Raw genomic sequence first — 72,089 nt, forward strand, 5'->3', positions numbered from 1 at the left:
TTTGGACACTCTGTAAGAGACATTTAAAACTACTAAAGAATTTTTGTTAACATCTGTCAGGATCCACAGGAAAGTGCTACTTCCGCTTTACCTCACAATTATCGCTTCAAACAGTTCTCCTACTTGTGTGACATAGGTTAGTGAGGGGGATGGATGATTCTGATTCCTTGCTCACAAAATTACATAAAATTTCTGGTTTTGAAACAGAACTTTCCATTTTCTATCTGTATACTATAAATTCATCATTTTTAATACTTGTAATCATTTTGTTGCCTAATGGGGCTATCCATCATAATTATGCTGCTATGTAATAGCTGAGTTCTGTTATTCATTTTAACTATTAGTGACTTATTCAACATTAAGGAAGAAAAGTTTCTTTCTCCTTGAAGAAGTTATTTTTACTATAATATAAACTATAACCAAATATGTGCTAAAGAGGTTCCCAAAGAAAAAGACACTTTAGCTCATTTTATAGATAATATTTAAAGTTGTAAAATGAATTGTATATTTGTATTCATTTGTCAATTGTAAAATTAATACACAATGAAAGATGAATCAGGAAATTATCTGACAATAAGAATTTGAAGGTTTTTATGTATACATATTAAAATTTATTTTACAGGAATGTACTGGCAAGTATATTTGCAATGCAATTCTGCCAAAAATTTTTGAAAATTAAAATAATCTTGATAAGTCTTTTCATTAGGAAAAGTATAAGTTAAACATCAGTGTATGGGGCATAGACTAAATACTAAATGTCAGCACGCACACCCTTTTTTTTTAATTCATTTTATTGAGATATATTCACATACCATGCAGTCATACAAAACAAATCATACATTCGATTGTTCACAGTACCGTTACATAATTGTGCATTCATCACTAAAATCAATCCCTGACACCTTCATTACCACACATACACAAATAACAAGAATAATAATTAAAGTGAAAAAGAGCAATTAAAGTAAAAAAGAACACTGGGTGCCTTTGTTTGTTTGTTTGTTTCCTTCCCCCATTTTTCTACTCATCCATCCATAAACCAGACAAAGGGGAGTGTTGTCCCTATGGCTTTTCACATTGTCACCCCTCATAAGCTACATTTTTATACAATTGTCTTCAAGATTCATGGGTTCTGGGTTGTAGTTTGATAGTTTCAGGTATCTACCGCCAGCTACCCCAATTGATTAGAACCTAAATAGGGTTGTCTATATTGTACATAAGAGTGCCCACCAGAGTGACCTCTTGGCTCCTTTTGGAATCTCTCTGCCATTGAAGCTTATTTCATTTCCTTTCACTTTCCCCTTTTGGTCAAGAAGATGTTCTCCATCCCATGATGCTGGGTCTACACTCCTACCCGAGAGCCATATTCCACGTTAGCATGCACACCCTTTAAGACTAAGACATTTCCACTCTACCCTTTATAAGACATTAGCCCTTAATTTTTCCACTCATTCAACCTGTCAAACTCAAGCTATTCAAACAGGGATGGCTAAATAATGGTCACAATTTGCTGCCCCTACAACTTGTCACATGACTTTTTGTTTCCCAATATCTTCTTAAGAGTTTGATCAGAGAACCATTCTCAGAAAAACACTTACCTCTGATTAACCCTCCCAAATGTGTTTTATGAAATCCTTAATTTCCCTTCCCGGAATACTGTTCTTAATTCATTTTGTATGTGTTCTCCTGTTCAAGGAACCAAATTCTATGACCAGACGATTTTCCTGGTGAATTCGAACAATTATTTAAGGAGAAAAAAACTGCATCAATGCTACACAATCAGTTCCAGAAAATAAAATAGGAGGCAACACTTCCCTACATACCTCATGAGGACAGAATTACTCTAAATAACAAAGTGAGAAAAGACATAATGAGAAAAGAAGAGTACAGTTCAATATCCCTCATGAGTAAAGATGCAAATATCCTCAATAAAATATTAACAAAAGTAAAAAAAAAAAAAAAAAAAGGATAATACATTACAAAAACTCGAGTTCATCCCAGGAATGCAAGTCTAGTTCACCATTTGGTAAGCAATCAATGTCATTTTCCATAACATCCCAAGTAAGAAAACTGTAAAATAATCTCTACAACTGGAGGTAAAATAATTGGACAGAAATTCAACATACATTCCTGAAACAAATATTGTATGCAAAGTAGGAATAAAAAGGAATTCACTTAAAAAGAAGGAATCTACAAAAGTGACCAACAATTGACAATAGATGTAATGTCAAAGCCTGAATGCTTTCCCCCAAAGGATCATGTATTCTCTTACCACTCCTATTAAACATTGTACTGGAAGACTTAGCTACTGCTTAAGATAAAAAAAAAGATACATATAAAAAGAGACATACTGGAAATTCGGAAGCAAAACTGTCTTTATTCGCAGGCAACACAATTGTCTATGCAGAAAATCCAAAAAGTCTATAAAAAAGCCCCTAGAACTAATAATTGAGTTTAGTAAGGTCAAAAACCAGGTCAAAATGCAAAATTTATTTATATTCCTGTACAATACCAATGAATAATTATAATTTCTGATTTTAAATCTATCATTTATAATAGTACCAAAGAAAATGACATACTTAAATATATTTAAAATACATGCAGAATCTATATGGTGCAAACTGCAGATTAAAAATTTCAAATACAATCTAATAAAAAAATGGAGAGCTATATCATGTTCATGGATTGGACAACTCATATTTTTAAGATGTTAATTTCCCTAAGTTGACCTATAGATTCAATAAAATTCTGTTTATAATTCCATCAAACATTTTTGTAGATATGGGCAAGATAATATTAAATTTTATGTGGAAAGACAAAGGAACTAGGATGGCCAAACAATTCTAAAACTGAAGAAACTTGGAGGACTCAACACTTCACAATTTTGAGACCTACTTTAACTTTAAAGTAACCAAGATAGGGTGGTATAGCAAAATAATAGATGTATTGAACAATTGAATAGCATAGAGAGACCTGAAATAGATTGCCAATATATTTTGCTGATTTTTGAAATAGGTATAAATCTATTACATAGAAAGAGTTGTCTGTTTGATAAATGCTACTGGACATATTTGATGTCCAAATGCAAAACAAAACAAAACAAAAAAAATTTGGACACATGCCTCAAACTTTACACAATATTAACACAAAATATAGCATAGACTTAAATATAAAATATAAACCTGTAAAATTTCTAGAAGAAGACAGAAGAATACAAGAAAATATGCATGACCATGAATTTGGTGATGTTATTCGATATGACACCAAAAGCATGAACCATAAAAGGGAAAAAAAAATTAACTGGAACTTTTCAAAATGTAAATCTTTGGCTCTATGAAGGACATTTTTAAGAGAATAAAAAAAAAAGAGCCACTAACTGGGGAAATATATTTAATATATTTTTAAATCACACATCTGAAAAAGGATTTGTATACATAATATACAAAAATATGTACAAACCATAAGAAAACAAATGATTAAGAAATTGGCAAAATATCTGAAAAAATGAGCAGACACTTCACGAAAGAAATTATACTGATGTCAAATAAGCATCTGAAGATGTCCAACATAATTAGTAATTAGTGAAAGGTAAATTAAAACCACAATGAAATTCATGAGAGATCAAATCAGATAGCAAGCAAGAAAGAAATGGGTCAAGGGGATGGAGGGAGGAAAGAGGGAAGAAAGGAAGGAAGGAGGAAGAAGAGAGAAGAAGAAAGAAAGAAAAACAAAGCTGAAAACTAGGAAGACTGAAGAAACAGGAACACAAATTGATTTCTAATGAGAACTTAATGGTAGTTTCTTATGGAGTTAAGCATGACCATATGACCTAGAAATCCCACTCGTAGGCATTTACCCAAGTAAACTGGAGTGTTACAGTCACTAAAAAAAATACATGTGAATGTTTATGAAAGTTTTATTTATAGTAATCAAACCTGAAAATAAGCAAGTCATCCTTCAACCAAGGAGAGGTCAAATGTACTGGTACATCCATACAATGGAATACTACTCAGCAATAAAAAGCAACAAACATTTGATTAACACAACATGAACGAATATCAAATTAATTTGTTAAGTGAAAGAAGCCAGGTCCTGCGGGACACTGATTACGTGCTTCAACTTGGCGGGCCTGGGCTGGGGGACCGGATCCACCCCTGGGGAGGGTAGTGGGCACGGGCGACAGCGCCCTCTACAGCCCCCCGGGCCTGGGAAAGTGAGGCCGGAGGCAGGCCCCATTTCCTCACCCAAAATACACCACTGTTAGGGGAGGCTTGCCGGAGGGAACCGCCTTTTCCCCACCCCCTTATCTTGCCCAGACACTCCCCGTTGCCGGTGCAACTCCCATTACCACCAGTGCGCATACATTGTTGCCAGACACCGTTACCGGAGCAACTCTCGCCCCTTTTCAATCAACCTCCGTGCTCTCTCAGAACCAATCCAAGCCTTTAACCCCTACAGCTACCCCGCCCTCTAAACCGCCCGATATAAGCTTGTACTCTCCCCTAATAAACTCTCTCTCTCTTGGTTTTCTTCATCCTAAAAGAAACGTGTCCCGCCTGTTCCTTTCTCGCCGCCCTCCATACTTTGCACGCCTCCCGCCGGGGACCTGGCCAAGTCCCCCGCCTCGCCCTCGCCTCCGGGAAAGAGCCCCCGCCGCCGGTACCCTCGGAGCAATCCTGGGAGCCTAGGATTTAGCAACCGGCCGCCACCCTCCCCCAGACGAGTCAACTGCGACCACAAGGTCCAAAAAGACACATTTTATAAATTGTGATATTCTTGAAAAGACAAAATAATATGTATGCAAAACAGATCAGTTGTTGCCAGGGAAGGAAAATAATTGACTACAAAAGGGCTGCACAAAGGAAATTTTAGAAATTGTTCTGTATTGTACTGGGTGGTGGAAACATGACTTTACGTGTTTTTCAAAACCAATATTACAGTACCAAAGAGTGAACTTTACCATATTGAAAATGAGAAATAATGGGGATGGGATGGGTTTCCAGCATGGATTGCAGATTGTGACAAATGAATTTAATCATATTACAAATGTTAATACTAAAGGGTATGGGGGATGAAAGAGCTGACCTAACTAACTTTGGAAAATAGTGTTTTAAAAAGAATCTATAAGGTTAAAGATGAAAATAACTGTATGCAAACTCTGTTTTCTAATTGGTATTTTTTTTTTCTCACAGATATATGGATTAGCAATTATGAAACTACTTATATGTACACTAGGGTTAAAGAATATCTAAATTACTTAATGGTAGATAACTGAAGGCACATTTCTCATAAAGAGTTGCAATTAAACAAGAGAGGAAAGATAGAATGAACCCTGTGGTGGTGTATTAGAGTCAGAAAAATCAGTGAAAAAATGTTACTGGAATACGTTCACATAGATACAGAGTATCAGATAGATCTGATTGAACCAAAATTTACTTTATATGTCTACCTTTGTCCATTGAGAAAGCCTGAAAGAAGTGACATGTAGTGATGAGAACATGTGGTGCCCTGATCTTGGACTCTAAATACTATTTTCCAAGAAAAGAACATCTTGGAGTAACAGTTAACTTTAGGGTTGGTAAGGGAAAAAAAATAGAAGATGAGCCTGAATAATCTTTTACTTCCAGAAAGTAAATAATTCCTGACACTGTAAAAAAAGAATAACAAAAAAATGGAAAGCACTCAAATAAAAATAAAAACATAACACTATGGGGCATGTCAAGGATATGGGAGCCAACACGTAAGAGCTCCTTATGTCCAACCCTGGAAAAATCTGAGCAACAAAGTAAATAATGAGAGTATTGGATTATAACCAAAGTATAAAATACATATCCATGAGCTAATAATGACACACATTCACCTTGTGAAGGTTAACTTGGTTGATTCTAGACTTGGACATTTATGAATAAAGCTACCAATATTTTGATGGATGTAAGTTTTCAAATCAGTTGGATACATTCCAGGAATTGCAGATACTGGATCATCTGGTAACTATGATTAGCTTTGTAAGAAATTGCCACACTCTCTACTGCACTAGTTGTAACATTTATGCATTCTCACTAGTGATACATGAGAATTCTTGTTGTTCCATATCCTTGACCATATTTGGTTGTTGGTTTATTGCATTTTTACCGGTCTAAAATCTATTTATATGGTATATAATTGTTGCATTAATTTGCAGTTTCCTAATGACAAATAAAGTTGAACATTTCTTAATGTGTTTATTTGTCATCTGAATATCTTCTCTAGTGAGACACCACCTTAGATCTAGTTCTCATTAAAATTTTATTAATTAAAGAAGTAGATTTACATAAAAAATCATGTAAAAATACAGTGCTCTTATATACTAGTCCCCTATTATTAAAACTTTGCCTTAGTGTAGTATCTTTATTACAATTGATAAAAGAATATTATAATTGTCCTATTAACTATAATCAATATTTTATATTTGGGTGTATTCCCCCCCAAAAAAACCCTATTATTAATGCCTTGTATTAGTGAAGTAAATTTGTTAAAACCCATGAAAGAATATTTTTATAATTGTACTATTCTCTATAGTCCATCATTTATAATAGAGTTCATTGTATTCTACAGTCCTGTTCTATCTTTTAATTTTTATTCTAGTAATAGATATATGACTTAAAACTTTTCCTTTTAGTTACATTCACCTATATAAGTCAGTGTTGTTAATTACACTCACAATGTTGTGCTACATTATCACGGCCATCCATTTCTAAAATTTTACAATCAACCCAAATAGAAATTCTGCACAATTTAAGCATTAACTCCCAATTCCCTACCCCCAACCCAGTCAGTCACTGGTAACCTATACTCTAGATTCTAGCTCTATGAATTTGCTTATTCTAATTATTTCATATCAGTGAAAACATATAATATTTGTCCCTTTGTATCAAGTGTATTTCACTCAACATGATGTCTTCAAGGTTCATCCATGTCACATGAATTAGAACTTGATTCTATTGTAATGATATTCCCTTGTATGTATATACCACATTTTGTTTATTCATTTGTCAGTTGATGGACATTTGGGTTGCTTCCATCCTCTAGCAACTGTGAATAATGTCACTATGAATATTGGTGTACAAATATCTGTTCAAATCCCTGCCTGCAATTCTTTTAGGTATATACCTAGCAGAAGCATTGCCAGGTCATACGGCAATTCTCTAATTAGCTTTCTGAGGAACTGCCTTCCACAGTGGCTACACCATTTTACAATACCAATAGCAATGAATGAATATTCTTAGTTCTCCACATACTCTCCAATACTTGTAATTTTCTGGGGTTATTTTGTTTGTTTGTTTGTTTTTTAATAGTAGCCATTCTGTTGGGTGTGAAATGGTATCTCATTGTGATTGTGGCTTGGTTCATATTTATCTAATAGCTAATGATGCTGAGCATCTTTTCATGTGTTTTTTAGCCATTTGTATATCCTTCTTGGAGAAATGTCTATTCAAGTCTTTTGCCCATTTTTAAATTGGATTATTTGTACTTTTATTGTTGGTTTGTAGGATTTCTTTATGCATTCTAGATATTAAACCCTTATCGGTATGTGATTTCCAAATATTTTCTCCCATTGAATAGGTTTTCTTTTCACTTTTTTCACAGTGATAAAGTCTTTGATGTAGAAAAGCTTTTAATTTGATGAGGTCCCATTTATCTATTTTTTCTTTTGTTGCTTGTGCTTTGGGTGTAAAGTCTAACAAACCATTGCCTACCACAAGATTATGAAGGTGCTACCCTATGTTTTCTTCCAGGAGTTTTATAGTCCTGGTTTTTATATTTAGTTTTTTTTTTTTTTTTAATATACATTTTGAGTTAATTATTGTATATAGTGTGAGATATGGGTTCTCTTTCTTTCTTTTGCATGTAGCTATCCAGCTCTCCCAGCACCATTTGTTAAATAAACTATTCTTTCCCAATTGAGTGGACATGACAGCCTTTTCAAAGTTCTACTGGCTATAGATATGAGGGTCTATTTCTGAGGTCTCAGTTAGGTTCCTTTGGTCTATATATCTATCCTTGTGCCAGTATCATGCTATTTTGACCACTGCAACTTTTTAATAAGCACTAAAATCAGGAAGTTTGAGTCCTCCAGCTTTGTTATTCTTTTACAAGATGTTTTTTGACTATTTGGGGCCCTGTGATGGTTAGGTTAATGTGTCAACTTGGCCAGGTGATAGTACCCAGCTGTCTGGTCAAGGAAACACTGGCCTAACAATTGCTGCGAGGACGTTTGTGGCTGGTTAATAAACCAACAGGATGGTTTATTAAATCATCAGTCCATTGACTGCAACTGTGACTGATGACTCACCAAAGGGCATGTCTTCCACAATGAGACTATGCAATAGGCTGGATTTAATCCAATTAATCAGTTGAAGACTTATAAGCAAGACAGATAGAGGACCTTCACTTCTTCTTCAGCTGCCCAACTTCCTGAGGAGTTCATCGAAGTTGCTGGTTCGTTTCCTGAGGAGTTCATAGGACATCTTCCTTGGAGTTGACAGTTTGCTGACTGCTCTACAGAATTTGGACTCGTGCATACCCACAGTTGCATCAGTCACTTTTATAAATTTTATAGTCACAGATACCTCTCATTGATTCTGTTTCCCTAGAGAACCCTAACTAATACAGGCCCCTAACCCTTTTTTATCGGTATTTCATAGTGTCTGTATATCATTTTGGGTAGAATTGACATATTAGCAATTCTTCCAGTTCATGAGAATGGAATGTCCTTCTATTTATTTAGATCTTCTTTGATTTCTTTTAACAAAGTTCTGTAGTTGTCTGTGTTTAATTCCTTTATGTCCTTGATTAAATTTATTCCTAGATATTTGATTCTTTTAGTTGCTTTGTAAATGCAGATTTTCTCTTGATTTCCTCTTCAGATTGCTTATTTCTAGTGTATAGAAATGTATAGAAACAGTACTGATTTTTGTGTGCTGATGTTGTACCCTACCACTTTGCTGAATACCTTTATTAGCTCCAGGAGCTTTGTTGTAGAATTTTCAGGATTTTCTATACAGAGGATCATGTCATCTGCAAATAGTGAAAATCTTGCTTCTTCCTTTACAGTTTGGGTATCTTTTATTTCTTTTTATTGCCTAACTGCTCTGGCTAAACCTTTCAAACCAATGTTGAACAACAGTATTACCAGTGGGCAAACTTGTCTCAGATCTTAGAGGGAAAACTTGCAGTCTTTCACCATTAAGAATGATGTCAGTTATGGGTTTTTCATATTTGCCCTTTATTGTATTGAGGGAGTATCCTTCTATTCATACTTGTCTAAGTATTTTTTACCAAGAACACATGCTGAATTTTGTCACATGCATTTTCTGCATCAATTGAGATGATTATGTTTTTTTTTAATACCCACCTTCATTTTGTTAATGTGGTGGATTACATTAATTGATAATTTTTATGTTCAAATCTGCTCTTGTATGCCTCTAGTGTACTTTTTTTTCCTTTTTAATTTTTATTGGGATTTTTCAGATACCATACAGTTATCCAAAGATCCAAAGTGTACAATCAGTTGCCCCTGGTATCCTTTTTGGAACCTTTTCATTACTCCATACAAGAAATAAAGTAAAAGATGAAAAAAGAAAAAAAAAAAAAAGAAAAGAAAAGGAAACTCAAATCCTCCATTATCCCTAACCAACCCCCCTCAACTGTTGACTCTTAGTGTTGGTATAGTACATTTGTTACTGTTTATGAAAGAATGTTGATATACTACTAACTGTAGTATACAGTTTGCAATAGGTATATATTTCTTCCCTATATGCCCCCTATTATTAACTACTAATTGTATTGTCATACATTTGTTCTGGTTCATGGAAGAGATTTCTAATATTTGTACAGTTAATCATGGGCATTGTCCACCATGGATTCAGTTTTATACATTCCCATCTTTTGAACTCCAACTTTCCTTCTGGTGACATATATGACTCTGAGCTTCCCCTTTCCACCTCATTCATGCACCGTTAGTCACTGTTAGTTATTCTTAGATCTTGCTGCCAACACCTCTGTTCATTTCCAAACACTTAAGTTCATCCTAGTTGAACGTTCTGCTCATACTAAGCAACTGCTCCCCATTCTTAAGCCTCATCCTATAGCTTGGTACCTCGTATTACATGTCTATGAGTTTACATATTATAATTAGTTCTGATCAGTGAGACCCTGCAATATTTGTCCTTATGTGTCTGGCTTATTTCACTCAGTATATTGCCCTGGAGTTTTTGTCATCAACCCATTTTCTTTTTTTTAAAGATGATTTTGTTCACACACCATACATTCCATCCTAAGTAAACAATCAATGGTTCTCTCTATGGTCACATATTTATGTATTCACCACCTTCATCACTGTCTATATAAGGGCATCTACATTTTTTCCACAAGGCAGGAGGGAGAGTCAAAGAAGGTAGAGAGGCAAAAGAAAGAGGAAAAAAAATGACAGCTAGGAAGCAGCAACAGGAAAAATAACCTTAAATCAAAGTAGAGTAAAGAGTCAGGCAACACTACCAATGTCAAGTGTCTAACATGCCTTCCCTATCCCCCCCTCTTATCTGCATTTACCTTGGCATATCGCCTTTGTTACATTAAAGGAAGCATAATAAAATGATTCTGTTAGTTACAGTCTCTGGTTTACATTGATTGCATCCCTCCCCCAATGCCTCCCCATTTTTAACACCTTGCAAGGTTGACATTTGCTTGTTCTCCCTCATAAAAGAACATATTTGTACATTTTATCACAATTGTTGAACATTCTAGATTTCACCAAGTTACACAGTCCCAGTCTTTATCTTTCCTCCTTTCTTCTGGTGTCTCACATGCTCCCAATCTTCCTCTCTCAACTGTATTCATAGTTATCTTTGTTCAATGTTACTTACATTGCTGTGCTACCATCTCCCAAAATTGTGTTCCAAACCACGCACACATGTCTTCTCCTATCACTCTGTAGTGCTCCCTTTAGTATTTCCTGTAGGGCGGGTGTCTTGTTCACAAAGTCTCTCATTGTCTGTCAGAAAATATTTTGAGCTCTCCCTCATATTTGAAGGACAGCTTTGCTGTATATAGCATTCTTGGTTGGTGGTTTTTCTCTTTCAGTATCTTTAATATATCACACCACTTCCTTCTTGCTTCCATGGTTTCTGCTGAGAGATCCACACATAGTATTATTAAGCTTCCTTTGTATGTGATGGATTGCTTTTCTCTTGCTGCTTTCAGGATTCTCTCTTTGTCTTTGACGTTTGATAATTTGATTATTACATGTCTTGGCATAGGCCTATTCAGATTTATTCTGTTTGGAGTATGCTGCACTTCTTGGATCTGTAATTTTATGTCTTTCATAAGAGATGGGAAATTTTCATTATTTTCTCTATTATTGCTTCTGCCCCTTTTCCCTTTTCTTCTCCTTCTGGGACACCAATGATACGTATACTCTTGTACTTTGTTTCATCCTTAAGTTCCCGGAGACATTGCTCATATTTTTTCATTCTTTCTCCATCTGCTCCTTTGCATGTAGGCTTTCAGGTGTTTTGTTCTCCAGTTCCTGAGTGTTTTCTTCTGCTTCTTGAGATCTGCTGTTGTATGTTTCCATTGTGTCTTTCATCTCTTGTGTTGTGCCTTTCATTTCCATAGACTCTGCCAGTTGTTTTTCTCATACCTTCGTTTTCTACCTTAGGTACACCCAGTGTTTTCATTATACACTTCATCTCTTTTGCTATGTCTTCCCTTAACTATTTTAATTGATTTAGCATTAGGTGTTTCAATTCCTGTATCTCAGTTGAAGTGTAAGTTTGTTCCTTTGACTGGGCCATAACTTTGTTTTTTCTAGTGTAGGTTGTAGTTTTCTGTTGTCCAGGTATCTGGTTTCCTTGGTTACCCCAGTCAGGTTTTTCCAGAGCAGAACAGTCTCAGGTCTCAGAAGGAGGCAATAGTATCTGGTTTCCCTGAGGGTGTGTCGTAGAAAATTGACACACCCTATGAGATCTCAAGCCACTGTGCTTTTCTGCCCAGCAGGTAGTTCCTATCAGCCTGTAACTCCAGACCGGTATAAGGAGGTGTGGCCCATGGCTGTTTTCCCCTAGGCTCTGGGGTCTGGTTCTGAATGGAAGGTGGGTAGTAGAGCTTGGCACCACCTCCTTCCTCTTAGAGAAGATGCACCCCCTAGGGAGATATCATCTGCATTTGAATAGTCTCTCTGACTCTGTTATCTCCACCTTTTTCTGGGTCAGAGCACTGGGAACCGAAAATGACTGAGGCTTTCTTCACTGAGCCAAAAAAGGGACATAAAGTGTCCCTTCAGGGCCAGTCTGCAGCCCCCCTCAGTTTTACCCATCAGCCAGAGATAGAACCTGGTCCTCTGGGCTCACCCTCCCTCCCAGACAGGTCCTCCAATTCTTCAAGTTCAGTCTTAACCAAAAGCCTCTGTCTGCTTATTGGGGATTCATAGCTTGTATTGAGCATTCCACATTTGTTAATTAAAATCCCAGTTGGGGCTGGATTGAGCTATATTCGCTCACTCTGGGAATGCTTTCTGCCAAAATGAAGTTTTGCAGTTCGGGTTGCCATGGGGGAGGAGGCTCCCAGCTCACATCCACAGTTTGTACTTACAGATTTTATGCAGTGACCTCAGGCATTCCTCCCAATCCAGGTTGGTGTACGATGTGTGGACAGTCACAGTTGTCCCCCACTAGTTACTCCAGATTATTTACTAGTTGTTCCTGGTTGTTTATTAGTTGTTCCAGGGTGACTAACTTCCACTCCTCTCTATGCTGCCATCTTCTTCCCCTATTTGCAGTATAATTTTTAAGATTGCAGTTTTTGTGTGATTTTTTCACTTCCAGGAAAAACTTCCTTCCTTCTGTTCCTTCTCCAGGAATCCTGATCTGTTCTGTTTGTTTTGTGCAGAATTTTCTCCCCAGCTCCTATGATATGTTTAAATTCTCTCCCTCACTCAGTATCCCCTTTTTGTTATACTTTTTAGTTCTGGACCTGTCCTGCTTAAAGCAGTTCAGTACCTCCTCCACACACACACCCATTTTTTTGAGGTTTTTCTGCCCCTGTTTCTTCACCTATATGATATCCATCCCAGAGACCCAGATGGTGTCAATCCAAAAAAGTGGGTCAATCCAGAAAAGCCTATTTTTCATTTAAGTGATCCAACCAACAGACTGGTTTGAGTGTTTGCACCTATTGCCACCCATTCTGCCATGGTCTCTCTCTCTTTGTTTGTTCCCCTGGTTGCACTTTTGTATGTGGCACTCCTCTGCTGCTTGTGTTCTGTCCTCATCTCTGCAGAATTGGGTCCCTGTGCCTGGATAATTTTGTAGATCTTACTCACTTCTGTGAGAAGAGCTATGGTCTGCAACTGTAGCAGGTGGGATCCAAGGCACACTACCTCTGTGCAACTCCCAAGATTCCTGGGATGGAATGAAGAGGAGATGTCCAGACTGCCAGTTCTGGCATAAAAATCTCCTGATTTTGCTGATTATGTTTCCTTTACTTCAATTCAGCATTGTAGAGTCCTTCATTCTGTATTGTCCTCCAAAGAGCCTACCAAGTGGGATTTGTCCTTTTATTGGTTGTTTCTGAGGGGAGATTTCTCAAGGACATGTCTTACATAATCATGTTGATGACTTCCCTCTTACTTCTCATTTTTTTAAATTGCATTTTCATTTTCTTATTCTTGAGATTTATGATTTTCTGTATATATTGTATAAAAGTCTTTTATCAGATGTGTTTTTTAAATGTTTCCTCCAAGACTGAGCTTGTCTTTTCATTTCCTTAATAATGTATTTCTCAGAACAAAAGTTTTTAATTTCAACAAAGTCTAATTTATCTATTTTTTTTATTCAGACATTGTGTCATTGTGCTTTTGATACTATATGGAAAACCCTATAAGAAAACCCAGGGTTACATAAATTTTCTCTGTTGTTTTCTTGTAGAAGTATTGTAGATTTGCATTTTACATTCAGGACTATAAAACATTCTAATTATTTTTTCATTAAATATATAAGTCTATGTATACATTCTTTTTTTAAAATGCATATGAGATCCAATTGTTCCAGAACCATTTGTTGAAAGGTTCGTGCATTCTTCTTGAAGTAGTTCTTTTCCTTTGCCAAAATTAGTTGATAATAGGTATATGGGTCTATTTCTAGACTCAGTTTCATTGATCTATGTATTTGTTTGCTGATATCAAACTTTCTTGAGTGTTGTAGCTTTATGGTAAGCTACAAAATAGCTCTCTGAGATTTTATATGTAATTGCATTGACTCTGTAGATAAAATCATGAATGTATGATCATTTATTTAAATCTGCTTTGAATTCATTTATTAGTGCTGTTTAGTTTGCTGCATGCAGACATGGTCTTTATTTTGTTAGAATTATACCTAAGTACTTCATATATTGTGGCTCCTATAAATTATTTTGTCTACTTATTTTAAACATCTTCTTTTATTGCTGTACTATAGAAAAGACATGGACATTTGAATATTGATGTTGTATTCTGTGAACATGCTATACTCACAGGTTCTAGTAGTGTTTTGTATATTCTTTGGCCTTCTGCCTATAGACAACTGTGTCATCTTCACAAAGAGATGGTTTTCTTTCTCCTTTCCAAAGTTAGTAACTTTTTTTCTTTTTGATTGTCCTTTAACACCTTTCCTGTTCACCATCTTAGGGGAAAGTGTCCATCCCTCTTGCCCTCTACTTGCCATTAAGTAATTTTTGTTGTTGATGTTATAAATGTTCCTTATATAAATATGAAGAAGTTCTTTATTCTTTGTTTTCTGGTGGTTCTTATCATGAATGGATGTTGAATTAAGCCAAATGCATTTGTTATGTCAATTGATATGATCATGTGATTTTTTCAATCTGTTGATGTGGTAGATTACATCAATCAATTTTTGAATGCTGAACCAGTCATACATATCAAGTATAAATCTCACTGAGTTTTGTCACATACTTATTTTTAAGGTTGGATTTCATTAAAAAATATTTTTTGTTGATATTTTGTCTGTGTTCAGGAGAAATGCTGGTCTATAATTTTCTTTTCTTGTAACAGTCATATCTCTTTTGTTATTAGTGTAATAATGGCCCAGTGAATAATTTAAGATGTTTTATCGCTACTCCTATTTTGTGAAGAGATTGTGTAGATTTGATATTGTTTCTCATGTAAATGTTCAGTAGAACTCAACATGAAGCTATCTGGGCCTTCAGCTTTACTTTTTTGAGAGTTTTTAATTATTGATTTAATATTTTTATTAGATATAGGGAAATTGAGGTTATATATTTCTCCATATATATATATATATTCTGGTAGTTTGCATCTTTCATAGAATTGGTCAATTTCATCTAAGTGATAAAATTTGTGGAAATAGAGTCTTTCATAATATTCCTACATTATCTTTTCTATGTCCATGGCCTCAGTATGATGACCACTTTACTATTTCTATTATTGGTAATTTGTTTCTTCTCTCTCTCTATTTTCTTTTTTCTCTTGGTTAATCTGGATAAAGGCTTATTGCTTGCATGGACCAGCTTTTGGTTTTGGTGATTTACTCAACTGTTTTCCTATTTTTAATTTCACTGATTACTGATTTATTATTATTATTATTATTATTATTATTATTTTATTTTTCTTCTAGTAACTCCATGCATATGTTGTTCTTTTTTCTCTGGTTTCCTAGATTAGAATCTGAGGTTATTTATGTCAGATCTTTTGTCTTTTCTAATATATGCATATGATGCTATAAATGTCCCTCAAATCACGGCTTTTGTTGCATATCACACACTTTGATACTATATTTCCATCTTCATTTTGTTCAAAATATATTTTTCCCTTGTTAGAGAAGCTGTGGGTTTACAGAACAATAGTGCATAAATTATATGAGTCTTATACACCACCCTATTATTAACATGTTGAATTGTTGTGGAACATTTGATACAATTAATGATAACACAATTTTATAATTATATTATTAATTAAAGTTTGTGGCTTAAATTAGGATTCACTCTGTGTAGTGTAGAGTTCCATGGATATTTTAAAAATGTGAATTCTGTTATATCTACAATCTAATATTCCCTTTTAAATCCATTTCAGATCTATATTTCAGTGCTAATAATTTCATTCACAATGTTGTGCTACCATTAATATTTTTAATTGCTCTTGAGACTTCTCCTTTTACCTCTGATTTAAATAGAAGTATCCTGATTAATTTCTTGATATTTGGTGATTTCCCACTTATATTTATTTTACTTATTTCTAATTTAATGTCACTGTGGTCTGAGAGAATACCTATAAGATTTATCTACATATATACATATATATGGATATATGTATGTATATGTATGTATTATATATATATATATGTTTGCTAAGGTTTGTGTTATGATCCATAATGTGATCTCTCTTGGTAAATAGTCCATGTGATCATGTGAAGAATGCATATTTTTTGGTCATTGTTGGTTGGAATATTTTATAAATGTCAGTAAGATCAACACAAGTGATAGTTCCTTTTAGGTAAGCCAAAAGATGAGCACTTGATTCACCAAATATAATAGTAGATTTGTTTATATCCACTTTGCAGTTTTATCAGTTTTTCTGTCACACATTTTGACACTCTGTTGTTAGGTGTCTACACAGTAAGGACATTTGTGTGTCCTTGGAGAATTCACTCCTTTATCATTAAGTATTGATCTTTATTCCTGATAATCATCCCAATTCTGAAGTCAGCTGTCTGCAAAATTAATATGGATATTTCAGATTTTTTTGTTATTGTTTGTTTGTTGTATCTTTTTCTATCCCTTTACATTCAACCTAAGTTTTTTTATATAAAGAATATTCATTATAGACAACATTTAATTGTTTCTTTTATTTCATCCATTCCAACAACTTTTTTTTTTTATTTAATTCAGTTTTATTGAAATACATTCACACACCATACAATCATCCATGGTATACAATCCACTGTCCACAGTATGATAACATAGTTATGCGTTCATCACCACAATCTATCTTTGAACATTTTCCTTACATCAGAAAGAACCAGAACAAGAATAAAAAACAAAAGTGAAAAAAGAACACCCAAATCATCTCCCCATCCCATCCCATTTGTCCTTTCGTTTTTATCTCCATTCTAGTGTACTCATCCATACACTAGGTAAAGGTGGTGTGATCCACAAGGTCTTCACAATCACACTGTCACCCCTTGTAATCTACATTATTATATAATTGTCTTCAGGAGTCCAGACTGCTGGGTGAGAGTTTGGTAGTTTCGGGTATTTACTTCTAGCTAGTCCAATACATTAAAACCTAAGATGTGTTATCTATATAGTGCATAAGAATGTCCACCAGAGTAACCTCTCAACTACATTTGAAATCTCTCAGCCACTGAAACTATTTCGTCTCATTTTGCATCCCCCTTTTGGTCAAGACAATACTCTCAGTCCCACAATGCTGGGTCCACATTCATCCCCGGGAGTCATATTCTGCATTGCCAGGGAGATTTACAACCCTGGGAGTCGGGTCCCACGTAGAGGGGAGGGCAGCAAGTTCACCTGTCGAGATGGTTTAGTTAAAAAGAGAGGGGGCCACATCTGAGCAACAAAGAGGTACTCAGGGGGAGACTCTTAGGCACAATTGTATGCAAGTTTAGCCTCTCCTTTGCAATAACAAGCTTCATAAGGGCATGTCCCATGATCGAGGACTCAGCACATCAAACTGCCAGTCCCAATGTTTGTGACAACATCAACACCAGTCCAGGTGAGGAAGTCCAACACATTCACACCTTTCCCCAGATCCTTGGGGCTGGGGAGGGGGAGGCTGTAAATATATTTTTTATTATCTGACAACTCTGACTTTTAATTGATGTACTTTGACCATTCACATTTATAGTGGTGCTGTTGTAGTTGAATTAATATCTGCACTGCTTGTAATTGTTTTAAATACAATTTAAATAAATTGTTCTTAGGTTCCTTTTCCTTCTATCTACTGTCTCAAATTTTAATTAAGTATTTTGTATGTCTCCTAGTATTTCTTCTTAGACTTAAAAATTATAATTCCTTTTAAAAATGTTTTACCCATTACCCTAGAGTTTCCAATTTACACTTTTAACTCATCTAATTCCACTTCCAAATAAAACTGTACTCTTTAACATGTAGTACAGGTGTAATACTACCTGTTATTAAGGGTATATGTATTCTTGTATACAGTACATACCTTATAACCAGATATTCCCAATTCCTCCCTGTGTCACTTCTGTTATTATTTTCACAGATGCATATACTCTAATTATCCAAAATATTGTTGCTGTTATATTTTGATCTGAAAGCTATTTTTATATTAATTAAGAATTAAAAATATTACCTTCAATTATTCTTTTACTGATGCTCTTCCTTTTTTCATGTGGATACAACTTTCTCAACTATATCACTGTCCTGTGTATCATACCTCTTTTAAACTTTCTGTCAGGGCAGGTAATGAACTACATCAGTTTTTTATTGTTTTAAAATATTTTTTCTCCTTTTCTATTGAAGAATTTCACTGGATATACAATTCTAGTATTTTTCAGTACTTTAAATATGTAACTCCACTGTCTTCTTGCTTACATTGTTCTGCTGAAAAATCCATGTCATTCTGTCTTGCTACAGTTAAGGTGTTTTATCTTTGGTGCTCTTTCCGATTTTTTATTTGTCTTTGGTTATCTACTTATCTGCAGTTTGGATATGATGTGCTTTTGTGTTATGGATGTTATGTGGAAATTCTTTGGGTGATGAAACACAAACACATTTGGCCAGACAGCTGAGAATACATGAAAGGGCAGCTTTGTTAGAACAAAAGGCTAGAGGGGAAGGAGGGGATCAGGGTGGTGGAGGGTCCTGAGGCTTACGTAACCTAGGCTCCCATGAGGGTCAGCAGAAGGGGGGATGGTTAGCAGAACATTGTATATTTTTCATCCAATTAGTTTCATTTGAAGCTTTTATTATTTTAAGGCTACTATTTACATTTTTGATCAAAAATTAAGAAAACTCAATGAATACAAGGAGGTATTTGGTGTTCAGCTGCAAGGAATTCATTTCACTGCTAACCTCCAGCTGTTAGAGCTTTCAGTTCTAGTTCTGCTTTCAAGCCAAGGCCACCTTCTTCCCAGGTGCACCCCTCCACCCCCCAGCTGTCAACTGGGGACATGGTGGGGTTCTCTGGATGAGTCAGTTTGCCCAAAGCATGACTCCTCTAAATGGAAACCATGGCTCTCTATATATCTACCAATTTGGCCAAGACTTTGTCACATCTACACCATCTGAAGTTTTCTCTACTCAGCCCTCCTATCTTTCCCCTTTCCTGTCATGGGCATCAAATCCACATCATTTTTAGAGGGCTTCTCATTCCCAATTCTATTTTCTCCCTTTTGTAACTTTCATGGATATTACTCATCAATAAGCCTCTTATATTGTTAATTCCCTTTCAATGTTTCATTCCTGCATTATACCACTTACATATTATGTTTGATAAAAATGATCATTTACTTAAAATCAGGTTTAGTTATCTCCAAATATTTAATAGGACAAACTACTGAGTGCCTCAGTTTCTTCAGCTGCAAACTAGAGACTATGATAACACTTACTTCAAATGGATGTTGTGAGAACTAGTAGGCTATGTATATAAAGTATTTAGACTATTGCCTAACATATTAAGTGCTAAGCATTGTTGCTGCTGTCACTGTTATTCTAGATGAATATTACCCAAATTTACTGACAAATGTCAGTAGAGGCAAATTTACAGCTTTTACCCTTAACATTTTAAAATCCCTTTTTTGTTTCTATCTCTTAACCTTATATTAACTGTAACTTAGCTATGAAAGAATCCTCTGAGTTTTCAAAAAAAGTCAGCAGAATAAATGATTATTTGAACTTATAACAGCATATACTTCACTATTCTATATTCACCTCCCTTAAATGAACAAATACAATGATATGTTTTAAATCTATTCTAACTTTTCCCTGGTTTTTACCAATTTTATTCCTGCTATATCTACCTTGACTAATTCATATCTAAAGTATCTTGGAGTGTGCTTCACAAAGCTCTGCCTCATTGCTTTAATTGCATTTTGAATGATGATGGATATAAAGCTGCTTCTGCATAAACCCTGTAAAGCTGATACTGCAGGTCCCAAGTAAAGAACTGCTTCCTAAGAACTAATGGCACTACTTAAGTGCGCATTTATCAATCTGCCACAGTAATCATGTGAATGTATCACGGTGTTAATCTGTTTGGAAAAATTGGAAAAGAAAATAAAAACAAATTTACATTAAATACAGCTCTACTCAGCTACAGTCTGATTTATAAAAGACTTCAGACCTGTGTTCTGAATATAATTCCATATTAGTTATTTTACAATGGTTCACTTTCCAAAATCATTTTCAATAAGATATATTTCCTTTAAATTATTTATTGTTTTTCTTTCAAAGCTTTATAAAATTTGTTAAAAATTTGTGTCTTCAAGTCTCTGTATCATCACTCCTTTAATTTTTTAATCTAATTCAGGAAACATGAAGAAAAATTTTAATTCATTATTTTTGATGCAAATTTTCCCCAATGATTTGTACTGGGTAAAGTGATTAAAACAAAAATCAGTGAAAGACATTCCATACCCACAAGGATCTTGCCACCACACTAAAGACAACAGAAGACTAGGTAAAAAATTAATGCAATTGGATTAAGATAAGACTCAAAGTGAAGTATAATACTGCTATGTATCAGGTTGGTTTAGGATAACCTGGAACACCTTCATGGGGTTGGTGGCATTTGAGAGGATCCTTCTAAAATGTGCAACATTCTGAAGAGAAAACCTACGGGAGCACAGCAGAACCAGTTCAATGAGGAAAATAACATAAACAGTAAATTAAAGGAGTTCACGGGACAGTTTGGGAAATAAAGTATAATAAGGCTTTCTTGGTGCATAAGTATGTAGAAAGAAATCTAGGATTAAAAAAAGATTCTAAATTGTTGAAGACCTTTAACTCCAGAGGGATATTTCACACCAGCATTATTTAATAAAAAGTTGTTCAAAACCTTTTAGTAATGGAATGAGGTCATTAGAATTTTAGGGAATCCTTTCTCTGGAAATGAATTGGATAGATGGATGCTGTTAGAGAAATTGTTTATATAGAAACAGTTTTAAAAAAGGTTATTTCCTTCATAGAGGATAAAAAATAATAAGTGAGTAAATGAGAGTAGAAGCACCAAAAAATCAAAAAGGATATCATTCATTTGAGAAACATTGGAGAATTAGAATTCATATAATGAAAGCATAAAGAGTTATACTCATCATAGTCAATAGAATGGTACCTACTCTAAATATTTATGAAAGTTATTAGACTTATAAATACACATTTCAAAGATTAGTGGCTTATCAAATGCAAAATCACATTTATTTATTTGTTCTATAAATATTTATATATCATCTAGTGTTAGTCACAAGCTATCCTACACACCTGATGTACACACTTGACGCCAAAGGATGTAACTCCTGTTATTGTACAGCTTAAATTCAAATGAATGAGGAGAATACAATAAACAAATAAATAAAGAAGGTAACAAGTGCTTTTTTTGAAAAAAGATGAGCATAGAAAAACTAGTGTGTATGGCTCTTTTGGGTATGGTTGTCAGTGAAGGTCTTTGTAGGAAGAAAAGTTTAAGCTAAACTCTTAATTTTGTGAAAGAGCTTCCATGAGAAAAGCTTATGGGTATTATTTCATTAGGAAGGAAGAGAAAGTTCGAAACACTCGAGATAGGAAAGAACTATGTTTCAATTATATAAATAAGGCTCATATGGCTGGGATACGATGTGGTATGTGGGTATGCAGTAAGACGGGGTTGAAGGTTGTGGGAAGCCATATCATAGAAGGCCATGTGGGGTGGGTTAAGCAGTCATATTTAATTTTTAAGCAGTCATATTTTGATCTTTTTATATTTGATTTTGATTTTCTTTTTTGATATTTAAAAGTTCCTCTGGCTGCTACGAGGGGATTTAATAGTAAAGAAAGAAGTAAATAGGGAGTGTGGTAGTTAGGACTTACACTAGTAATACAGGAAAGAATTGGTAACTTGGATGGGTAAGGGGGAAGTGGTGGAATGAGGTAGATACATGACTCACTTATTGTGGAGGTATATTGACTATTTCCTGTTGATAAATTGTGAAAGAATATTGGCATCAAAGATGAGTTCTATATTTTACAATGAAAAACTTGATAACATGATACCATATCCTAAGATGGGGTACACTTAGGGAAATATTGAATTTGGGTGAGAAATAATCAAGAATTCCTGTAGTTATATTTCAATTAGTGATTCCTTTTAAATTTCTAACTAGAAATGGCAAGGAGAAAGTAGAATGAACAGCTGTGAAGCTTAGCTGACAATCCTGGGAAAGGTTTTAAATTTGTAAATCATGACCATATACTTACTGTTTGATGCCATAAAATCCATTGAAATCACTAGGGAGAGAATGGAACTGGAAATTAAGAAAAACCTGAAGACAAATCTTGTAAAACTACCCTCTGTAGAGGCATTTAAAGGCTATAAATTATAAACAGTATGAGCAATAACTGTGAGGCAGAATGAAAATGATTACAAAATATTGTCACAGAAGAAAAGAGAAGGATGTGCTTCAAAAAGAAGGAAGATGGCAAAATTGAGAAACTTGAATCATTAAGATGAAGAAAGAAATATGATCATTGAGATTGGCAACGTGGAGAAGGTAAATGATTATGTTGAGGTGGTTTGCTTGGAATGTTGGCATAGTAAGTTAATTAAATTTATTATAAAGGAACTCACATGTTATTGGGTTGCAGACTGAATGGGAGGTGACAAAATAAGCACAGCAAGACAAGAGTAGAGAACTTTGGGGAGAAGCACTGTTGGGAACTTAAGAAAAGTAGAAGTTACAGCTGGATGAGTGTGAGTAGTCAAAGGATAGATGATATTATATGATCGTGGTAAAGGCCAGTAGAGAAGGAGCTCGTTATGAGGCAGGAGAAGAGATAACTGCAAAAGTAAAGTCTTTGGGGAAGAAAGGATGGTAACCAAGGACACAAGTTTAATAATTGAAGCATTATTTTGTTTTGAAAAGAGAGAAGATACAATTGCAATCTTGAACTTTCAAAAGTCCAGTTTTAATATGAATATTTGATTTAATCTCTATATAAGAAGATTATGTGGTAAATAAATTAAATTCAGTAATTTTAATTTAATTAAGAGAACATAGTTTTTCATAACTTTATTTATTAGCAAGGACTAATCACCTACCTTAAGCAGCTAGTCGAAGGATATCTACAGATAAAAAATTTTAAATATTCAGATTACTGTGGGCATTTGAAAGAGATTATCTCTCTGAAAACATTTGGTAGGATCTAAACAAATACAAATCATGTGCAAATAGGATATACATGCATATACACATATATATTCATATGTGCAATTTATTTTATGTAAAATATAAATAATGGACAAGATAGTATTTTATATTTCTATAATATTTAGAATGTGTGTACATGTGTGTACATAGGAATTGGGTGTCTTTCAATACAAAATAACTTCTTTCTGAGCCTAAAACATCTATGTACTAGCTGTATTGTTTATGGAGTAATAGTCAAGCTTGGCTTATACTAGGAAACCAAAGACATACAAAATATTTCAACAGATAATTAAAAAGCAACATGTAACTTAATATACAATATCTATTCAAGATGAAAACTTTTAGAAATAGAAGCACATTTCCTTACCTACAGTGTATCTCTCCTGAACCAAGAGCAAACATCATAATGAATGAGGGAAAAAAAAAATAAAGATACATCCTTTGGAGAAGCAGGATGGAAGAGTAAATGATCAATGAATTGAGGTTCTAGTATTTGAATAAATTTCCCTCTTTGATATTATATCACCTAAGATGATAATGGGATTTCTGGTAGAGTAATAGACTGTGTTCCAGGAGTCTAAACTCCAGTCAACGAAGGAGGGAGACTGGGAAATAAATAAGTGACACTAATAAGGAGATAAAATGATTCATAGAGCTAAATGTTACGGGTTCCAAAGAAGCTAAATTATACAAAACAGAGTAGAGGAATAATATTCTGGGAACAGCAACGGGAAGGAAGAAAAAATTTCACCATGGATAGGTAGGCTGTGACAGAATAAATACTCACTACTTGAGAAAGCTGCTACAAGTAGTGGTATGCTAGTAAATGTTTAGCTCTCCAAAGGAAAAATGTATACACAATCATACACACACACAAACATATACATGCTTATATAGTTGCATAGTTATTTGTATTATTATGCTTATATAGTTATATATTTTTATAATTATATACATTTATTATAAATATTATTGATATAAATGTGTAGCACAAAATTAAAATAAATTATAAATAAATACCCAATACTATTTAGTGCAAATTCTATATAGTTAAGTAATTCTCAACTTTGATATTTGCCAAATTCATATATATATATTGCCAAAGTATGGTTCCAATTCAATCATGATTTGACAATTGGAGTTGTATTCTATCTGTTAAGTCTATTTCCAATAAATTTATTGTACTGAAATATTATGTAGACTACTGGTAAAATACTGCTCACCATTGAACAAATCATAATTGTTAAGTAGAAACTCCTTTTAGATTCTGTACCACATATATTGGAACTTCAATAATTTGCCAATTACCTGAGTTACTTCTTTGCTGAAGCAGATAAAACTTTCGACTAGTTGAAAAATAGTTTCTTAATTTTTTATCCTATTCAAAATGTAACAAATACCATCATGACACACTTTAAAATTTTATGCTTACTATTTACATTTTCTCCATTACTTTCTCATGTCTCAAAAATCAACAAAACAATACATCAAGCTCTATTCTGTAATATTTTCCAATTTCCCTGGTGTAAATAGTGTTATCATTGCTGATTTCAAGCTACCTATATAATGTCACTGAATGAAGTCATGGGAAATGATGTACGGTAGTAGCATGTAGTATTTTCATCATAAATGATCCCAAGCATAGTTAAAAAAAAAAAAAAACACATAGTAACATAATCAAAAAATTATGAGACTTTAGTTTTTATTACCTTTTAAATACAATTTATCTAATTGTGCATTCGTGTACTTTATTTTAATACTGTTTATCAGCCTGCAAAATTCTTCAAAATGTAATAATCAGTTCTCAATATGGGCCAGCACTAGCATACCACCGGCTGTTAAGCTATATCATTTCTACTGTGGAGTGAGTATACAGAAAAGAGTTTAGATGGCTATGGAGTAATACATTTAAAGTACTCAATGAAATGGTGATATAAAATTAAAATTCCCAGTGCAGGGTTAAGGACAAAACTCTGGGCATTAAATGGTTAAAACAAAAATGAGATGCAGAATATTTTGGTAAAAACAAATGTATTGATGGAGATAGACAATGGTTCAATTGGCCAGATAATTTGTTTTTTTATTATTATTATTTTTATTTTTATTCAGGAAGATTATGGATATGTATAACAAGCAGTGCTACTTCCATGAGTGGAATGGATAATACATGGAAAAACCACACAAAATTTGTTGATTTTCTTTTTATTAGAGAAGTTGTAGGTTTACAGAACAATCATGCATAAACTAAGGGATTCCCACATATCACCTCGTCACCAACACCTTGCATTGGGGTGGAAAATTTGCTAAAATTGATGATGGCACATTTTTATAGTTGTACTATTAGCTACAGGCCATAGTTTAACTTAGGGTTCACTGTTTGTATAGGGTAAGTTCCATGGAATTTTTTAAAATTTCTATTATGTTACCATATATACAATCAAACATTTACCTTTAATCACATTCAGTTATATATTTCAGTGCTATTATGTTCATGGTGTTGTGCTACCTTCAACACCATTCACTACCAAAACATTTCCATCATTCCAAATAGGAACACTGTACATCTTAAGCCATAATTTCCCATATCCTATCCCCACCCCAACCCCTGCTATCACATATTCTGGATTCTGACTCTATGATTTTGTTATTCTAAAGGTTTCAAATTAGTAAGATCATACAAAATTTGTCCTTTTGTGTCTGGCTTATTTCATGCAACATGTCTTCAGGTTTCATCCACGTTATCACATGTATCAGGGCTTCCTTTTTCAAGTGAATTATATTCCATGATATGTATATACCACATTTTATTTATTCATTCATCGGTCGATGAGCACCTGGGTTGCTCCCATTTTTTGGCAATTGTTAATAATGCTGCTGTGAACAATTGGTGTGCAAATATCTGTTTGAGACCCAGTTTTGAACACTTTGTGGTATATACTAAGTAGAAGGATTGCTGGATAATATGGTATTTCTATAGTTAGCTTTCTGAGGAACTGCCAGTCTTTCACAGTGGCTGCACAATTTTACATTGCCACCAGCCATGAGTGAGTGTTCCTATTTCTCTTCATCCTTTCCAACATTCGTTATTTTCCATTTTTAAATAGCAGCCATTCTATCTGTGTGAAACGGTGTTTCACTGTCATTTTGATTTGCAATTCCCTGATGACAAATGCTGCTGAGCATCTTTTCATGTGATTTTTGGCCATTTGTATATCTTCTTTGCAGATATGTTTTTTCAAGTATTTGGCTTGTTTTTATTTATTGGGTTATTTATCTTTTTGCCATTAAGTTGAAGGATTTCTTTTTATATTATGGATATTAAATCTTTATTGGGTATGTGTTTTCCAGATACATACTTGCATTGTGTAGGTTGTTATTTATTTTCATGATAAAGTCCTTTAAGGCACAAAAGTTTTTCATTTTGATGAGGTCCTATTTTTCAATTTTTCTGTTGTTGCTTGTGATTTGGTGTAAAGTCTAAGAAACAATTGCCTAACATGAGGCCCTGAGATACTTCTGTATGTTTTCTTCTAGGAGTTTGATAGTTCTAGCTCTTGTATTTCAGCCTTTGATACATTTTGAGTTGGTTTATGTATATGATGTGATACAGGGGCCTTCCTTCTGTTTTCTGCAAATGGAGATCCAGTTTATCAGCACCATTTGCTAAAGAATCTGTTCTTTCCAATTCAGCGGTCTTTGTCACCTTGTTAAAAATAAGTTGGCCATAAATATAAGGTTGATTTCTGAGCTCTCTATTTGATCCATTGGTCTATATGCTTGTCCATGTTCTGGTACCATTTTTTTTTTTTTTTTATACACACAGTGATTTATGGACATCATGATATTTCACCCCTAAGTTAACACTCTGAACATATTTTCTTAAGAAATAGTTCACTCTCCTTTATAACTACAATACAGTGGTCAAACAGGAAGATTTATATTTATACTATAAATCTCTGATACAAAGTGCATGTTCAAATATCCTAGATTGTCCCAATAATGTCCTTTATATCTATTTTTTCCCTTTTTTTTAAAATTTTTATTGGGATTGTTCAGATACCATACAATTATCCAAAGATCTAAAGTGTACAATCAGTTGCCCCTGGTACCCTCATACAGCTGTGCATCCATCACCACACTTAATTTTTGTTCAATTTTTAGAACCTTTTCATTACTCCAGACAAGAAATAAAGTGAAAGATGGGGTTAAAAAAAAAAAAAAAGGAAAAGAAAAGGTAACCCGAATCCTCCCGTATCCCTAACCAACCCCCCTCAATTGTTGACTTATAGTGTCGGTATAGTACATTTGTTACTGTTTATGAAAGAATGTTGAAATACTACAAACTGTAGTATATAGTTTGCAGTAGGTATATATTTCTTCCTTGTATGTCCCTCTATTGTTAACTTCTAGTTGTATTGTCATACATTTGTTCTGGTTCATGGAAGAGTTTTCTAATATTTGTACAGTTAATCATGGATATTGCCCACCATAGGATTCAGTTTTATACATTCCCATCTTTTGACCTCCAACTTTCCTTCTGGTGACATATATGACTCTAAGCTTCCCCTTTCCATCTCATTCAAATGCCATTCAGCACTCTTAGTTATTCTCACATCTTGCTACCAACATCTCTCTTCATTTCCAAACATTTAAGTTCATCCTAGTTGAACATTCTGCTCATACTAAGCAACCACTCCCCATTCTTAAGCCTCGTCCTATATCTTGGTACCTTATATTTCATGTCTATGAGTTTACATATTATAATTAGTTCTTATCAGTGAGACCCTCCAATATTTGTCCATATATGTCTGGCTTATTTCACTCAGTATATTGCCCCGAGGTTTTGGCATCAAGCCATTTTTTTTAAAGATGGTTTTGTTCACACCCCATACATTCCATCCTAAGTAAACAATCGATGGTTCTCTGTATGGTCACATATTTATGTGTTCACCACCTTCACCACTATCTATATAAGGACATCTACATTTCTTCCACAAGGCAGGAGGGAGCATCAAAGAAGGTAGAGAGGGAAAAGAAAGAGGAAAAAAATGATAGCTAGGAAGTAGCAAAAGGAAAAGTAATCTTAAATCAAAGTAGGGTAAAGAGTCAGACAACACCACCAATGTCAAGTGTCTATCATGCCTCCCCTATCTCCCCTTCTTATCTGCATTTACCTTGGTATGTCACCTTTGTTACATTAAAGGAAGCATAATACAATGATTCTGTTAGTTACAGTCTCTAGTTTACGTTGATTGCACCCCTCCCAATGCCTCCCCATTTTTAACCCCTTGCAAGGTTGACATTTGCTTGTTCTCCCTCATAAAAGAACATATTTGTACATTTTATCACAATTGTTGAACACTCTAGATTTCACCAAGTTACACAGTCCCAGTCTTTATCTTTCCTCCTTTCTTCTGGTGTCTCACATGCTCCCAACCTTCCTCTCTCAACCATATACATAGCTATCTTTGTTCAGTGTACTTACATTGCTGTGCTACCATCTCCCAAAATTGTATTCTGAACCACACACTCCCATCTTCTCCTATCACTCTGCAGTGCTCCCTTTAGTATTTCCTGTAGGGCAGGTGTCTTGTTCACAAAGTCTCTCATTGTCTGTTTGTCAGAAAATATTTTGAGCTCTCCCTCATATTTGAAGGACAGCTTTGCTGGATATAGGATTCTTGGTTGGAGGTTTTTCTCTTTCAGTGTCTTAAATATATTACACCACTTCCTTCTTGCCTCCATGGTTTCTGCTGAGAGATCCGCACATAGTCTTATTAAGCTTCCTTTGTATGTGATGGATTGCTTTTCTCTTGCTGCTTTCGGGGTTCTCTTTTTGTCTTTGACATTTGATAATCTGATTATTAAGTGTCTTGGCGTAGGCCTATTCAGATCTATTCTGTTTGGAATATGCTGTACTTCTTGGATCTGTAATTTTATGTCTTTCATAAGAGATGGGAAATTTTCATTGGTTATTTCCTCTTTATTGCCTCTACCCCTTTTCCCTTCTCTTCTCCTTCTGGGATACAAATGATATGTAGATTCTTGTACTTTGTTTCATCTTTAAGTTCCCGGAGACATTGCTCATATTTTTTCATTCTTTTCTCCATCTGCTCTTTTGCATGTAGGCTTTCAGGTGTTTTGTTCTCCATTTCTTGGGTGTTTTCTTCTGCCTCTTGATGTCTGCTGTTGTATGTTTCCATTGTGTCTTTCATCTCTTGTGTTGTGCCTTTCATTTCCATAGATTCTATGGAAATCTTCATAGTAGTTTTTTTGGACTTTCAATTCTGCTGTATATATGCCCAGTGTTTTCTTTACAGCCTCTATCTCTTTTATGAAATATTCTCTAAAGTTTTTGAATTGATTTAACATTAGTTGTTTAAATTTCTGTATTTCAGTTAAAGTGTATGTTTGTTCTTTTGACTGGGTCATAGCTTCGTTTCTGTTAGTGTAGGTTGTAGTTTTCTGTTGTCTAGGCATCTGACCTCCTAGGCCACCCCAATCAGGTTTTCCCAGACAAGAACAGGTTCAGGTCACAGAAGGAGGAAATATTCAGTATCTGGTTCCCCTGATGGTTTTTCTTAGAGGGTGAATACACCTGTGCTTTTCTGTTTGGCAGGTGCAGTCTGTCACCGCCTATGTAAGCGGGTGTGGCCTGTGGCTCTCCTCCCCCAGGCTTTGGGGGCTGGTTCCGGAAAGGCGGGCGGTAAAGCTGGGCCCCTCCCTTTCCTTTGGGAAGCTATGCCTCCTCCAAAGAGGTCACTGCCTATCAGGAAGTTCTTTGTTTCTCTGACTCTGCTGATCAAAGTGTTTTGATTTTAAAATAGCTGAGTCTGTATTTACTGCAAAGCACTGCAGGCTGAAAGCAGCTGCAGTTTTCTCCACAGAGAGCAAAAGGGACAGAAAAGCTCCCAGGTTCACCCATCAGCCTCTAGGCTTCTCATCCTGAGATAGTTATGTCCCCTGACTCTCCCAAGGTCAGTTGTCCCCAAAAGCTTCTGTCTGCTTGTTGAGGATTCACTGTCTGTATTTAGCAGTTAACATTAAAATCCCAGATGGAGCTGGGCTGTGGTACACTAGCTTGTTCAGAGAGTGCTGTTCTCTAGCACCGCGCGGTTTCTGTGAGGGAGGGGCTCTCGGCTCTCGGCTCTCAGCGCGGGTCCGCAGTTTTACTTACAGATTTTATGCTGCGATCTCGGACATTCCTCCCAATTCAGATTGGTGGATGATGAGAGGACAGTCATGTTTGTCTCCCCACAGTTATTCCTGGTTATTTACTAGTTTTTTGGTCATTTATCAATTGTTCCCGGGGGGACTAACAGTCTTCCACTTCTCTCTATGCCGCCATCTTTTCTCCAGTCCGGTACCATGTTTTTTTGATTACTATGGCTCTGTAATAAGTTTTAGGATTGGGAAGTATGAGTTCCCCAACTTCATTCTTCTATTTTCAAGTTGGCTTTGGGTATTCAGGGCAATTTATCCTTCCATATAAATTTGATGACTGGCTTTTCCATTTCTGGAAAGGTTGTTGGAATGTTGGTTGGGATTGCATTGAATCTATAAATTGCTTTGGGTAGGAATGACATCTTAATGATATTTAGTGGTACAATCCATGAAGATGGAATGTCCTCTTCCATTTGTTTAGGTCTTCTTTGATTTCTTTTAGCAATGTTTTGTAGTTTCCTGAATACAAATCCTTTAATCCTTACTTAGATTTATTCTAAGATATTTGATTATTTTAGTTGCTATTGTGAATGCAATTATTTCCTCATTTCTTATTCTGATTGTTCATTGCCTGTGTATAGAAACACTGCTGATTGTGCCATGCCATTTTCATGAATTCATTTATTAGCTCTAGGGACTTTATTCTGGATTTTTTTTTTCAGGTTTTTCTGTACATAGGAGCATACCATCTGGATAAAGGGAAAGTATTATTCTTCTTTTCCAATTAGGATGCCTTTTATTTCTTCTTCTTACCTTATTGCTCTGGCAAGAACTTCTAATACAATGTTGAATAACAGTAGTGACAGTGGGCATCCATGTCTCATTACTTATCTTAGAGGGAAAACTTTCAGTCTTTCACCATTAGGTAGGATGTTAACTGTGGTTTTTTCCTATATGACCTTTACCACATTGAGGAAGTTCTCTTCTATTCCTAGTGTTGTAAGTGTTTTTATCTTTTTTTTTTTTTTAAGGAGTGCTGGGTTTTTTTCAAATGCCTTTTCTGCATCAATTGAGATGATGATGTCTGTATTTTCTTCATTCTGTTAATGTGGTGTATTACATCAATTGATTTTCTTATGTTGAACCAATCTTCCACACCATGGATAAATCCTACTTGATCATGGAATATAATTCTTTTAATATACTCAACAAAATACTATCATACCAAACCCAAAAGCAAATTCTTGATTTTTTGAACAACAATTTTGAGCCAGGCTGGGAAAATATTGGAGGACCACAAAGGATATTTCTTTTCTCTTGGGAAGTGTCCCGGCCCGCGGGACGTTCAACGGAGGCTCCGAGTCCTGTGAGGGAGGAATGGTATGGGACAAGAGACACGAGGAATGACAGCAAGACAGGTTTCTGATCAAGCTGCAAATCTTTATTGAAGGGGCAGAGCATATATACTCTAGGAGAGAGGGGGAGTGGCTAGCAAGGGCGGGTGGCGGTCTAGGATTGGTTGCTGCTGTTGCTAGGGCGGATGGCAGATGTAAGGCTAGCACAGGATTGGTAGCTACTGTTGCTGGGGTAGAAGGCAGGTAGTAAAGCTAGCACTCTAGGCGCGAATCTTAGGCGCGAACGGCTATCACTTCCGTAAAGAAGGCTGAGGGCAACTTAAGCCGTTATTGCATCAGCCCTAGTGGCCATGTTGCATATCTCCGGCATCGCTGAGGGTGGATTTTATACATGCTACCTTAATCGTCCCCAACAGGGAAGCTTGTATTTTAATGTGGAAATCAGATGTTAATCAGATAATCACAGAGTAAAATGTAAAATTGCAACTATAAAGTTCTTCTCAATGAGTTGTACATGGTTCCAACCACATGTGTAAAGAATTTTGTCCCACACAGAGAGACTTGGGAGAGATCTTCTCAAGAAAATTATAATTGATCTGAAATTGATGGGTAAGCAGGTACATATGAGAGGGAAAGGCACCTAGAAATTGGTTACAGATTTCAAAAAGAACCTATGAAAAGTGAGGGGGTGTGTGATGCCAGGTGAGACTAGAGAAGTGAAGTATAAGAGAGGATTCTTTTACTTGTCAGTGATGGAAAGCAAACCAAACATCCCTAAACAAACAAACAAAAAAAGTAAAATTTAACTGATTTACATAATGAAAAATTCAGGCATGGTTGCATCCGGGATCTTAAAAGACGCAACCAAGAATTGACTTGTTTACTATTCATTGGGCTTGGAATTCTATTGCATTGTCTTCATTTGGAATTAGATCTTTCATCATTCAGACAAGTGGCTTCCATATTATCCAGTCTCCACCTGCTCTGAACCCCAGCCATAAGAAATTCTCCTCTTTCACTAAAATTCTAACAAAAATCTTAGGATTATCTCTCATTAGACCAACTTGATTCTTGTGTCTACCCAAGAAACAATACATGTGCTTTGAGGGATAGAAAACAACAGGTAAACAATCCTAAGTAACATCAGATCTTTACACTTGAACCACATGATAGAGCAGGTGTCACTATCCTTACAGAAAAATTGGGAAGCTATTAAGAAAACAGAAATGTTCCTAGACCTGCCAAAACAACAGATGTACAGCAGATATTAGTCATGAAGTGTTCTGCAGATTATGTGAAAATTATGACTGTGTTCTAAGAACAAGAGAAGAAATTGAACACTGCTTAGTAGAAGTGAGGTGACATGGCCAATATGCATTTTTGAGTGATCACTATTCTTGCATTGGTTAAAAAGTGTTGGAAAAGTTCTCGTTAGAAGGTTCAGGGTGGGATGGATTATGGGTATGAATGGAAGTCAGTAGATCAGCTAGTCAGTGATGAGTTTAGGCAAGTGTTAACAGTGGTGAAGGAGATGGTAGGAAATAGCTAGAGGCAGACTTTGGTGTTGTTGGGAGAAGACGCATAAGTCCTCCTAACTCTCCCTGCCCACCATACACAGATAGATAGATAGATAGATAGATAGATAGATAGATAGATAGATAGACAAAGAAGGAAAGAGAGAAAGGGATATAGAATCAGGGAAGGAAAGAGACAGAGAGATGGAGAGACAGAAAAAGAGAGAGAGTATATGAGTATTAGTGCACAGGATTTCTAAAGCTGTAAGAATAAACTGTAGTCTAACAAACTGAATGGTATGATTCACAGTATGAAATACTAACTAACATTGAAAGTGGTGCCTTGACATGTATTTTTCCTGTAAACTAACAGACAAGGGGTTTTCCTCTTCAAAGTATGCTTGAGTTAATCACATTAAGAGGTTTAAATAAGAAAATACATAAATATAAAATACACAGTTTTTTGGTTACCAATTTTACCCATAAAACCCTTTCCATGGATTGATCCAACAATGTGACTTTTCCACTTCCAAGTTTGGAAGTCAAGTACTTATTTAAACTTCAAATATTTATATGCTCACATATGTCAAAAATAAAAAAGTTTCCAAAATACATAGTAAATATCCTCTCTTTAATTCTGCCCTACAGCTGCCTGTTACCACTCCCTCAAATCCTAGATATCACTATTAACAGTTTCTCATTTATATGACAGGTATTTCTTCATTTGAAATATATTTTTATATTACTGTTTTAATATTGCTATGCTTAGCTATTTTTAACTGTAATTTTTAGTGAAATAATTGTAGATTCCCATGAACTTCTAAGCGATAATATGGAGACATCCCATGTATACTTGCCCAGGGTTTTCCCCATGAGATAAGATCCCTAAGTCCCTTCACCCCAGTTTCCAGATGCCTTGTTCAGGTTTTGCAGGAGTGCCAAATTCAAAGCAACATGCACCAGTCATATGCTTGACTCCCCAACTGCTAATACCCTACCCTATACGACAATAACTGTGGCAGCCCGTACTTTCCCCTTGTTCCCTTACTTTCCGGCTGTGGCTGCCCGGCATCTGGTTGTGCTCCCAGTGGCAAGGCATGCTCTGTAATTCTCTGGGAACTGTGAGTAACCAACAAATATAACTTGTTTTAAAACCTCTCCTTCCCTCTTCTCCATAACTGACTTTACCGTACATCAACAATTTAAGGCTTTCACATTGCAAAGACAGAGAATTAAACTCAGTAACACATTGTATTAAACACAGAACCAGAAGTTCTGCAGGAAGACTAATACACATTATAATTGATTGAAAGACAATTAGAAGAGTTGAAAATACAGGTTCAGAGAGTATGAAATGGCCGTATCATCATTATTAATATATTTCTATTTTCTCAGACTTTAGACCCTTTGAAGATGATAGGTATGAGGTTTACTAGATTTTGTTAAAACACCTATTTTAGTCACCAAGCAAGGTAAATTTTGTGGTGGGAAAGCCATAAAAGTTGTTTGCTTAGAAGAGTTGAGTTTTTGTGGGATTCTTATAAACAAGAGGTGGTAACAACAACAAAATTCTATTATTTGATACTTAAATGCTAATCATCCCAAGAGTACCTGGTCATAAAATAAGGCTTAATAATTTTTAAACCATTTCAATCATACAAAGTATATTATCTCACCAGAATGGAATGAAATTAGAAATCAACAGGAGAAAGGAATTCTAGATATTCACAAGTGAAAATGAATTAGCATACACCTAACTAAACAATGGGCCAAAGATAATAGAAATACTTTGAGGTGAATTAAAATGAAAACACAGCATGCAAAAAATTCAAGGGACACAGCTATCGTGTGCTTAGAAAGTATATTTTAGCTATAAACATTAAATTACAAAATAAAAAAAATCTCAGATCAACAATCTAAATTTTCAGCTTAAAAAATTATAAAAAGGGCATATTAAAACTAACCTAGAAGAAAAAATGAATGAATAAAGGCTAGAGCAGAAATGATTTAAAGAGAAATTTTAAAAAACAATAAAGAAAACAACAACAACCATAAAAAAAAAAACATTGCTTTATTGAAAAGATGAACAAAATTGGCAAGGCTTTTACTGGAAAAGATTAAGAAGAAAAGAGATAATACTCAAACTGCTAAAATCAACAGTGAAAGAAGGGACATAACTACTGACCTTTAGAAATAAACCATATTATAAAAAAAATAATATGAACACATTTACGTCAACAAATTAGATAACAAATTAAATGAAAAAATTCTTAAAAGACGCAAACTATCAAAACTAATTCAAGAAGGAAAGGAAAATCTGAACAGAATTATAACAAGTAAAAATATTCGATTAGTAATTAAAATCTTCCCACACAGAAAATCACAGCACCTAATACATTTGACAAACAGCAAAAAGTATCACAATCCCTACTATACTTTAATAGTTCCTGAGCATCAATACTTATATCATTGAGGTTTCTGCAAACTAGGCATTGTCTCTGAGTAAATCATCAGACGACTTAAAAACAAATATTTTAAAAATGAAATTTATAAAAATGTTACAAATGAAAACTAGATTTTCTATAAAATGCTATAAAGTACTCCTTCACATAAATACTATTACTTTCTCCGAGTAAACCAGATGAGTTTCAACATGGTAGAAACATTCTTAAAATGGCTAGCACACAAATAGTTTCAAATAAATATACAAAATACAAATAGCATATTTCTGTCCATTGAAAATCGGTACCTGCTCTCTTAAAACTCCTATTTTGACATATTGTATTACCTCCTTCTCCAGTCTTTGGAAAGGAATTTGTTGAATTAAAACCTCTGTTAATTGTTGTTGGGAAGTATCTCATGAACTGGTACAGTGCCATACCTGGATGATGAGCCCTATTAACTCCACCAAGACAGGACACTTCTATTGGAAGCCACAGGAAAACAGCTTCTGTCATTGATTTAAGAACCATCTGCTCTGTGTGCACTCTTTCTGCTTACAAAACATTGAGGTAAGGCTAAGTCCTATTTATTCACCCTGTTGCAACTATAACAGGCCCAATCCTGGTATATTTCTGTGGTAATATGAAATATATTTTCCCTTCAGTAGCTAAACTTTGACCTTCTTTTGACCTTTCTTAATGAATTTCTTTCTAGAAGCCTCACCTCATAAATCTGGTCAAGCAATAGAAACTAGTTGAAAGTGGAATTATTAACATATTTTTCAGCACCTACTAAGATCTTTAGTTACATGATCTATTCTTATAAGAAAGCTTTTTCAGGTTTGTGTATATTAGCTTTATATAATTACTTATTTACATACTTTATAAAAACTTCATAGCATTCAGTTTTGTTTTGTTTTTTCCCCCTAGGATAATTTCAATTTGATTTAGACTCTTAAAGAGCTTAAAAGGAGTATTCTAGTTCCTCCTAGAATGTCACATCATAAAAACTTATTTATTTAGTGCTGTAATCCAATAGGGTACTGTGAGAGTCACTGAAGCATTCTTTAAAAGTTTTGAAACTACAAATCACAGATAAAGGCTGGTTTTAATTTTAAAATAATTTCTCTTTTATAAACATATTCCATTGGTCAATATTCAATTACTGATGGAGAATATATTGTTTTTCAAATATCATGACAACTCCAGATTTTTCCACAGTACATTGGTTACTATATAGAGTAAAAAATTAATTTACTTAGCAAACAGACTTAAAATATGGTCCTTCAAGCTACTGATTTCTTGAATACTTTGGGAGACTTTGTACTTAAATGTCTTGGGCTGATAATATTACTACATTCTATTCTATTTTTAAAAATACTGCTAATTAACTATTATGGTGACCAAGAAAACAGCACTGTCTTTATATAAAGAAACAAAAAATAGAACCTAACAAACTCATTCACCCACAAAGAGAGAGCAATTCTAACTCTGGCAAATTTAAAGGAAGACAAATGAAAAAAACCAAATGCCCAAACACTCAAGAGGGAACAAAAGCAGGTAGATTTAGTGAGCATTTACAAGATGGGATTTCCTATGCCAGAGAGTGAGGGGTAGGTTGTATAAAAGAGATAACTGAAAAGGAAATTGAAATTATCTGTAAAACTGAAACCATGAATCTGTAAAAAGTGACCTCTGAACAGTTCATAAACTGGGAAGATAGAAACCAGTCTTAATTGATATCTGAGCTGGGACGGACTGTAATTTAGACAGTTTTCAGATTAAATATAATTAAACTAATGATGTATTAATGTAGAAAGATCAATGCTCTTCAAGAAAATATAACAAAGTTAAAATAATTATTCCTTTAGTTTTATAATTCAACATGGACTGACTACAATATAAAATACAGGTTCCCAGTTTATAATAAAAATATTACTTAACATGAAGTGTCATAAAAGTGACCTCCATATAAGTGAAATAACAATCAACAGTAGCCAACACTGAGATGACCTAGATATTGGAATTACCAGACAAGGACTTTAAAGGTATTGTGACTATGTAGCTATGAGATTAAAAAAAAAAAAAAAAAAAAAAGACAATAAATGGAAAGATAAGAATGTTCAGCAAAAAAATAGAAAAAGAAAACCATTGCAATGTTAGAACTGTAAAATACAAAATATAAATTAATAAACATCAATGTACTTAATAGTAAAATGGAGATGGCAGAAAAAAGAGACAAACTTGAAGATTTTAAAGAACTGGGTAGACAGGCTCTCGGGCAGCTCTAGCCAGGGAAGAGGAGTTGCACGCATCGCCTCAGGGGTCAGTAGTGGAGGCGGCGGAGGCTCGATACCCACCTGGGTTTGTGAGAGGGCTGCTGCTATTTCTGAGTCCCTGGGCCTGATTGCAAGGGAGACCTGAGGAGCAATTCCAAGTTAGATGCTGATTACCCACGTCATTCTTTTATTGTGGAGTCTGTTCTTTACCAAGAGTACTATGAAGTATGCCTGATGTTGCTAAATGTAGGCAATTGAGAGAAGAATTTTCCAAATGAGTTTGCAAAACTTAGCATAGAAAATTCACCCAAACAAGGAGCTGGGATTACTGAGGGTCAAGGAACAACAAGAGAAGAGAAAGAGAAGAAAAAACAAAAGAGAGGTGGAAGGGGTCAATTAAAATAAAAAAAAGAAGACCGTACCACAAAAGATTACAATAACCAAAATTCCGAGAGCAAAGAAGAAACATGTATCCAGAGTGTGTGGCCTTGCAAATTTGAAATTGATCTTAAAGAAGCAAAAAGGTTTTTTGCTCAAAAATTCTTCTGTGTTGCCACAGTCACAGGGGAGGATGACATCATCATTCAGGGAGACTTCACAGATGACTTAATTGATACTGTTCAGGAGAAATGGCCAAAGTGGATGATGACAGCATCGGAGATCTAGGAGAAGTAAAGAAGTGATTTTGAAAACTTCTCTGTATTTAATGATTTGAACTGAGAGTTATATGGCCAAAGGGAGGGAGGCCTTTTAAAAATATATGCATTTATTCTACAGTAAAACTGTAGACTAGCCTTGTCCTTGTCGTATGTTTACTGTTCTGTACAAGGCATGCTTGTTTTATTGCCCAAGTCTAATAAACGGGGGAGACTGTCATCCTTATGAATGAAATAGAACTTAGTCAAATAAAAAAAACAGTCATTTGGTACTAACTTTCTCTTTCTTTCTCTCTCTATTTAATTTTTGGGAAAACATTGTAGGCCTTTTTTGGGAAGCATTTCTGTTGATTATTTTACTGCTTTAAAGCTGAATGATTTTAAAAAAGAATTTGAATTTAGCTTCTTCACCTATAATATCTGTCTCCTTGATTTGAGATGGGTGAAAGTCTAATAGATTTGTAGTTAAATTTGCTTCATTGTTAGTTACAAAATCCTTTTTGTGGGCATATTAACATACTATTGGTAGGAGTTGTTCTCCAAATTCCAAAGATTATTTGGTAAAGTATATTAAACACCTTAAAACCATCTGCACTACTTGACTCAGTAAGCCACTTCTCTGATGTTACCCTAAAGAAATAATGTCTTGCATAAAACTTATGAATGAGGGAGTTGATCATAATCTTATTCATAATATCAAAAAATTGCAAATGATATAAATGAACAGCTGATAAATAAAAGACATGATGGTGCATCATATGGTAAATATTATGCATATATTTAAAAATCATATTTTCCAAGAAAACTTGAAAACTTTTGGTAATGTTAAGTTGAGGGCAGATCCAAAACCCATTTTATACATTCACTATTATTGTTTTGAGTAGCAGACCATTCAGACCGGCTGAGAGTTCTGGCATATATTATGTGAATAAAATTCTGCTAACCAATTAAAAATATTTTACACCCATGCTCAATCATATAATCCAGGAAATAGTTGAAACATGTTTTTATCATAAGGGAAACAGTTACAATGAATTCTAATTAGTGCATTAAATGAGTTTAAACTTTGCTTTTATAAGGTCTAAAGTCAGGTACTACAAGTTTAAAAGAAGAATTGTGGTATAGACATCTTGGAGAAATTTGGAACTCACGAAACCATTGTTTATTGGCATGCAAATAGCAATTTTGAATGAATGTTGTTTGTTTTTTTTTTTTTTTAAATTAAAGTCTTAGGAAAGAAGCATAATGAAGATGTAAGTTAAGAAAATGAAATTCTGCATTAACTGTCAGTTTTACTAACTAGGATTATCTGATAAGGCAAATTCATCTACAGAACCACTTGGTATGTGCTATGTATGTATTCTCTTGGTGCTGGAAGATGTCTTTGTGGCTGTTTCAACACATATGACTCCATGCAAAGATTCTTAATGTTCACAGTTCTTGGCAAATGCAGTTTCAGTCCATTTATACAGCCAGCAGTGGATGTTACTGCAAGGAAATGAAGGATTAAAATTATCCTTGTGTATAACAAAAACAAAAAAAATTGGATAAAAAGAATAGAAGAAAAAAATTTAAAGAAAAATAAAACCTTAGAATTTAGTGGGACATGGGACAATGTCATAATGTATTTGGAATCACCACAAGGGAGGAGAAAATTAATGAAGGAGAAAAAATATATTAGAAGAGGTAATGGCTGAAAAATTCCCAAATTTGATGAAATGTGGGGATCTACAGACTTGAATAGCTTACAAACTCTAAACAGAATAAATATGAAGGAAAATGAACCTAAGCACATCATAGTTAAACTGATGGAGAATAAAAATTGAGAAAAATCTTAAATGCAGCTAAAGAAAAGAAGATGCATTGCATGAATGGAAATAATGATACAACAAATAAATGACATAAATATTAGGGAAAATATTCAAAGTTCTAAAAGGGAAAACTATGCAAATTCTATATCATACAAATTGTCACTTAAGAATGAAGGTAAAATAAAGACAATTTCAGATAAAGGAAATACAAGAGTTTGTGACCAAGGGATTCCACTATAAGAAATGTTAAAGGGAGTTCTTCAGATGAAGGAAAATAAATTACACCAGAGTGAAAATCAGATCTTGAAAATAAATTGAAGAGCTTTAGAAATTTGCTATAGCTATATAAATTTACAGTAACCATTTTTCCTCTTAATTTCTTCAAATTACGTAGAAATCTTCATAATACATTTTCTAATATCATCTTTGTTTTATAATGTTTGTAGAGGTAATACACTTTATAGTTATAGCATGAAGAATGGTGGAGGAGGAAAATTGCAAAATCTCTGCAGTTTACATGACAACAATGAAATTAAATCGTAAATTAATCATCATAAGTTTGAACAAACCAAGATGTTTCCAAATTAAACAGCACACTTCTAAATAGTCAAGAGGTCAAAGAAAACCTCACTAGGGAAATAAAAGGATATTTTAAACCAAATGAAATGGAAATACAATACATAAAAATTTGTGAGGTGAAGCTAAAATAGTGCTTACAGGATTTTTTTTTTGTAGAAATTGAAAATCTGATTCTAATTTTTATATAGAAATTTAATTGAACTAGAATTGCCAAAACAATTTTTAAAAGAATGAATTTAGAGGATAAACTATGAAGCCTTACTACAATGTTAGAGTGATTAAGACAGTATTCTAAGGATACAGATTTATATAAGAATCAATAGGAGAGCAGAGAGATTCCAGAAATAGATACATACATGCATGATAACTTGATATTTATCAAAGTTTCCAAGGAAATTCAATGGGAAAAAAGTAGTTTTTCAATAACAGTTCATGAAAAGATACACACACACACACACACACACACATATGTAATAGTTTTATCTATTCTTACCTAATACCTTAAATAAAATATCTCAGAATGAATACCATAGTAACAGTGAAAACAAAATTTATAATCTGTGAGAAAATGCATTAGAACAAGACCTCCTAGATTAGAAATGAAAAGTACAAAATAATTATAAATTTGGCTTTATTAAAATTTGAAACATTTACTAGTTGAAAAGAAATCATTAAGAAGATAATTCAAAGAATGGGATAAAATACTTTCAATTCATATCAAACAAGTCAATAAAATGTTGGCAAAAAATTAAACAGGCTTTTCACAAAGACATACGAATGGCCAATAGAAAACTGAAAATAAGCTCAATATCATTATTCATAAGATAAATGTAAATTAAAATAATAATCCACTATAAGTCCATAAAAAGATAGAATAATAATGTAAAAAAAGATCGCAAATGACAAATGGTGAGAGTGCAGAGGAACTAGACTTCTCATGATAAAACATTTTGGAAAACTCTTTGGCTTTTTATTGAATAATTTTAAAAAAGCAATTTCTATATGATCCAGCCTTTTCTCTCATAGATAGCTATCCAAGGAAATGAAAATATAATGTCTTCATAATTCCATGTATATCAATTTCATGTGTGTTTTGCTAACAATAGTCAAAACTTGGAACAGTCAAAAATTTCCATCAAGATGATGGATAAATTATGTTACATTCATCAAATTGAAAAGTACTTAATATAAAGGAGGAAAAAACACACACATTATTGATGTTTGCAAACAAATGGGTAAATCTCAATTATTTTGCTGAATGAAAGAAGTCAGATGCAAAAGAGTACATACTGTATGATTCTGTTTATTTAAAATTATAAATGTTAAAAACTAACTATAGTGAAGAAAATAATGCATCATAGTTGTCTGGGGTAAGTTACAACTAGAAGGAATGGATGGACTGCAAAAGGCTATGTGAAGTGAGTGACATCATCAACATGGCAATGTAAACAGCTACTGAAAACCTCTCTCCAGAGATTCAGTGAATAGAAAGACAATTCTCACTTGTTCAGAACTGTGGTGGAAGGTAAAGACTGGAGAAGGAGCCCACAAATGCTAGACTGAAGAAAAAGAAAAATGTCATGTAGAAAACATCCATCTGGACTAGCTGGTCCTCTTCCTTTCCTCTCACTTGGTCCCACATAGTTCTGGAAGTACCCAGAGGCAGCAGTCAGGATCCGTCCCACCTCCCACCAAGGACATGGACTATAAAATCTCTCACAGCAATGAGACAGACCCCACCTATATCCAGACACAAAGACCCAAGCCCTTAGTGTCCCATGGCAGGGATTAAGCTGCTGGGGAGGAAGAAAACAAAAGGGCAGGAAGGAGGAGTTTCCAAAATGGAGAAGTAGAGGGGAACTGCACACAAGTAAAGTGGGGGACACAGTCCCACATTGAGCCAGATGTTGGCTGGCAAACTGAGGGTCCAGGAACCCCACAGTTTCAACCCCACCTGGTCAGATGCTGCTGGGCTCCAGGAGGTAACCAGCTTCTGAGGAAAATTAAGTCACCAAAGAGCACCAGGATGGGGTGAGCACCAGGAGCAGCTGCCTGCTGGGTAGAATGGAAAGTGTAGGGGATACTTCAGGGGGCTGTTCAGAGCCTCTCTAGATCCTATCACAGGCCCATCAGAGCTGATCTACTCCTCGTGCATGTGCATCCGGCCCTGTTTTGGCTGAGAAATACTCATTTCCCAACTGGCAAAGCAGTGCCCTAATGCAAACCCAGGCAACAACTCAATCCTAGACAAGAAAGGGAAACCAACCTTCAGAATAGACTCCTCAAGATAATCAGATGACCAAATGTCAGCAAAAAAATCACAAGGTATACTAATACTCAAGAAAAGATATCCCAGAATAAGGAACATATCAAAAAGTCAGAGAAGACACAGAATCTGGAACAACTAGTCAAAGATGTGCACACAATTCTCCTGAATCAATTCAAAGAAATGAATAAAAATGTGGATAAAGAGATTAAGGATTTTAAGAAGACAATAGAGAAGCATAAAGGGGAATTTGAAAGAATGCATAGAAAATAACAGAAATTATGGAAATAAAAGACATTGTAGATAAAATTAAAAATATATTGGAGACACACAATAGCAGATATTAAAAGGCAGAAGAAAGAAGCAGTGAGCTAGAAGACAGATCAACTGAATTCAAACAAACAAAAGAACAAATGGAGAAAAAAAATGGAAAAAAATTGAGCAGGGTCTTAGAGAATTGACTGGTAATACAAAGCACACAAACATAAACATCATGGGTGTCCCAGAATGAGAAGAGAGGGAAAAGAGCCAGAAAGAATATTCAAAGAAATAATGGCTGAAAATTTTGAAGCCCCTATAAATGACATAAATATGCAAATCCAAGAACATACTCCAAACAGAATAGGTCCAAATAGACTGACTCCAAGACACATAGTAATCAGACTGTCAAATGCCAAAGAGAAGAAGAAAATTCTAAAAGTAGCAAGAGAAAAGTAACTTACCACATACAAGGGAAGCCAAATAAGACTAAGTACTGATTTCTTATCAAACACCATGGCGGTAAGGAGGCAGTGGTACAATATATTTAAGATAATGAAAGAGAAAAATTGTCAGCCAATAATTCTCTATCCAGAAAAACTGTCCTTTGAAAGTGAGGGAGACTTTAAAATATTCATAGGTAAACAGAAGCTGAGGGAGTTTGTTAATAAGAGACTGACCCTATGAGTGCTACTAAGGAAAGTGCTGCTAGCTTAAAACACAGAAGAGACAGGTCTGAAGGAGGGTAGAGAATTGAAGAGTATTAGTAAGGGTTACTTAAAGAATAAAAAGAGAGAGAAAAAACAGGTCTGACAAATAAAAACCAAATGATAAAATATTTGAAATAAGTACAGCCTTTACAGTAATAACTTTGAATTTTAATCCAGTAAATTCTCCAATGAAGTGACAAAGATTGGCAAAATGGAATAAAAAATATGATCCATCTATATGCTGTTTACAAGAGACTCATCTTAGACCCAAAGATTTTCAGTCAAATAGGTTGAAAGTGAAAGGATGGAAAAAGATATTCCATGAAAGTCATAACCAAAAAAAGCTGGGGTAGCCATACTAATATCAGATAAAATACACTTTAAATGCAAAAATATTATGAGATAAATAAGTACACATATATTAATAAAAGGGGCAATTCACCAAGAATAAATAACAATCATAAATAGCTATGCTTCTAATCAAGGAGCCCCAAAGCACATGAGGCAAACACTGGCAAAACTGAAGGGAGTAATAGATGACTCTTCCATAATAGTGGGAGATTTCAACACAGCATTCTCTCCAATAGATACAACCTTTAAACAGAGGATCAATAAAGAAACAGAGAGTTTAAAAAATATGATAAATGAACTAGGCCTAATAGACATATATATAACATTGTACCTCCAAACAGCAGGTTATACATTCTTCTCAAGTGCTTGTGGAATATTCTCTAGGACAGACCATATCTTGGGGCACAAATTAGGTTTTAATAAATTTAAAATGACTGAAATTATACAGAGCACTTTCTCTGACCATAGTGCAATGAATCTGGAAATCAATAACAAATGGAGAACCACAAAATACACAAATATATGGAGGTTAAACAACACACTCTTAATTAATTTGTCAAAGAAAAAATTGAAAGAGAAATCAGTAATTATCTTGAGGTGAATGAAAATGAGAACACAATGTATCAAAACTTATGGGATACAGTGAGGGCACTGCTGAGAGGAAAATTTGTAGGCCTAAATGCCTACATTAAAAAAGAAAGAAAGAGCTAAAATCAATGCCCTAACTGAACAACTGCAGAAACTGGAAAAATAACAGAAAACTAATCTCAAAGCAACAGAAGGAAAGAATAACAAAGATTAGAACAGAAATTAGTGAAATAAAGAACAAAAAACAATAGAGTGACTCAATAAAACCAAAAGTTTGTTCTTTGAGAAGATCAATAAAATTGACAAACCCTTAGCTAGAGTGGCAAAGACAAAAGGGGAGAAGCTGCAAATAAAATCAGAAATGCGAGGGGGCATTATTATGGACCCTGAAGAAATAAAAAGATCATAAGAGGTTACTGTGAACAATGGTATGCCAAAAAACTAGGCAACTGAGATGAAATGGACAACTTCCTAGAAATACATGAACAGCCTATACCACCTTGAGAAGAAGTAGATGACCTCAACAAATCAATCACAAGTAAAGAGGTTTAATTAGTCATTAAAAACCTAACAACAAAGAAAAGCCTTGGACCAGATGGCTTCACAGGCAAATTTTACCAAGCATTCCAAAAAGAATTAATACCATTCCCAATCAAACTCCTCCTCCAAAAAAAAAAAAAAAAATGAAGAAGGAACCCTACCTAACTCATTCTATGAAGCCAATATCAACCTAACACCAAAGCTGAATAAACATACTACTAGAAAAGAAAACTTCAGACCATTTCTCTAATGAATAGACATGCAAAAATCTTCAAAAAATGCTTGCAAATTGAATCTAACAGCATGTTAAAAGAATTATGCACCATGACCAATTGGATTTTATTCCAAGTATGCAAGGGTGGTTCAACACAGAAACTCAATTAACTTAATACATAACATTAACAAATCAAAAGGAAAAACCACGTAACTACTCTGACTGACACAGAAAAAGCATTTGATGAAATTCAGCATCCTTTCAAGATAAAAAAACACTTCAAAAGGCAGAAATCAGAAGAAACTTCCTCAGCATATAATGGGCATATATGAAAACCTGCAGCTAACATCATACTCAATGGTGAGAGGCTGAAAGCTTTCCATCTAAGATCAGAAACAAGACAAGAATGCCCAAAGTCACTACTGCTCTTCAACATTATGCTAGAAGTTCCAGCTAGAGGAATTAGGCAAGAAAGAGAAATGAAAGACATCCACATTGGAAAGAAAGAAGTAAAACTGTCACTATTTGCAGATGACATGATCCTATATTTAGAAAATACTAAAAAAAAAAAACAGCAACAAAGTTATTTGAGCTAATGAACAAGTTGATCAAAGTGGCACATTACAAGATCAACATGCAACGACCTTTGTTGTTTCTATGTACCAGTAATGAGCTATCAGAGAGGTAATCAAGAAAAAAAAAATCATTTACAATAGCAACTAAAAGAATCAAATATTTAGGAATAATCTTAACCAAGAATATAATGGATTTGTACACAGAAAACTATATAACATTGCTAAAAGAAATCAAAGAAGAACTGAATAAATGGAAAGAAATTTCATGTTCATGGGTTGGAAGTCTAAATGTCATTAAGATGTCAGTTCTACCCAAATTGATCTCTAGTTTAATGCAATACCAGTCAAAATTCCAAAATACTACTTTGTAGAAATGGAAAAGCTAATTGTCAATTTTATTTGGAAGGGTAAGAGGCCTTGAATAACCAAAAACATCTTGAAAAAGAATAATAAAGTGGGGGTTATCATGCTTCCTGACTTTAAAACATATTATAAAGCCACAGTGGTCAAAACAGCATGGTACTGCCATAAAGATAGACATATTGCTCAAGGAATTGAATTGAGAGTTCAGAAATAGACCCTCAGATCTATCATCTATTGATTTTTGACAAGGCTCCCAAACCCACTCAACTGAGACTGAACAGCCTTGTCAATAAACGGTGTTGGGAAAACTGGATATCTGTAAGCAAAATAATGAAAGAGGACCCCTATCTAACACCCTACACAAAAATTAACTCCAAATGTAACTCCAAAATGTAACCCTACACAAAAATTAACTCCAAATGTATTAAATATAAGAAGATCCAGTGCCATAAAACTCCTAGAAGAAAATGTAGGGAAACATCTCCAAGATCTAGTGATAGGTGATAGTTTCTTATACTTTATATCCAAAGCACAAGCTCCAATAAAAAAATAAAATAGGTAAATGGGAACTCCTCAAAATCAAATACTTCAGTGCTTCAAAGGACTTTGTCAAAATGATGAAAAACCAACTGACTCAATGGGAGAAAATATTTGGAAATCACATATCAAATAAGATTTTGATATCCAGTATATCTAAAGAAATCCTACAACTCAACAATAAAAAGACAAATAACCCAATTAAAAAAATGGACAAAAGACATGAATAGAAATTTTTCCAAAGAGGAAATACAGATGGCTAAAAAGCACATGAAAAGATGCTCAGCTTCACTAGCTACTAGGGAAATGCCAATCAAAACCACAATGAGATATCATCTTACACCTACTAAAATAGCTGCTAATAAACAAACAGGAAACTACAAGTGTTGGAGAGGATGTGAAGAAACTGGAACACTTATTCACTACTGGTGGGAATGTAAAATGTTACAGCAGCTGTGGAGGATGGTTTGGTGGTTCCTCAGGAAGTTAAGTATACAGCTAGCTGGCTTACAACCTGGCAATCCTGTTACTTGTGATATACGCAGAAGATCTGAAAGCAGGGACTCGAATAGGCATTTGCACACTGATGTTCATAGTGGCATTATTCACAACTGCCAAAAGATGGAAACAACCCAAGTGTCCATCAACAGATGAATGGATAAACAAAATGTGGTATATACATAGGATGGAATATTATTTGGTAGTAAGGAATGAAGTCCTGAAGTATGTGAAAACATAGATGAACCTTGAGGACATTATGTTAAGTGATATAAGTCAGACACAAAAGGACAAATACTATATGATCTCACTGACAGGAACTAATTATAATATACAGACTTTATAGCATAAAATATAGAATATAGGTTACCAGGATATAAAATGAGACTAAAAATTGGGGAGCTGTCCATTTGGAAATGGACAGAGATGACAGTACCATGTTATTGTGAGAATAATTAACAGTGCTGAATGGTATGTGAATATGGTGGAAATGGGCAGTTTAGAGTCACATATGTCACCAGAAGGAAAGCTGGAGGTAAAAACATGGGAATGTATAACACAGTGAATCTTGTGGTGGACAGTGTCCTTGATTATCTGTATAAGTATAAAAAAGTTCTTTCATGAACTAGAACAAATCTATGACACTATTACAAGGAGTTAATAATACAGAGGTATATGGAAAAAAGTTAATAATACAGAGGTATATTATAAGGAGTTAATAATACAGAGGTATATGAAAAAAATAATACAGAGGGATATGGAAAAAAAGGAGTTAAAAAATACAGAGGTACATTGCAAACTAGAGACTATAGTTAACAGTAATATTTTAATACTCTTTCATCAACAGTAACAAATATACCACCCCTATACTATGGGTCAATAATGGGGGGTGGGTATTGAAGGTATGAGAGTATTTGGGTTTTCTTTCTTATTTTTATTTCTTTTCTGGAGTAATGAAAATGCTCTAAAATTGATATGGGGTCGTATACAAGTATGTAATGATACTGACAACCAGTGATTGTATACTTTGATGGTTCGTATGGTGTGTAAATATGTCTCAAGGCTGCATAAGAAAAAGTCTATGTGAAATCTTCTTGGTGGTAGCAGAAACATTCTTCATCTTGATTATGGTTGTGGGTTCATTGGTGTTATATCTGCCAAAACTTACCAAATTAAAATAGATGCAATCTATTGAATGTAAATTATACCTCAAAAAGTTGGTTGACAAACTCTGTCTAGGTTATATAACTGTGTTCTTCAAATTTCCTTCCATATCTCAGTTATAAGGGAAAAACTTTTTTTTATCTGATTCATAATGTTTCTATTTTTCATTATGCTCATTCAACATTGCAATTTCAGCATGTTTGGAGAGAAATGAAATCAGTGATCTTGTATATTTTTTTCTTTAATTTACAGATTCTATCATGGGTCTTAAGTAAACTATTTTGTGAGTACCCCTTGAATACAAGAAAGTAAGTATAAGCTTTCATTCCTCAATAGTCCATTATTCCTCCCATGTAGATAGTACCTCCCTCATCATTAATATTCATACAAATTTACATATCAAGCATCAAAATTTTATGGCTCCTTTCTTGCATAACAGTAAGATCTATGAAAATATATTTAAAAATACAGACACAGGACCATTGTGTTTTTCCAAGTCTTACATTCATCTCTAAGCAAAATTCAGTTAATCATTAATTAATAATATTTGTTGGACACTATCAGTTATCTAATGATAAGAAAGTTTTATATTGATTAACCTTTGAAGACCAGGGGCATAATTTGTCTTATAAATTGGCTGTATATATATATATTTTTCAAAGTATCATATATATATGAGATATATATTTTATATATGATATATATATATATATATATATATATATATATATATATTTTTTTTTTTTTTTTTTAAGTATCTTAGTTTCCCAGCTGCAATCTCAAAGCCCATACAATGGGTTGGGGTTGGCTTAAACAATAGGAATTTAGTGGCTCACAGTGCTGAGACTAGACAAAATAAAAAATTGTGGTGTTTGTAAGGAAATGCTTTCTCTCCCCAAACCATGGCATTCTGTGGCTGGCTTCCAGCAATCCTTGGATTTAGTTTACCTGTCACATGGTGATAAGCCATGTTTTGTGGACTTCTGAATTATAATCCTTCCTGTTGACTTTCTCCCTGTGGCCTTCTCTATAAGGGCTCCATAATAGGGTAAAGACCCATCCTGATTCAGGTGGTAACACCTTAACTAAAAATAGCATCTTCAAAAGGTCTTTTTTACAGTGGGTTTGAGGTAGATGGGAACTCCTTGTACTAAGGCCTCAATTTTTTTGTAAATCTAAAATTCAACAAAATAAAGTCTATTAAAATATGGATCCTTTAGGAAGTCCCAGGAACTGCTGTGGAAACTATACATGAATTTTTGTCTATTAAGTCATTTATTTTGGAATATAGTGACAAATTTTATGGTTTATATATTTTGACAGACGTCAAGATGCCACAAACAATGAAGCTAAAAATTAACTCACCTCCAATATTTGCAATGTCTTTATTATCATAGTGTCAACATCCTTTTACATGCATTACAAGCCTAGCATTTATAAGACATGTTATGTGTGTTTTAATATCTTAACTCTATTTTATTAAATGTAATATTTGTGCAAGACAAATAACAATAATCAATGCTCATTAATGGAAAACATTTCATCTTAATGGTTAAGAGCTTAAATTGTAAATTTAGATGAAGTTAGGGCTTGACTTTCTCTTCTTTACCTTATTAGAAATACAACTTGAAAAAGTATGCATTTATTTCCCCTCTAAATATACTCTCAGCTTCCCAGAATATTGGTAGCTGTCTTCTTATACTAGACAGAGACAAAATTTAGATTTGCACTAAAATCTGACTATCAGGTAGAGGCTTCCAGAGAATTAATTTGAATAGGCACAGGCCCATAAATGGTATATTAATCCTTATTTCTTATATATTCTTACTAATGGAGAGGGGGAGGAGCTTATGAGTTGCTACATTATCTCTTCATAAATAGCTTGCAGAATCACCTTTCAGAAAACTAAAGGAATAATGAAATTAGAACTTTGAGTTTAAACTATTTTAGAATCTACTCAACTTATCAATGCAAATCATTTATTTCTTTGGCCAATTTCTCACCCACATTTGTATTTTCATTATTTGACTGTGAAAATTTTCAGAGTGGTATCTCTGTTTGCAAGGCACATGGACCCTGTATTTTGAATATTGAATCCATTCAATGAAATATTCTTTTAATTGAATTGAATTAAGTTAAAAAATGCATGGAATTTTACTCAATTTTAGATGAATTATGTGCTAGTTTGGATATATTATGTCCCACCAAAAGCCACATTCTTTAAAGCAATCTTGTGGGGGCAGACATATTAGTGTTGATTAAGTTGGAATCCTTTGAGTGTTTCCATGAAGATGTGACTCAATCAACTGTGGGCAAAATGCTTGATTAAATTATTTCCATGGAGATATGGGGCCCACACATTAAGGGTGAGTCTAGATTTAATCACTGGAGCCCTAAAAAGAGCTCACAAATAGAAGGACCTTAGTGCCACAGCCTAGAGAGATATTTTGAAGACGGCCATTGAAAGTAGACTTTGCTACTCCAGAGCTGGCCTGGGAGAAACTAAGAGAATGCCCCCAGTAGCCTAGAGAGAAATGTCCTGGGAAAAAGCCATTTTGTCCTCTCTTAGCTTCTCCAGAGCAAAAGTCTGCTTTCAACAGCCATCTTCAAACTTTCTCTCATCTGCAGCTCCTGTGCTTTCTTCAAAGTGTCCCTCTTGGCTGTAGCACCTCTTCAAAACATCACTCAGCTGCACTGAGTTCCCTCTGCCTGTCAGCTCATTTATATGGTTCCACTGTTCAAGGCCCACCCAATGGGCGGGCCAACACCTCCATGGAAATTATCCAATCAGAGTCATCACCTACAGTTGGGTGAGGCACATCTCCATGGAAACACTCAAAGAATTGCAATCTAATTAACACTGATAGGTCTGACCACACAAGATTACATCAAAGATAATGGCATTGCAGGGGACATAATACATTCAAACTGGCACATTCCACCCCCTGGACCCCAAAATGACATTATCTTTCCATATACAAAATACATTCATCCCATGGCAATAGCACAGAAACTTAAATCATTTCAGTAGCAATAGTTAAGTACAAGATTCCATCAAAATCAATTATAAGCGTGTTCCGACCTAAGGCATAATTTTCCTTTAGCTGTGGATCTGTGAACTTAGAAAAATTTATGTGCTTACAATATACAAAGGAGGAACACTCATAGGGTGAACATTCCCATTGTCATAAGGAGAAAGAGTAAGGAAAACAGGGTTAACAGGACCAAAACAGTTCCTAAAACCTGCAGGACAAACTCTATTAGATTTCAAAGTCTGAGAGTTATTAACAAAACGAGGTTGCATCCTTGGGGCTTGAGAGGGCGGGAGTCTAACCCTTCCTAAGGGCCTTTTCAACAGCCCTTTCCTCTCCAAATGCTGGGATGAGTTCTCCAACATATCCACACATTGGGGAGACCACCTTCTCGGCCCCACCCTCCTCAAACGTCGGGACAGCACCCGGATTCCCTTCCAACTCTGGGGCACATGCTCAACCCCTTCAAAACAGTGTGGTGGCAGCCAGGCTCTCCCCAATTCCCTGGGAATGTGCTCTACCCTCTTTGGGGCTTGGGATGGCAGAACATTTCCTGAGCATTGAGGCAGAAGGCCCCAGCCTCTGGGGCAAACTCACCCTTTCCATGTGTGTGGGCCACTCCACTCTCCCAGCCCAAGACCTCTTGACTCCAGACCTCAACCTCCATGGCTCTGTCTTTGAAGAAATTTTTCCTTCAATTTGTTCCTTGTCTGTCTCCTCCAGTCCAGACAAGCAATGGCTCTGTCTATAGAGATCTCGCAAAAATTCTGTTGGCTTCACATGAAGAACACAGGGGTCAAAGCCATCAGACAATAGGACTTTCCACAAATCCTTTCTGCTTAACTCCTTTTCCAATCTTGGCTTGTATTGAAATGGCAGCTGGGTTCCATGTTTGGTTACATCCTCATGCTGGACTGTAGCTTCTGGGATTCCACCCCCTGGAAGCCTGTAATTTTCAGCTTCTGGTTTCTTTGAACCCAAGAGTTCAGTTCTAAGTTTATCTTTCCCCACTTGCATTTTACTGTAAGCTGCAAGGAGAAGCCAGGGTACATCCTCCACAAGTAATTGGAGATCTCCTCAGCTAAGTATTCCAGGTTGTCCCTTTCAAATTCTTCCTTCCATCTGACACCAGGACTCAATTTTGCCAAATTCTCTGCCACTTTAAAACAAGGATCACCTTTCTTCCAGTTCACAACAACATATTCATCCTTTCTGCTCAAGGCCTCATCAGAAGTATCTTTAGAGTCCATATTTCCACAGTCTCTTCAAAGCAGTTTAGGCCTTTTCTATCGAGCTCCTCACAATTCTTCCAGAATCTTCCCCTTATCCATTTAAAAAGCTGTCCCAACATGTTTGGTATTTGCAAATGCAGCAGCACCCCAATTCTCTGGTACCAAAATCTTTAGTTTGCTAATGCTGCCAGAATGCAAAACACCAGAGATGGATTGGCTTTTATAAAAGGGGGTTTATTTGGTTACACAGTTACAGTCTTAAGGCCATAAAGTGTCCAAGGTAACACATCAGCAATCGGGTACCTTCACTGGAGGATGGCCAACGGTGTCCGGAAAACCTCTGTTAGCTGGGAAGGCACACGGCTGGCATCTGTTCCAAAGTTCTGTGTTCAAAATGGCTTTCTCCCAGGACATTCCTCTCTAGGCTGCAGTTCCTCAAAAATGTCACTCTTAGTTGCACTTGGGGTATTTATCCTCTCTTAGCTTCTCCAGAGCAAGAGTCTGCTTTCAACGGCCATCTTCAAACTGTCTCTCATCTGCAGCTCCTGTGCTTTCTTCAGGTGTCTCTCTTGGCTGTGGCAGCTTGGTCCTTCTGCCTGATCTTATATAGTGCTCCAGTAATTTAATTCAGACCCACCCTGAATGGGCGGGCCAACACCTCCATGGAAATTATCCAACCAGAGTCATCCCCCACAGTTGGGTGAGGCACATCTCCATGGAAACACTCAAAGAATTGCAATCTAATTAACACTGATAGGTCTGCCCATACAAGATTACATCAAAGATAATGGCATTGCAGGGGACAGAATACATTCAAACTGGCACAGTACCATACTGTTACGGCCTCTGTTTGGAAACTCTTATGGCCCTACGACTAGAACTTTGTAACCAAATAAACCTCCTTTATAAAAGCCAATCCATTTTTGGTGCTTTGTATTACCCTTAGCAAACCAGAATAAATTACAAATATTCTAATGTGGTGAAATTATTTGGGTTTCAAAGATCTTAAAGTACAAATTTTTTATTATTTATTTCGTAAAATAAATGTATTAGAATGCATTTGAATAGCAAAGGTTGTCATTTACGGAAACAATGAAAATATTTTGACTTGTAACTCAATTATATTTGCTATCTACATGAATCCTCTTAGTAAAAACATGGTAAATTAGAATGGTTTTTCCTTACTTTTTGTATGTTTCATGACTTCTCTGATTTCAATTAAATTAGAACTATGAAAAATGCTCTACCACTAGAGATTTTTATTTATCTGACATGACAATCCCCATTTTCATCTTACAAAATATGTCATTCCAAACACCAGGCATGAAAATATAATTGGGTTCCAAGTCAAAATATTTTATTTTTTTCTGTACATGACATTCTTTGATATTCAAATTTACTCTAATGCATTGATTTTATGAAATAATTTTAACTAACTCTCTATACTCATCTACAATAACATCGGATATACAAGATATAAATGAGTTCAATATTTCACAAATGGAAGAGATTAAAAAGTAGAAGACAAACTGAAGATCACACCACTTACAAACCCTAGGATTTTTGAAAAGAAGTACTTTGAAAAAAAAAAAAAAACTGTGAAATGGATGCTCGTTGCAAGAAGTGAGATTTATAATGAGCAGAGGCAGCTAGATCCAAACCTCAGAAATATACTCTGTCAGGTATTTAACAAGGAGACTTCCTTGCTTGTCCCATGCTGAGAGGAAAATAATTTATAAGTCAGCAAGTAGAAGTTCCCTTGCCTCAGAAAGGATTTGGAAGAAACTTCTGAACTTGATAATTGCACATCTGCTGTTGTTAGGAAAGGTCACAGATATCACCTATAGGAAATATTAATTAGTAAATGGAAAGTAATCATAATAAAATGATAAAAGTTTGGTAGCATCAATATAGCTCCAAGGAATTGAATTATTATATTAAATTATTATTTCCAGAAAGATCCCTTTATATAAGTAGAAAAAATTTCTGATAGAATAATCAATTCAAACCAACATACAAAGCTAACATATGGGCTAAAAGAATTTCTGAGAGTCATGTTCATACTTAAATTTCCCTTGTTTCAATTTCTGATAATGAGTTTCCATAAATAGGAAAGTAAAAGAATTATTATAAATCCCCTTTCCTCCTCAATATTGAAATAAGACTCACGGGCCAAGCTTCTACCTTTCTCCCACACAATTTCTTCTCCTTGGAGCCTTCTAAATATTATCCTTCTGTCTACTCATTGATTAGCTTATCAATAATTTATTATCTACTTTGTTTATTAGCTGTATTAGATGCCAATAATAAAGAGGCAAATCATAGTATTTGACTTTACAGAAGCTCACAGTGCAATCAATATGGTAGGTAAGCACCAATTCCAAAAAAAAAATGAATTAAATTGTTGAATTAGATTTCTTAGCAGAGTAATAAAGAAATTCAGAAGCAAGACTTACTAGCTTTCCCTGCAAGGCTAAGAACACCTTTACAGTGGAAGCAAGGCTTGTACTGTCCCTAAAATGTAGTTAATATTTTCCCAGGTGGAGAAATAAGCCAGGTATTCCAAATAATGTTAATAAATGCATATGCATGTTGAAAATGTTTTTGGTGATTCATGTATAGCAAATGAATAGAATATAAGGAACAGGTAATTTATATCTGGGCTGCATAATAAAATGGGCTAGAATTCCCTTAAAATAATTTGGGATTTTATTTTGGGGACATCAGAAAAATCACAAAGATTTATTAAAAACATTGATTACATGAGTATCTTTGCCTTTCAGATAATTTCATATAATTCTGTTGGCAGTTTCAGATCAGAGGTGAGAGAAAAGAGTTGTTTAAGACACTTTCTAACTAGTTGAATATATTATTCCGGGCAAGAAATTATAAGTAACTGAGCTAGGACAATGGGAGCAAAAATAAAGAAAATATGTTTCTTGGGAAAATTGAAGTACATTCACTTTTTTCACGTTTTCATTATTTTAGATAGTAATGATGATTCTAATTTACAATAATTAAAATAATTTGTGTAATATCATTTCTTGTTTTATTAAAAAAACAAAACAATGAACAGTGAATGATGAATGGGATATATCTTATATATAAAGGATAAAAAGTCATTGCGTGTTTTAAAGATAATAGAGTCTCTCTGTAACCAAAGAGACTTGATAGAAAAGCAAATTAGAGAACTCAATCCCAGACCTACAACACAGCTGAGCAATCTGTGAGCTGACGAATAAATCACCTTCCTCAAGGTGATTCTAATACCAAAGTTGAGGAACCATTGTAGTGTGGAAACAGTCATGAGAAAATAAACAGTAGTTGCATATTAATGTCGATTCGAAAGTCTACTAACAAGAAATTGAGGGGATTTTCATTTGTTGTATGCATTATTTATGTGAATTAATAAGAAGAGTGAAGGGAAGTGAAGGGAATGGAGGACTGAAACAGTTTGAAATAAACCTTACAGAGAAAGGAAACTGAGTTCAGAACACTTGTAATAGCTGATATTTTATCAGCTGGTTACAGAATAAATGAACTTTTCCTCTTCTGACGTGCCCCAGCTTACTGATACTTGATACTTGATATAATGCTATTTTATACCTATTTTATTCTGCTTAATGACTTTAATGTTAATATCCTCTTTCTACGGGTATGTTTTAGTTTGTTGCCTTTTATTTTTCAATTTTGCTTAATCATGGCCGGAACCATTGCTCTCTAAACCATTTTCCTTTCTTAAGTATTCCTAGAATGGTGTTTTGAATGAATCTAAAAATGTTTGAAAAAATGAATGAATCAATTAATGCATTAAAAAAATGCTTTGGAAACCCAGATGGAACAACAAAACTGAGGTGAAGGCTTAGAAAATAAATGGACTGTGCTTTCTATTATATTGGTGCATTTCAAAAGCTGTTAATAACACATTATGAAGTCAAAGCGAATCCACAAAATTCTCTTGGAGAAGTTATAAAAAACAAAACAAAATACTATCGTTCTACGCTTTATTGCCCAGCGTGCTGAGCTGCAGTATGGGAAGTCTGTCTGCTGTCAGGCTGCAAGTTACCTGTCAGAAGACAAGCAATATCTCGTGCTCTGAAATTTCCTTTACTCACCCAGCAATCACCCAGCAATCACTGGATGTGATACATTATATGTGTATTTTTGTAACCCTGAAATTCACTTCTCCTATCTAAAATTGTTGAATTTAAAATGAAGAAGGAGCCAGACTATGGAGAATGCTAGTACCTTTTTCATTCTCAAACTTTGAAAGATTAAAATATATGTATATATAAATAAACACAGGAAGGTCTACAGAGCACCACAAGTAGTCAGACAAGATTGCAGATGACCCATCAGTGAGGAAAGTAATAGCTATGGAAAATGAATGGGGCTTATTCCCTTTGAGACAAGCCTGACAAATTAAGTGAAAGGAGCCCAAGGAGAAATGCATACCAAGGAAAATCGACCTGTCTCACTGAGTCATGTTCAGACTAGGTGACAGCCTTGTATAAAAGTGAATGGGTCCCCACTCATTTTTAATAGGCAGACTTTGTCCAGCTTCCAAAATCTCTTATGTATACTGGTGCAGATATTATGACCAAAGTGAAAAATGCAAAGTTCTCTGTTAAACAGAACTGATTAGAACATATTTAAGTTTGCAAGGAAGCATAAATGGAGGTTTAATGTATAGAGGGATAGGTAATATCCCTTGCAACAAATTCATGATCAGTTGGCTAAAATTTAGAGTTATTGTAAACAAGCAGGAATTCTCATTCATAACATAAAATTCATAACATATTCTTAAATAAAATGTTTCATTCTCCATATCTGTTCAACGTGTGTTTACAATCTCTTGAATGCTTAAACCTTTCTTATAAACCTTAGTTGTCATACTTCAGCAATGGAGGAAAATATCAGCAACTCACTTCTACAGTTAAACTAATATCTATAGTTAAGAAACTTATAAATTATGCATGAAAACTCAAGATGAAATATTTTAATTTCTACTAAGTACTTTTTTTTTTTCTGATTTTGTCAGTAAGGTAGACTGACAAGTATCCTGAGTACACCAGTCACTAATATTCTATCATGTAGCTGAATCAAACCCTTTTAGGGATTTTTAAAAATTCACATCATTGTTTAAGATTTAAAGTATCAGCTAACTAAAATGTCAGCTTCCTCTCTGTATTAGTTTTCTAGGATAATTTGTGTGATAACAAATTATCACACATTTGGTGGTTTAAAACAACAGGAGTTTATACACTCACAGTTGTGGAGGCCGGAGGTCTGAAATCAAGGTGTTGAAAACGCTGCACTCCCTCTGGAGGCTCTAGAGGAGACTGTATTCCTTGCTTCTTCCGGCTATAGCTAGCTTCCAGGATTCTTTGGTTTGGGGATCCTTCAATCCAATGTCTCCACTATCTTCACATCATGTCCTCACTCTAGTAAGGAAATTTGTCATTGCATTTCAGGCTCACAAGGATACTCCCTGATAATCCCTTCCTCTCAAAGTCCTTGCCTTATCACATCTTTTACCATTTAAAGTAATATTCAGTTTCCCAGGATTAGGAAGTGGAGATATCTTCTGGGACACCTCCATTCAGCCCTCTGCACGCTCTCATTTCAATCATAGAATCAGATCAAATCAATTTATATTCCTTGAAAATATTGTTTTAAAACATGTTTTATCATTGAAAATAAGTGTCAAACATGAAAATACTATTGTAAGCTAACAAAAGACCAAAGGCATTTTTTCCAATATGAACACAAACAGTATTTTTAAATTTTTCTCTTAATAGTTAGAGAAGAAAAATCATTTCTCACGACCTACCTCATGACCTAACAACATTTTCTCAAAAACATTTTTACTGTCAATTTATGTTTTAAATAATATAGCCTCAAATTGAAGCCAAAAGCAGTCTAGACACAATTTTTTTAAAATGACCATTTGTCTTTGGTTGTATGCCAAACTTCAAATGATTAATTTTTAAAGAAATTTCATAACTATGTTTATTTTTAAATTCAGTTCTAAATATATTGAAGGTATTACTCAGAGACCTAACAGAGTCATTTTATTGTATTGAAATTAAGTTCCAGTTTTGAATGTTCTATAATATCTTGCTCAATATGTTTATAGCATTTCAGTTGTTTCCACTGTCTATGTATTATATCATTGTAAATAAAATTGTGTTAAAGCACTATGAGTAAGATATTTTTCTTTTGGAAAAAAATGTAAAACTTTAACCTGCTTGCTTTTTAAATATAAAATATCTTTCTGAATTGGTTGCAGCTAAATATTTACTACCTTCTCTCACTGTTACTAAATACATATGCATATAACTTCTTTCTTGATACACTTAAAAATTTAACTAGCTAGTCACTATTAGTTTACTCCCATTGGACACTGTCTTTTAAAACTGAATAACAAATAATTAGATAAATTTTCTTCATCTCAGTCATGTTTACCTTAAGTGTATGATGAGTATAATTACAGCATATAGGTTTTGGCAAATTATTCTTACATATGCTGTCAGTGTCTATGGTAATTACATATAACCATTAAAATTTCGACACCTAAATTTGAGTCACCTAGAAAAAATATTAAACCTTTCCTTTGAATAAAATGCAAAAATCTAGAAAGAGAAGATTTGACAAAGTGATGTACAACTTGTGGCGGGAGTTAAATTTAGATAATAAAAACATATCAAAACAACATTAGCTTCCTTTTGCCACTTTCAAAAAGTCATAGGAAATTGGAAAGCAAGAAGAGTATTTCAAGAAATAGGAGCATAGTTTATTTTGGGCTGAGGCTACAGAAACACTACATTGTATATATGTTTCATAAACTTGGTGTGGGCAGCAGACAGAGAGCTTAACACTGTTAATAACTGCAAACTGAAGAGGACAAAATAAAAATGTACTTAAGTGACACTCAAGTACATTTGTTGGTTTGTCAAACTTGCAGTTTTCAAAGCAATTTCTTTTAACTATTATTCTGCCACAATTTTCTCTTTTTAACTTTTTCACATTTCAACACAAACAGTATCCTAATTTTGAAAACTCAATATAATTGAGCTCATCAGTGTGTTCAGTTCACACGCAAGAAGATAGAGAGGAAAATGCAATCTCTTCCAAGGCCAATAAGGCAGCAAACCCAAAAACGCATCAGTGATTCCATGATAAATATCTGCATTAAGCATCAAACACTGTCCCTGAATTGATCACTTTCTGTCATTGTTACTTTACCCACCAAAGCATATATGTATGTGTTTTTTCACAAATGTGAGTATTTGTGTTATGTACTGATCTATGCATATAGTCTCTGGCTTTAAAGACACAGGTTCCTTATATTTGTATTTTTAACAGATACTCTAAGCATAACCAATCCACCACGGAGGATAGATTTTTGTTTTTTTCAAGGGAAAGGGACTTTTACTAAATTAAATTAACTTAATTAACTTAATTAAATTAAGTTGTTTCCTGTAATTATATCCTGTGTACTCCCACTGTCATAACCTTGTTGTTGCCTAAGTCAAAAGAAATGATATTTTTTATTCAGAAATAATAAAACAAGTTTTAAGTGATTTACAATATACTGACAGGAGATATTTCTTTTCATGATACTCACTGAAGAACTTATATAGCCTAAATGTAATAATTATACTTGAGATCTTTGGTCCTTCGAGGTCTACATAGAGTCTTAATCTTTCCAGTAAAATCATGATTAAGAAAAGTCCCAAAAAGGAATGACAAAGAATAAAATGAGGGAAAATCAATCACCAGTTTACACAAGATATTAATCCAAAGAATTACAATAATAATTTCAAAAGTAAAGTCTGTTTTTCTTTAGTCACTAAATACCAAGCAGCATCTTAAGTGAGTTACACAGATTATTAGTTCATTTTATTCTTACATAATCCTTATAAAATTGGTATTGGCATCATATTTTTACAAATAAGAAAACCAAGACCGAGAAATGACAGAAGGTGCACTTTGTTAAAAATTTAGAAAGAACAGCATTTAAGTCTAACTCCATAGATGTTCCCTTAAGAAATTAACTTTCTACTTCCTCTCATATTAATTTCCAGAGAGAATCTAATTTAAATTATTATATAAAACCTTAGTTGGAACAATGAAGTAAATCTCCAGTTTGTTGATCGTATGTGCTTAAATTAGATAAAGTCTAAGAGGAAAAAACACCAAAACTGTTAAACGATCTGGAGAGCTGAGAATCAAATCCTTGAGCTGAACAACCCAGGTGTGTCCAACTACTCTCTTTCTAGAAAAACAGGGAAACCAGAAAATACATGCCATTTTATGAAAGAAATTACATGCGATATGACATTATGGGTAGGAATGCATGCAGATAGGTAAACATATAGGACTTCAATTATGACATTAGAATATACAACCATATGATATTTATCTTTGACAAAATCTAAAACTTGAAGGCAGATGCAAACTTAGAGCATTAAATAAAGATTAAAGAAGAGGGAGCAAAGTATCATCACAACTTTGATAATTATTCTATGTGTCATCTTGGCTAGGTTGTGGCGCCCAGTTGTTTGGTCAAGCAAGCACTGGCCTGATTGTTACTGTAAGGATATTTTGTAGATTTAAAATCAGAAGTCAGTTGATTGCATCAATGGCTGATTACATTTACAATCAACAAAAGAGATTACCTTCAGGAATGGGAGAAGCCTCATTCAGTTAGTTGAAGACCTCAAAATGGAGATCTGAGGATTTCCGTAGTCAAAAAGAATTTCTATCTCTACTTCAGCCAGACAGCAACTCCTGGGGATTGCATCAAAACCTTCATCAGAGTTCCCAACTTGCAGCCTTCCCTACAGAATTCAGACTTTGCCAAACCTCATGGTCATACGAGTCAACTCCTTTAGTAAGTCTCTTAATATTTACACTCGCACACACACACACGCATACACTATATAAAGACTCAACAGGCACCATTATCTTTGGAGAAAGGGGAGAAACTAAAAGAACACAGAAACAAAATTCTATAGTAATGTAAGGGAATGTATTCATAAATGATAGGAAATATTAAAAGAGTACATGACACCCAAGAATTCTAAAAAAGAAGGAAAAATAAATATTGTTGAAGTAGAAGTAGAAAGTATTCATTCAATTCCTTTTATGTTCTAGGTCCTATATAGAGAATTTATATGTGTGTGTGTGTGTGTGTGTGTGTGTGTATACATATATATAACCTATTTAGTCACTGCTACAAATATTATTAATAAAGGCACTATAGCCCAGGTTTTACGGAAAGTAGGCAAGAGAGGGGATAGGATTTTATGACCATTATCCTATCAAAACTTCTCTGGATGTAAAGTATTTTGTAAGATGTAAAAAGTCTCTACTTAAAAATATTTTATTTTGAATCAATTTGTAAATTAAAGGAGTTAACTACGGTATGGTCCAGAAATAGAGGATTAGTGTTATGTTCCTTAGGTTTATCTTTGCAACTACGTTGCCTTTCACTGTACAACAGAAAGTCAATCTTGCAAAAATTGCAACCCCTGTGTTCCACTTTGCTAATGCTGTCATCATGCAAAATACCAGAAATGGATTGGCTTTTATAAAGGGGGTTTATCTGGCTACAAATTTAGAGTTCTAAGGCCATAAAAGTGTCCAAACTAAGGCATCAACAAGGGATACCTTCAATGAAGAAAGGCCAATAGCATCCGGAACACCTCTGTCAGCTTTGAAGACACGTGGCTGGCATCTGCTGTTCCTTTACTCCTAGGTTGCATTTCAAAATGGCTTTCTCCAAAATGTCTCTTGGTCTTTCTTAGCTTCTCTGGGGCAAACTCTGGGCTTCATCTCATAGCTTAACATGTCCACACATCCTTCTGTCCACATCTCCAACCATTTCTAAGTGTCAGCAAGCATCTGGGTCATGCCAGCTCTTAGTTTCTCTATTAAATACTCCAGTGAACTAATGTAGACCCAGCCTGAATGGGTAGGGCCACACCTCCATGGAACGCATGTAATCAAAAGTATCACCCACAGTAGGGTGAGTCTTATCTTCATGGAAAAACTCAAGCAAAAGTTTCCACCCTAATCAAAAGACTAACAAATCTGCACCCACAAGATTGCATTAAACAACATTGCTTTTTGGGGGCATAACATATCCAAATCAGCGCACTCTGAAAGCTAAATGCTCTCAGTGCTATCAACAACTGTGGCTTCCCCATCATTACTCACTTCTGAAATCTTGAATGCATATGAATGGGTATGGAAAGTTCGTGCAGCCAAATTTGCCTGTTTATGTCCTAGAAATATAAAGACACGAGGGAGACAAGTATATTGTTCCCTATTCCTTGAGAAGATAGGACTCAGCTAAGAGTCTCAAAGATGCTGTGCATCTAGAAAGCAAGAAAATGACCACTAAACAGACCCTATGATCTCATATTGCATCTGGTAAATTAAACCCCTTGTTCATGCACAGTGTAATTCATGGATCAATATATAAGGGGGTTATACAAGTGGAAGAAGTACCAAATTGAATTAAAATTTAAATCTTCATTGTTCTCATAGCGTAGTGTTTTCTTTCCTTACCAACATAAGGCCTCTCTGTATTCAAAGAAAACAAAACAAAAAAAGAATTACAAAGATAGAATTAGGAAAACATGCCTCAAAAAGCAATGACTAACAAGAAAGTGTAAGCATACTAATACATTTTTGAAGTGAAGCTGTTTTATTTAATTTGACAAGAAAACACCATTAAACCCAATTTTCTGATGTATATATTAAAAATCCTTTGTTTAGGATAGAAGTCATTCCTTACATAATAGTATCTCCATAAACTATTGTATTAAAAAGTTCAAATACTATTAATGTACACTGCTATATGAATCAATTTAAACTTAAAAGTTGCAAAAAAGTGATTATAAGAAACAAAAACACAAATTTCTATAAACTATATTAAATAAATCATTATTTTTGAAGAAAACGTGTTTTTCTCCATATAGTGTAGTTTCATCCAACAAGAGTGGGTTTTAGGTGACCAGTTAAAATAAAATTCTTAAGGTGTTATTTTTAAAAATTCTAATTTCAGATGTCTGGGGATTTGGTATAATCAGAGGATTCTGGAAATATAGTCCTAAAGGAAACTGATTGCCTACACATTAGATGACAGACTGTCATAAGGACTATGTGCAATATCGTGAACCAAAGAAATCTGGACTTATGAGTGCATACATTTTTAATGTCTAGTATTTATGTACTCTTATACAGTTTATTATTATGGCAATTAAATTTACTAGTTGGTAATTTATTATATCATTATTATTATACAGAAATTACCATTAAATTAATCTCATTTTTGCTATGTACCATGCCACTAGTCCATATTATCCTAATATGGGTCCCCTAAATTAGAAGTCAGAAAATATTTACTATAGTCTCATTCCTGTTAATAACTATGTGAAATTACACATGCCATTTCATTGTTTGAGTATTTATCTCCCTGCAAAATTAGGAGGCTAGACTAGGTAATTAGTAGAGATTTTTGGGGGCTTTAACATTATTTACTAAAAAGAAAAATACTAGATAAATACATTCATACCACATGCTAAACTTTAATCTTAAATTGTGTTTTATTAAATAAATTGTCTTTTGGAGTTCCTATTACAGGATCTTATTGTTTTTTTTCTCCTTGCCAACTTCAGAATCCTCTATTTTTATTATATATTCACATTTTAGCTGAAATGAACTTTTGCACCTATAGGTTCCAACAATAGTACTGCAAACCATTAGCTATTCATAAATTCCACTTCAATTTTTCTTACTTTGCCCATTTTTCAATGTTAAATTCTTTATTCAAAACCATAAGAATAGGTCATTGAAATCCAAATACAAGATTCCCTATTTTTTCTCCTATTTTGTATTCCAGTGAAAACCTGAAAACAGCCACAGAGCAAAGGAATGTTAGGAAACACAGTACCTTGCCTTGAACTAAAGATGTTTGCTTCAGGATGAGATCACAGAACTTTACCATTAGTATTCATTCACTCCAACTGATTTGATAGGACTTTTTATAAAGTTAAATATATGACAAATAAATGGAGGCAAAAATAGGTGTTAAACATTGTGTGTATGTTGCCTTTACAAGAGATCTGGGCATTTCAAGGTTTTTGTTCTCCTCATACCATTTTCTCCTAGGGCTCAGAGATAAGTAATGGTTAGTGCTTTAAATTGTGAAGAATAAATTAGCAGCTCCACACATCGCCCACAACTGACCCTTATTATGAGCAAGAACATATAATCACACCATCCTACCAGCTTCTTAACTGTTAACACATTTTTCCATTAATGGAGAAGAAAATATATTGCAGGCAGCAGGTGGGTTAAAAAGTAGAAAAGAAGGGAAGTTGCTAGTGTTTCTTATGTAGAAGGTATCTATCTACCTATCTATAAATTTTTTCCTAGATAATATTACTTCCATGTAGCACCATCACTTTCCTCACAAAGTTTTAGGTTATGCCTTTTTTATGTCCATGGAAACTTTCCACTTTATAGTTATAGAGCTGTAACGGAACTGGATATTGATACTAATGTATGCCCACCACGTATCCTGTTTTTAGTGTTTTAAAGTTTCATTATTTCACCTCAGGATATGGAAGACATGACCATGTAATACTTTCTGAGAGAGGGAATTGAATCTATCAAGTATCAAATGAGAGAAGAAATATATTTAAAAAACACATATTAATCACCTTAATTGTGTCTTACTCTGGGTCTCTTTGAAAGCAGAACTTGAGTCAAAAACCTGGGTGTTGATGATTTATCTGGCAAATGATTCTTGGGAGCAGGAATGAAAGGCCAGATGAGTGGACCAAGGAAAAGGGAAAAATCGGTGCAGGAAGCATTGCTGAGGTGCCTACTGTTAAGACTGACAGTTCTGTATGCTCACTGAGTCCTACTGTGGAGCCAGAGACTTTATTGTATGGCTTTCTGCCTAAAAGATTAAAGAAAATGGTTATGTTTTAAAGGAGAAAGCTAAGCTTCAAGGCAGTTCTTGAGCCTGCCATTAAATTTCTAGAAATTCTTAAACTTCCAAATAAAATGCATTCATGAGTCTTTTATCAGGTAGCAGAGCCTTGGAGTTTTGACACTGAACATAAGGCAAACTGTAGGGAAGTGAAAGGGACTAAAGCAAGAGTGTGAGTTAAGAAAAAGTATTTCCCACTTCAGTCTCCTCTAACCAAGGATGAGGAGAGAGTTTGGGCACTCAGATTAGGCTTATAAGATTCTGCATTCGTGAGAGTCGCATCCTAAATTCTAGGACATTAAAATCCCCTCAGCAGTAAAAGAAAAAGATTGACTTATAAAGTACCTTCGTGAAACAAAAAACAAGCATTGATAGGGGATTCATGCCAGTGCAGTTTCCTTTCAGTAAGGTTTCCTCGCTATCAACATAAACCTGGCCGGAGAGAATGCAAACTGGAACTGAGTTCTGCCCAGATCACAGTGAATGACGGAACAGGTTTGAAAAGATAGTGCCGGGGGACATTCCATGGCTTAATCACTGACTTTGGAAAGGCAGTTTAAAGGAAGTATCTGGCCACTGCCGAAATGAAGTGGTAAAAATATGTCCCTGCTCCCCGATTCCATAATCTACTGCCTGCTGAGAAAAGTGGAAGGCATTTATCCACAAGCTGCATCCCATACAGTCAAGTTGACACTGCACTGTTGACTCTGCTTTTCCCAGGTGTATGTACATATGTGATTGCCACATCCTTTCCCACAGGTGTCACCTCTATGGCATCAGAAAAGTCCCCAAGGAAAGAGAAGGTTGATAGCAAGATTTTGGGTGAGGAAGCTGTCCAGTAGCAACTTCACGAGGCTAATTAGAGCCTGTTTGAAATGGGTTGCTGGAGCCAAGAGAATATTGGGGCCAAAAGAAAGTTGGGGCCAAGAGAATATTTCATGTGTCATTTGGGAGAGCTGTTGTATGCAGTGGTAACTAAAGCACATCTCACTATTATGATTTACTTTGGTCAACATAGTACAATTTGTATATCCATATCTGGTGAAATTTACTGGACCTAAAAATAAAATAAAATATAAAATTGTTTTTATTTTTCAATATCGTGACTCACTCACTTTTAGAGTTCATAACTTGATTTAAAACAAGACGAGACACGTAGACTGAGGTATTCTGAAATAAAGCCACAAGGAAAATTGAGGAAAAACACTTTTAGCTGCAGATTGACCATACAGTAACCAGGCAGGTATCACAACCCAAGAATATTTTGGAAATAAAATCTGGCTTCCTGATTTCATAAGTGGTACTAAAGCAGATGTTGCCATGGGAAAAATTTGAATGTACAGAAATTTGTTGTCTGATCAAAAATAATAGTTTATTCATATTTTAGATGTTCTGATGTCAAAATAACATGGTCTATGAAATGACCTTGAGATTTCATATAATACAATGTTACATATTATAATAATTTTAGTTGGCAGAACTAGTTTGTTATTTTTTTAAATGCACATCTAATTTATAGAATTCTCAATGCAGTTGTTTTTAGTACAACAGTGCATACCCTTTAGCTGTTGAATTAAATAATAAGATGTATAAAAAAATCAAAATGAGTAAAAAGTTAATTAACCTAACAAAGGAACACAGAAGAAACAGGATGTGTCTACAGGTGGTAAATCATTTCAACTGTGAGGAAAATGGGAAAGTAAAAGTGATAGCCAGCTGTTCAAAGCAGTGCAAATTGTACACAGCAAACCTGAACCTGAAATCCAAGCTAAAGTTTAATGTAATCCCTTCAAGGCAGCAGATGCTCATGGGGAAGAAATGAGGAAGACAATTGTTTTGTAGAAAATTACATTGATACTAAGATCTGTGATCTACACATCAAACCGAAGATCTCTCAGAGTCAATAGTCCAATATTAGAAACACAATTTGGTTTCCCTGGCACAGAAAGCAAAGTTTCAGTATTAAAATACTTAGTATAACCATCTGGAATGAGACCCAGTTAGTACACTATCCACCCTTACATAGATGTTTGACAAACTGTCAAGAATAAGCAGACTAGGTGCATTAAAAAATGAAATACTTAATCACAGGCCATTTTCAGTATAAACCACTTTCCAGTGTGTTTTGTAGAGTAGAGATAGAAAATAAAATAAAGACTCAAAATCTCTTTCGTGGCAGAGAATGCTAGCAACTAATCAACAGAAAAAATACAGAATTAATTCTTGTATGTTTGAAAAATATATAAGAGGAACCATAGTAAACAACAAACACCTGCAATATTAAACCAATCAGCACACCTCATTAATGAACATGTCATACAGCAGGTGGTAGAATTATTTAAATTCATGTAAGTGATCTTCTGGGGTATTGCTATAAAATTTAAAATGATGAAATTCTCCATAGTAAACAGCATGCTTGCTCTTTAATTTAAAATATTTTATCCTCATATATTTCCATTGATTTTTCCCTCTAAGTTGTCATCAATGGAAAATGCAAGATACAAAAGCAAACAATAGGACTGTCTCCAAAAAAGAGCCACATATTGGCATTTTACCTTCTTAGCTTTCTCAAGGTTTTTAATCATATTTAAGTTGGCATTTGGCCTTTATAGGAATTTTTGCCTGAATGTGAAGAATTTCCAGAAAAAAAAATCTTTTTTTTTTTTTAAATAAAAGGAAATCATGCCACTGTTTAGGTTCCTTAGAGAATATAGAACGTGTATACATAAAAAGCACCAGAATACATGTTATAATTTTACTTTAAAGTCGTGTGTACTTTTTTAAATATGAAGAAGAAAATCAGTCTCCCATAACTCACCCATATTTCGGATGTACTTCCTTCTGTATTGAAGATCTGTTTTTCCTTGGTTTCATTTCATATCAGCCTATATAACCTACATTAGCATTTCTTGTAGGGATTGTCTGCTGGTGAAAATTTTTTTTTAGTTTTATTTTATCTGAAAATATCTTTATTTAGCTTTATTTAATAGCTATTTTGCCAAATATTTAATACTAGGTTAACATTTTTTGTTCTTTCAGCAAAAATGTTGCTCTACTCCCTTCTGGCGTCCATATTTTCTAAATATTCACCTAAGTTACTGTATATGCAATGAGTCATTTTTCTCTGTCTTCTTCTAAGATGATCCCTTTATCTTTGGTTTTTAGGTCTGACTATGATGTACCTAGGTGACTTTTGTTTGTTTGTTGCTTGGTATTTTCTTGGATACTTAAATTTACATAAATGTATGCCTTTTGACAAGAAGTTATTATTTCCTCATTTTTTTTTTTCCTAAACCATTCTGCTCTTTCAAAGGGACTACAATTACACATGTATGACCTTTGGATCCTGTCCCACATGTCCTTGAAACATATGTCTTTTCTCAATTATTTTTTTCTCTCTTCTTTTTTTGTATTTGATCTTTCTATTGATCTATCTTCAATCTTGCTGTCTCTTACCTCTGTCAATTTGAGTTTGCTCTTAAGCTTATCCAGTGACTATTTATTTTAGATAATGATATTTTCACATCTAAAATTAAATTTGGTTCTTTCTCAGAGTTTTTATTTCTCTGATGAGAATTTTCTTTTCATTCATTACTAGCATATCTTCTCTATATCCTTGAACATAGATGTAATAATTACTTTAAAAGCCATTTCTGATAATTACAAATTCTGGATCATATCATATTTGATCTTTGCTGATTTTCTATTCTCTTAAGAATGAGTCATGTCTTCCTCTTTCTTTGACATTGCAAATAATATGGCATATTATAGAAATTGTAGATGCTGTCATGTCCCTGTGAAGAATATTATATTTCTAAGTAAGCAATTAATGTAGCTGAGTTCATACTATAAACACTATTTCTCCAAAAATAGGTGATAGTCCAAATTTCAAGTCAGTTTTTTTCACTCTTCCATTGCCTGCATTCCTCACTTTCCAAAAACTATTGTTGTCCTAAAGGCCTGTCTTTTGTTTTTTCAAGACAACATGATTGCTTGCATGTTTTCCACTGAAATTTTGACTGCCCCATATTGTAATTGAGCCTGCTCTATGACCTGTAAAAATAAGAAAATAAAGTTGTATTTGGTAGCTGTCACAGTGTTCATTGTACATTGCAAAATTTTGGCCTTGTATCCAAAACAATATCCCATAGTCTCTTACCTGGGGTCAAATTGGCCCTTTAGTTAATACGATGTGCAATGCTTCTCACTATGGGCCTTTATCTGGAAACCAGGAGAAACCCACTCCATATTACTACTCCAACTCTACACAATAATAATATAAAAATAGAAAATCAGACCTATTTCAGTCCTGATTTTAGATAGGCCTGATATTGAAGTCAGAAATATATACAGAAATTTTGGTTGCTTACCACCAACTGTCTTACTGATTGTTACATGCTTACTTTTGATTGTTTTAATATTATTTAAATAGAGAAGCAAAAATTCACAGCACAGACCCATTTGCAAAGCATAACTAATTGATATATTTTAAGTAAATTGTTTACTCTAGGAATTCAAGATTCATTTTAAAAAATATAATTCATTATATTGAATGATTAAAGGAGAAATACTATGTGATGTTAACAATAGTAGCCATCTATTCTACATCATAAAATACCCACCTGACAGGAAAAAGACAGCTGTAGATTCTTAGCACACTTATGAGAAATTCTCTACTTTATGGAATATAGTATCTTTAATTTTTTGTTGCTGTAGGGTATTCATTTTATTATTCATCTTTCATCTATATTGTTTTATGATATGCACAGTTAGTTGAGGTATAATGAACTCAAAAAATTTTCCCACTAAAGTATATTTTTTGGAAATTTTTATTTAAGGTATTTAACTATATTCTAGTGATCTTTCATCGCAATATTAGCATCTCATTTGACATTTACATTAGATACTATGTCAGTTTTTGTTTGAGGTAGGAATAACAGTTAATTTTAAATAATTATGACTTAAACACATAATAGTTTATATTTTTTATTCCAAGTTGGCAGTCAACTACTGGCATGTTACTTACAAATCATTTCAAACTCTACATTTCTGGTGGATATCTTGACATTAGGCATAAATCCTTAAAGTTGTTTCAGAGGCCATGTAGCTACAGATGGCCCCAGGATCAGACCTGCATTACAGATAAGAGGAAGGAGAGCATGTGAGGAGCAAAAGGGCTTATGCCATGTGTCTCTTCCTCTTAAAATGAGCTTTCTCTGAAGTCATGCCCAACAGGGTCTGCTTACATCTCATTGCTGTAACCTAGTTGCGTCGCCATACGAAGCCATAAGAAGGCCAAAAAGTGTATTCCTTTGCCTGTCACATTGGTGATTCACACACAATCGGAATTCTACTATTAAGGAGGAAGAGGAGGCAAATGGCAATCTCTGCTGTGATTGCTTTTCTGTAGAATCAATCTCATCCAGTTGAAAACTGAATTCATCTCCCTCTACAACAAAACCTCATTTGTCTTTAATTTTTTTAGAATATTTACTAATCATTCTCAGTT

The 72,089-nt window shown here is 34.4% G+C and overlaps 1 pseudogene; it reads left to right on the plus strand.

Moving 5' to 3' along the window:
* Positions 1–38,111: 38,111 nt before the first annotated feature.
* Positions 38,112–38,874, plus strand: LOC119506873 (annotated as a pseudogene).
* The last annotated feature ends 33,215 nt before the right edge of the window (positions 38,875–72,089 follow it).

This window comes from Choloepus didactylus, chromosome 12 (assembly GCF_015220235.1).
Source record: "Choloepus didactylus isolate mChoDid1 chromosome 12, mChoDid1.pri, whole genome shotgun sequence".
Classification (NCBI taxonomy): domain Eukaryota; kingdom Metazoa; phylum Chordata; class Mammalia; order Pilosa; family Megalonychidae; genus Choloepus; species Choloepus didactylus.